The sequence below is a fragment of the Saccostrea cucullata genome, unplaced genomic scaffold (assembly GCF_032062105.1).
Source record: "Saccostrea cucullata isolate Sc308-1 unplaced genomic scaffold, CSIRO_AGI_Scuc_v1 ctg232, whole genome shotgun sequence".
NCBI classification, from domain to species: domain Eukaryota; kingdom Metazoa; phylum Mollusca; class Bivalvia; order Ostreida; family Ostreidae; genus Saccostrea; species Saccostrea cuccullata.
The window spans coordinates 345,084-396,296 of record NW_026929738.1 but is presented as its reverse complement, the minus strand read 5'-3'; the positions used below and the strand labels follow the sequence as shown (position 1 = coordinate 396,296).

Sequence of the window (51,213 nt, the reverse complement as noted above, 5' to 3'; positions counted from 1 at the left end):
TTTCCTATATCTTCCTATGTAAAAATTTGATCGACCATATTGGCCCCATCCTACCCCCGGGGGGTCATGATTTGAACATACTTAAATTTACACTACCTGAGGAGGATTCCACATGAGTTTCATTTCTCCTGGCCCAGTGATTCTTGAGAAGATTTTTAAAGATTTTTCCTATACATTCCTATGTAAAACTTTGATCGGCCATTTTGCCCCCCCCCCTACCCCCAGGGGTCATGCTTTGAACAAACTTGAATCTACACTACCTGAAGATGATTCCACATGAGTTTCATCTTTCCTGGCCCAGTGATTCTTGAGAAGAAGATTTTTAAAGATTTTTCCTATATCTTCCTATGTAAAAATTTGATCGACCATATTGGCCCCATCCTACCCCCGGGGGGTCATGATTTGAACATACTTAAATTTACACTACCTGAGGAGGATTCCACATGAGTTTCATTTCTCCTGGCCCAGTGGTTCTTGAGAAGAAGATTTTTAAAGATTTTTCCTATATATTCCTATGTAAAACTTTGATCGGCCATTTTGGCCCCCCCCCCCTACCCCCAGGGGTCATGATTTGAACAAACTTGAATATACTCTACCTGAGGATGATTCCACATGAGTTTCATCTTTCCTGGCCAAGTGGTTCTTGAGAAGAAGATTTTTAAAAAATGCCATTAATTTTTCCTATATATTCCTATGTAAAACTTTGATCGGCCATTTTGGCCCCACCCTTACCCCGGGGGTCATGATTTGAACAAACTTGATTCTACACTACCTGAGGATGATTCCACATGAGTTTCATTTCTCCTGGCCCAGTGGTTCTTGAGAAAAAGATTTTTTAAAAATGCCATTAATTTTTCTCTAATTCATAATTATCTCCCCTTGGAAAAGGGCATGACCCTTCATTTGAACAAATTTGAATCCCCTTTACCCAAGGATACTTTATAGCAAGTTTGGTTGAAATTGGCCCAGTGGTTCTTGAGAAGAAGATGAAAATGTGAAAAGTTTACAACAACAACTGCGACAGACAACGGACAAATTTTGATCAGAAAAGCTCACTTGAGCCTTTGGCTCAGGTGAGCTAAAAAGAAAGTGAAAGTAGGGGAAATTCAGAATTCTCACTGGCGTTATAATACACAAAATAATTTGGCTGATCTTCTTGATAAATTACATTTGCCAAGCTTTTTTGGTAGAAAAAATTCTCCTTATCAACATGTGTGAGGCTCAGTTCAGTACATCTGCCCAATATTTTTTAATTTTTTTTATTTTTTTAAATCAGTTTTTAATATAGAACTGATGTTACCTCAGGACAAGGTCAATAAACTACATACAGAACTGATGTCTGCTCGAGTTCAAGTGGATGAACTCAAAGTAGTGGACTGTACTGCAATCATCACAGACTCATTTTTTCTAAATATATGGAAAAAAGCATGTACAGTCAATTCTCGAATTATCGCCATTCGATTCATCGCCATTTTCGCAATACCGCCATGATTTTCCAAGAACGTTTTTCCTGCTATATAAAATTCTCTTTATAACGCCAAATTCGCATACCGCCATCCGCCACCCTGTTTTCACAACAAACGTCCATTTTTAAGTGTCAGTTATCTCGATAATACCGCCACAGGTGCATGTGGTCAGTGAAGCGCGGCTAATTGGTTGACGCTATCCCTGTTGTAAAGCATACAAAGCCAGTCAAGGTACATGCAATTAAGTAAACAATAATTTGAAAATGAACTGTTAGAATAATTTTGTTCTCTGTTTAATGAAATCATTTAGTCAAGGCTTCGCCATGAAAGCGGTCGTTGTAAAGTACGCCGATAACGATATTATTTTTATTTGATGATCTCTGTTTTAAAAACAATGCAAAGTTTTGCTTAAAAAAAAATATAAGTCAGAAATTGTGAACGTTTCATTAACAATGATTTCATAAACAATGAATTAATTCAAGAACTTATTTTACGTACTATAGGCAATATATCACGACGATCGACCCAGCATTTTTTTTCAATATCAGACGTGCATATTTACATGTATACACATGTACTTGTCTTAATTTCATAACTGAATATTTTGTTTTAGCGAAATTGTACAATAAAAAAATTACTTCATGTATTTTCAATTTTAGAAATATGTTTATATATACATGTACATGTGATAATAAGAATAGAAACACTAAATGATATTTCTAAGAACGATAACTCTACGTCTTATTTCCTAAAAGATGGAAAATTCAATTCATCGCCAAATTCGTTATACCGCCATGATTTCTAAATTACAAAAGGTGGCGGTTTATCGAGAATTAACTGTAGATACTAGATAGGATGTTGTAAAAACATTAATTTTTTCTATACTATCTATAGACATATAAAAATATGCTTTGGGTATAACAAGTCAGAAGTCTTCTCCAAATCTCCATTGATATCGCCAAATCTGGTTCAACACCTTAGCTTGATCCATCCAACTTTCTTTAGTATTCTTGAGCTGATATAGGATGACCTCTACTTTGATTGGTGGCACAAATCTTTTAAGGAAACATTGAAGTACTTTTTTTGGTTCTTATGTATTCCAATTAATGACCCATAATCTGAAATCATATGTGTTCATTTTTACAATAACATTTAAGGAAGGAGAACACTCAATGAAATGAATATATAATCAATGAAGAATCAATATGGACCTATGGTAAAATTTACAGATTGAATTAGTTAAATGCAAATGCTTGATAAAGAATGTTCTTTTCATGCACATTCTGTATCTCTTTTTTATTAATTAGAAAATGAGACATTAATAAAAATCAAACTTCATTTACAGAAGGTAACTTGAACAGTTAAATACATGTTCCAATGTTACAAATATTAGGCCTAAAAAAGCAAGGATTTTATTTTTCATAATTTCTTGGAAGACTGCTTTTTTTTTGGCAATGTTGGGATATTAGTCACATCCTGACACCCTCGTACCGTTTTTTCATCGCTTTCAAATCCGTAGTCAGTAGATCATTCATAACTTTCAGTTATTATAATGTATTCGCGGTAATAAAAGACAAATACATAAAATGAATAGTTAAATAATTACCTGATGAAAATACTATCAACAAGCAAACTGTCAACATGATCATTGGACATGGTCAAATGTACCGTGACTTTTCTTCCCTACTTGGACTGCGTAACACTTTACAGGATACTCTCGGGTCTTTTCCTTTTTCTTTCCCATCGTCACTTAAAATTTTAGTTTAGTGGTGAAACTAGAAACACACAATGCATGTTTGACCATATTATTTACGGAACCTGACTATAGTTTATTTCACAAGGGACTTTTCGTCTGTGAACTTTAGGGAAATTAGCTTGATAGGATAGCAACTCGCTTTTTCTAATGTAATGCTAAATTGGCAAAAAGAAACAATTCCGATCAAAGTTGAATGATGTTTGTTGTAGAGTCAGAAGATAGAAAGTGAATTTGCTAAATTCACAATCTATCCCGGACTCTACTTCGGAATTGAACTCTTGACCAATCAGGATGCTTGTTACAAAAATTATAACAGGTAAAGCGGCAATTTCCTTTGATAGGCTTGACACTGATTACTTGCATTATCAAAGAGCCGAAAGGTGATGAAGTCAATTAGCTTAATTTCCGTTCTGATTTTTTTTTTTACAATAGGAAGATTAGGTGAAGCGATTTCGGAAAGAGTATATTTTTCTGTGAAAAAGAAATAAAAGTTTAAATATTTTGAAGAAAACTAAATAAAATATAGTGAATTTGAAGTTAAGAAAAAAAAGGAATTATTTTCATAAAAATTAAAACAAATTCAAAATGTCAAATCGCAATGAATTGAAATTCATATAATACAACCTGTTACATTAAAGTTTTAGAATTCAGAGAATTTAAAACTAACTATAACAATCTCCCCCCTTGCAAATTCTCTGAATTCTAAAACTTTAATGTAACATTTGCACATATCCTGAATATATTTTGTACTACAACATGAAGCGGTCGCCCTTCCATAGGCCAAACAGGCGCAGGCTGGTCGCAGCATTACTTGTCGGAGAATGAAGGGGGTTTGACAACTGATTACATGTACTTACTACTTAGCTGCAGAACTGTAGCTCTCTGCTTGAGAAAATTCGGACAGATAAAGTCTCTGCTTTATCTGTCCGAATTTTCTCAAGCAGAGAGCTACAGTTCTGCAGCTACTTACTACTTAGAAAGCTAGCTCACGTATTAGCCCCAAATGCATTTTTAATTCCTCTTCTGTAATACATATTCTTATAAATATTTGTTTTTATATTCTCATTGATCTTTGTTTTAAAAAGGTCTGTTCACTGCTTTTGCGAAGTTAAATAAACCCAAGATGCATTAGGGCGGGGCTATATACTGATAATTTCGTCTCTTTCGACTAATTGATTGTATGTTGTTAAACGTCCGTCTCGAGAATTTTTCACTCATTTGGAAACCCGAACACTTGCCGGTGGAGAGCTGCAAATTTTTGTCCTGTGCTCGGCCATTGAGCGGCAAGGGATCTTTGTTTTGTGCCAGCAGTAGCCAAGTACCTACTGCAACACGGGACCTCGGTTTATACGGTCTCATTCGAAGGACCAGTCTCCACAGTGGGATTTGAAACCACGACGTCTTACATCGCGACTCTAGAGCAGATGCTCCAACCACTGCGACACATGGGCGACTCGTTTCCTTTAATCGAAGAACTCGGAAGTGACGTTAGTTAATTATTACGTTCAGTTACTATGACGTCATAAACACATTTGTCAACAGTGTTGAAACAATCAACAGTACACTACAAGAAGTACGATGGGTAAGTGTTTGCAAAATTAATAAGCAGCAAATTTTTGACTTCACTCCGAATGTAATTTACATAATTTATAGTGATGCCGTTGTGGGAAATAACGGGAAGAAAGATAATCATTGTACATATATTTATGGAATGAGAATTATCGAATATAAACAAATGTTGTTTTTAAAAGAGAATTTTTAATTTTCATTTTTACTTTGTACATGTACTTTATTAGCAGAAATTTTGTATGCATTAAATATAAAGGTATTTTTTTATGTGCTTGATGTTTTACATACTGCCTTCCTAACATCCTATTCATCAATAAAAGTATGCCTCAAGAAAAGTAGTCATAATGCATATATATGATGGCGGGTCCAGACATAACGCTTATATTACATGTACAATGTAATACCAAAATTGAATCCTCGCTTAACTTTACAGACAGGTTATACCCTGCTAATAAAATGTCAAAACGGAAGTTCTATCTCATTTGTTATGTCAAAAGTAAAAATGCCCATGGGGCACAGTGTAAATTAATGTTCATAAATCGGGCAAATTAACGTCTTTGATTATGTGTTATTTTCTTTCAGATGACTGCTTCATTTACGTGGGACCCAGTATATCTGGAGGTATGTCTGACGAAAGTTTTTGCATATGATACTGTTTACATAGTATAGCTGTGTTGCAACCACTATTGAAATACGACCACTATTGAAATAATTATATCAATAGTGGTTGAGAGTGTATTTCAGTAGAAAACATAGTTAGTAACCACTATTGAAATAAAACCACTATCGAAATAATTATATCAATAGTGGTTGCGAGTGCATTTCAATAACAAACATAGCTAGTAACCACTATTGAAATACGACACTATTGAAATAAGTATTTCAATAGTGGGTGAGAGTGCGTTTCAATATAATAACCATAGGTTTCAACCACTACTGAAAAACGAGCACTACTGAAATAATATTTCATAGTAGGTGAGAGTGCATTTCAATATAGTAACCATAGGTTTCAACCACTATTGAAATATTACAAGAATTGAAGAAAAAAAGTTTCACCACGTCAGCAACTTTTGAAATAATTATTTCAATATAAATTGAATTCATTGTTCAATGCACTATTGAAATCAATAATTTAATCCAAATTGAAATCTTTATTTCAAAAGTGAACATTATATTTCAATAGTGGTTACAATCTATGTTTGTTATTGAAATGCACTCTCACCCACTATTGAAATACTTATTTCAATAGTGGTCGTATTTCAATAATGGTTATTATCTATATTTGTTATTGAAATGCACTCTCAACCACTATTGATATAATTATTTCAATAGTGGTTGTATTTCAATAGTGGTTACTAACTATGTTTGTTATTGAAATGCACTCTCAACCACTATTGATATAATTATTTCAATAGTGGTTGTCTTTCAATAGTGGTTACTAACTATGTTTGTTATTGAAATGCACTCTCAACCACTATTGATATAATCATTTCAATAGTGGTCGTTATTTCAATAGTGGTTGCAACATAGCTGTGCTCTTGCCTGTAGATTATAGAAATATGTAACATACATATACATTTCGATCGACACCTTGATTCAAAACTTCAGTAACACTTAGGTTTCAGTACGTCATCTCGATAATGCACCATTTCCATGAAATTTGGCATAACTATATATGTATCGATATCTTTACTTTTTTTTATCAGGTATTCATTTGGAGGTTAAAGGTCAAATGATTTCTTTAAATATCTGGGACAACCGAAATAAAAAGAAACAAAAAGTCATAAGTCAACATAAAATGGCTTCCAAATGATTTTGAAAAGGTCTATTCTGGCACGTAGCAACAGGGATGGGGAGGGGGGCAGGGGGGCTTGCAAATATTACTTTTACTATTGGAATAGTTCGTTGAAAGGCTGGTTGCCCCCCCCCCCCCCCCCCCACTTGATACTAAAGGAAAGTGATAATAGGGAAATGTAATAATGAATATAAAAAAAATTGTTACTGAAAGTAGTTGGCATTGAAAAAAGTTGGCCTCTACCACCCCCCCCCCCCCCCCCCCCACACACACACACACGAAGAAGGATTTTGAAGTTTGGGCAATTTTTATTTTTTTTTGCTTGTCAACATTTTTTAGGTAAGTCGAAAAAAAAATTTCTCGGACTGCCCCTCCCCCACTTTCAAAAACGATGCTATGTGGCTGCTATTATTGATGAGTCAAAGTCATAAATGTATGAATTTCTTTAGCTTCAGAACTAGCTCTCCGAAAAAAAAATTGACAGTTCGGAGTTTGTTTTATTTATTGATATCGCCAGCTTACAGAAATAAAACACCAAAGGGGGGTTGGGGAGGGTTTGGAGAACATTTGTAACGGTCCCCGTTTCAATTAGCCCTAAGTTATATTCTAAGATGACTTTTTTCAGAATTATCACTGATTCACATTCATTTATTTTCTAATTTATCGAAAGTTGCTTAAATCCTTTTACATGTTCTTCCAATACATGCTAGGTCTTTCCCAAAATGAAACTTTATTCTCGTCTTATATGACACAAAAGAAATGAATTTGCTTCCATAATGTTAATATCAGAATATCGTTTGATTCTGTTAAAAGCTTGTGTATTTAGTGTATTTCACAAATTAAGAATTTTCAATTGTCAGTGATTGTAGTAACTAATTATAATAACTTTATTGTTGAAGGTTTCCTGGAAGGGGACTGTGGCTGTCACAGCAACTGTCAGAACAACTTAACTGAATTGAAATCTCGTGGCAGAGTTCTTAATGAAGTGTATAAAAAGCTATTTAGAGAAATAGATGATAAAGCAAGAAGTGGTGCAGATGAAACACTAATAATGAAAGTAAGACCCAAGGCTTTTGATTTGTATTTCTTATAATAAAATATGCGCCAATATCTTCCATACTTTTTGCATAATCACAAAAATGCACATCAATTTCCTTAACTAGTTTACTTAATAAAATGCCTTTTTAGTCATTTGAGTACACTCAAGTGACCTATTTCTATCCGTTTTCATCCGTCATCATGCGTTGTGTGTTGTGCATTAACATTTGAACATTTTCAGCTTCTTTTGTGCAACCACTCAACCAATTTCAACCAAATTTGGCGTATAGCATCTATGGGTGAAGGGGAACAAAAATTGTCCCCTTGGTGCCTGAGGGGTGGGGCCAAAACCACTAAAATTAATGCAATATTTAAAAATCTTCTTCTTCACTCCTGGACATCATGCAGCCAAACTGTTTGCATGATTGTAATCAGCATTGAGTCCTTTACCAAAATTGTGCAATTCATGGCCCTGGGATCAGGGGTTCTAGGGTGGGGCTAAATATATTATATAGTGAAAATGCATTATTTCTTTGAAAATCTTCTTCTCTGCTCCTGGCCATTAAATAAACTAAACAAGTAAATAGTTATGTTAAAAAGGCTACCCCTTCCAAAGTGTGAATTTCATGGCAACAGGGTCAGTGGTTCTTAGGTGCTAGGGTGGGGCTATATAGATTATATAGGAAAATGCATTATTTCTTTGAAAATCTTCTTTTTTGCTCCTGGGTATTTATTAAACAAACCAAATACATAGTTATGTTGAATAAGGTTGCCTCTTTCAGATTTGTGAATTTCATGGCCCCAGGGTCAGGGGTTCTAGTGGTAGGGTGGGGCTCTATTGATTATGTAGTGAAAATACATTTATTCCTTAAAAAATCTTCTTCTCTGCTCATGGGTATTAAACCAGTGAACTATGTACATAGTTATGATGAGAAATGATGCCTCTTTCAGATTTGTGAATTCGAGCCCCAGGGTCAGGGGTTCTGCTGTTAGAATGGGGTTCTAATGATTATATAGTGAAAATGCTTGAATTCTTTTAAAAAAAATTCCGGTGGGGTTGGGTGGGTACTTAGTCTGAAAATAAATCATTGCTTTGTAATTTGCTTTTTGTATTAATCAACCACTTATGATGAAAAAAAAAATTAGGATAAAATTTCCAGAATTTTGAAATATGTGTATAGTTCTGATAAGCAATAGTGCCTCTTTCAAAATTTTGAATTTCATGGCCTTTGATTTAAAACACAAACCAATTCAATTGTTGGAAAGTTGTTTCATGATACTCAGGTGACCTATAAGGCCCCTGGGCCCCTCGTTATTATTTTTACTTCATAATCAAACAGGTGTACCGTGTTAATTTTATTATGCATAGTGAAATATTCTAGATTTCTAGTAGGAAGTCCATTTAAATACCTTCTGTGTTACTAAAAAGGGTGATTTATTAATACAAGATTTTATTCACAAAGTGAATGGGATTCAGGGCAGCAGGCAAAGCCTAGCTACTTTAGCCCTCTCCCTACCACAAGGACAAGGTAAACACACACTTTACAGGTATGATACTAAATAAACAAAAAGAAACAAGACAGAGGCCCATGGGCCACATCGCTCACCTGAGAAGCTTTGACCACTCTGTTCTTTACCAGATTTCCCCCTTGTTATACATCCCCACCCTACCCCACTGATCATAATTTAGACATTTTGAAATCTACACTACCCCATGATCCTTCCATGGGCACATATGTTTCAGCTTTATTGGCCCAGTGGTTCCTGAGAAGAAGATTTTCAAAGATTTTTCCTATATATTTCTATGTAAAACTTTGATTCCCCTATAATGGCTCCGCCCTTCCCCCGGGGGTCATGATTCCTACAATTTAGAATTTACACTACCCCAGAATGCTTCCACATAAGCTTCACTTTTTCTGGCCAAGTGGTTCTTGAGAAGAAGATTTTCAAAGATTTTTCCTATATATTTCCATGTGAAACTTGGATTCCCCATTGTGGCCCCGCCCTTCTCCCGGGGGTCATGATGTGAACAATTTAGAATCTACACTATACCAGGATGCTTCCACATAAGTTTCAGCTTTTCTGGCCAAGTGGTTCCTGAGAAGAAGATTTTCAAAGATTTTTCCTAGTATATATTTCTATGTAAAACTTTGATACCCCATTGTGGCCCCGCCCTTCCCCCGGGGGTCATGATTCCTACAATTTAGAATTTACACTACCCCATAATGCTTCCACATAAGGTTCACTTTTTCTGGCCCAGTGGTTCTAGAGAAGAAGATTTTCAAAGATTTTTCCTATATATTTCTTTATAAAACTTTGATTCCCCATTGTGGCCCCGCCCTTCCCCCGGGGGTCATTATTTGAACAATTTAGAATCTACATTATACCAGGATGCTTCCACATAAGTTTCAGCTTTTCTGGCCCAGTGGTTCTTGAGTAGAAGATTTTCAAAGATTTTTCCTATATATTTCTATATAAAAGTTTGATTCCCCATTGTGGCCCCACCCTTCCCCCGGGGGTCATGATTTGAACAATTTAGAATCTACATTATACCAGGATGCTTCCACATAAGTTTCAGCTTTTCTGGCCCAGTGGTTCTTGAGAAGAAGATTTTCAAAGATTTTTCCTATATATTTCTATGTAAAACTTGGATTCCCCATTGTGGCCCCGCCCTTCTCCCAGGGGTCATGATGTGAACAATTTAGAATCTACACTATACCAGGATGCTTCCACATAAGTTTCAGCTTTTCTGGCCCAGTGGTTCTTGAGAAGAAGATTTTCAAAGATTTTTCATATATATTTCTATATAAAAATTTGATCCCCCATTGTGGCCCCACCCTCCCCCCTGGGGTCATGATTTGAACAATTTAGAATCTACACTACCCCAGGATGCTTCCACATAAGTTTCAGCTTTACTGGCCCAGTGGTTCTTGAGAAGAAGATTTTTTAATGACCCACATTTTTTTCTTTATTATCTCCCCTTGCGAGGGGATATGTCCCTTCATTTTAACAATTTAAATTCCCCTTCACCCAAGGATGCTTTGTACCAAGTTTGGTCAAAATTTACCGACGGACAGACAGACAGACGGACGGACGACGGACAAAATGTGATCAGAAAAGCTCACTTGAGCCTTCGGCTCAGGTGAGCTAAAAAGGTAGAAAAATTACAATGTACCCAGTAGTACTGTATTGGAAAGTTGACAGAAGTTGCTTACATGACAGTGTTAAATAAAATGTTTGGTTGCATGCTGCTATGTAAACTTGTACTGCTTCAAATGTTTGAAAATTTCAAATATATAATAATCCAAGTTCATGAATCTGATCACAATCAATATTATTGTGTATTGTTTGGAAAAGTAAATTTCTGGGAGATGTGTAGTTAAAACATGCAAGCAAAGAAGTTATATGACGCGAGTCATGCTGAATTTACCAAAAGAAATAAAGACCTTATTAATTGTAAAGTTGCTTCTATTAATGCCAGTTTCATGATCAAAAATAATTTCATGATAAAGAATTCAGATCACAAATGATTTGTTACAGGATCGAGTTCAGCTTCTGGAGAGATATGGCAAAGACCTTAAAGAACAGAACAGGTTACTTTTATGGACACTGGAACAGACTCAGCAAGAAATGATGGAGAGCAAGGTGGAGTATAAAACATAAAATCAATACTTTAAATTCCTAAATATACATGAGGATTTAATTATCGCGTAATTGCACAAGAAGCGCCATTCGCAAAAGAAAGTTAATCACTTATATTTTCATGGTGCTAAAGTACATGTAAAAATTCCTTTAATTTAACGCCCACTTGCGAATTATTTTTCTCGCGATCTGCTGTCTATTAGCAATTTCGCGATATTTTTATCTGCGTAAAAATAAGGAATGTACAGCATTGGATTATTAAACTAGATGCTGTCATGAGACAGTAATACCCGCACTAAGGTGTTTGCCTCTAAATACACACTGACTCGTATATATTGGGCTTTCCAAGGAAAAGTCAAAATAATTCTATAATTTACACAGTACATGTATTCGTCACATTGAGTATTACATTCTCAGACCCTGTGACTATGTGATCTATGACTCAGAGCCTCAGGGGCTTATTGAAAGTTGGGGGGGGGGGGGGGGCTAAACCAACAAAAAAGTTAAAACCAAATTTTTAATTCCTTTATTTTCTATATTTGCAAAACGTGGGTGGGGTATTACGCCCCCCCCCCCCCCCCGGTTCAGACGCCTACATGTATGTGTGAATTAGATTTTAAAAAATGTTTTGGTCATAATTGATACCTTTTTAAAGTTAATAATGCCTCCCCCCCCCCCCCAAAGAAAAAAAAAAAAAACCACACACACACAATCACACCCTCACGAAACGTACTTTTTTTAAATAGGATACACATGTAGATGGAAAAGTTATGTTAAAATATAGTTTGTTATGAATTAATTTAAAATTTGTTCCTGAACTCTATACATGTTTACATGTAAACACTTTTTGGAGAATTTGTACATTATATTTGGTTGCGTCATCTAATATCATATTTTTAGATTAAGAACCACTCGGCACACCTCGGCCGATTCGTACGTCATCTGATTTAGGCAACGGAATCAGCCAAGGTTTGTCGAATAGGATAACATGCACATGCTGCAGTGTGATGTGTATTGAAAAAATCATTCTGTGTTTTAATTGGATTATATTTCATGAAGTTGACATGGCCTATGACAGTCGGTAAGTACAAGTTTAAGTATAGATTGGGGTAAAATAAACCAAAATGCAAAAGATTAGGTTAAAGTTCAAAGATCATAGCATGCCACAGTTTTCAATTTGACATTGTGAAGTTATCTTCCATTGTCGATATGACATTCAGTTACTGGTGCAGATCCAGATTTTTTTCAGGTGGGGGGTTCACACCTCAGTCAAAAAAATGCCAGCCCAGAATTTTCTCACAAGCAAAGAACAAAAAAATTAAAACAAAATAAAAACAATGATAGTGGGGTTGTGTTGTCAATGTTTTTTATGATGTCCAAAGTCATGTTTTATTTGCATATATCAGTATAAAGTCTTATATAAATGATATGATTTGTGATGATTTTGGACACTGTTCTGTATGCTCCACTGTGGACTTGATACCGCGATTACTTAATTTAGCGGAACTCTTTCGCAATGGAGGTAGGAAACGTCTGTTGGCTGGGGACAAATGTGCTATTGAATACAATGCAAGATTGATCGTTGTAGAATTTATAAGGACAGATAAGTAAAAAATCCTGGTGGAATACCTTGCTTAACAATCGCTGAACCCGCGTAATTAATTTTTGAGATGAACTAATCCTAAAATGTTACATTTTTAACGATATTTTTAACGAAGCGGGCTCTTCTCATTCAATTTTCATTGAAAATCGTTGCATTTTAAAGCTGATAAAATAATCTAAACTTTCCTTATTTGACAATCTACTATTTGGAATTCAACTCTTGGCAATACATTGTACTTTAGGCATAAAATTGTTCAAATCATTCGATTGTCACTACTGTAAACAATGCCATGTGCCCCAGTAATCTCGTGAGATTTGAGCTTTCTCGACTCCCCCGCAAAAGAACGGTAGTAAGTTAGATAACTGCGAGGTAATCGCGATATTACGTAATGGTTGAATAAATAACAAAACAAAACAAACTCCAGGGGGGGGGGGGGGGGTTCCAATCTCCCTAGCCACTCCCTGTCCCCGTGACTCCAAAATAGAATTTTTTTCCATTTGACTATATATACATATTTTGTTTCTTGTGTTTATAAATAATGTCTGTCTGTCTGCATAAATTTGATGAGTAATTTGGCTTAAATTTTGATCAGTAGGTGCCAGGGCTTTCATGCTTAACATGTGTATTCATTGTGAACTTTCACAGGTATAAATATTTTTGACCTCCAGGCCCTAGAGTTTGACCCACTTAAAAAAAACTTTAACTTTGGCAATTAACTTTTGAACAGGAAGAACAAGGGATTTCTTTATATTTCACATGTGTATTCCTTGTGACAAGACTTTCTTTCGATACCAACAATTTTAACCCTTTGACCTTGACCTATAAGTTTGACATACATTTGAGAAACTTCAACCCTTCACCATAAGCTGCCATACGTGGGCATCAGTGTTTTAAACAAACACATCTTGTCTTCATTATTTTTCTGCTTCTGCTTCTGCCAGGGATTGCCCAGTCATTATCAACTAGCTGATTATTATGGCATGTTTGTGGTGCGCATGAAGTTTCCAAAAATAAAAATTTAAAAGGTTAAAAGGTTAAAATAGTAATCATAATTAAAGGCAGATAGGTGGTCACCTGAGACCTAAAGGTCTCAAGTGTTTTTGCCGTGACTATATCTGGTGGTAGGTGGTTCCACTCTTTGATGGTACGAGGGAAATATGAGAATTTTCTATAGTCACTTTTGCAAGATGGTATTTGGTAGGCCTCTTGGTGGGTATGTCTTGATCGACGTTGTGGTGGAATAAGTCGGTCATGCTTGGTGATGGCAACTTTGTCGTGGACAATATTGTAGAATAGTATAAGTCTGGAGATTCGCCTACGCTCTTCTAGTGTCTGCCATTGTAGATGTTGTATCAATTGCTGTCCACACTTGATCTGTTACCGTGCCTGTTGCTTACGTAACGTGCAGCACGTCGTTGGACCATCTCCAGGTTATGGATATCCTTTTGGGTGTAGGGGTCCCAGACAGGTGCTGCATACTCCAACTGTGGTCTAACTAGTGGTTTGTATGCATTCTCCTTTATGGATGTAGAGCTGATGTTTAAATTTCGGCGGAGAAATCCTAAGGTCTTGTTTCCTTTGCTGCAGATGTTACTAATATGATCACTCCATTTCAAGTCTGATGTTATAAGACAGCCGAGGTATTTCGCTCTCTTTACATGTTCGAGATTGTGGCCATGTAGCAAGTATTGGTGATGTATTAGGTTTGGCTTCCTGCTGACTGATAATACATTGCACTTATCAGGATGGATTTTCCATTTTCCACCTCCTTTCCCAAATGCCCAGTTTATCAATGTCTGCTTGGAGTGTCTGGGTATCCAGTTCAGACATGAAAGTAAGGTATACGATAGTATCATGAGCAAAAAGCCTTACTGTGGCATTGAGGCCTTCTGGCATGTCGTTTATATAGAACAGGAATAGGCACGGCCCAAGGACTGACCCTTGGGGCACTCCAGAGTCAACACTGACATAGCTGGACATTTCTCCATCGACTACTACAGCTTGTGTTCTGTTGGACAGGAAGCTAGCAATCCAGTTTTTTACATTTTCCAGGATCCCATAATGTCGGAGCTTATGGATGAGGAGGCTATGGTTAACCTTGTCAAAAGCCTTGGAAAAATCCATGATCAGTGCATCTGTCTGCTTTCCGGCAGCCATGTGATTGGTTATGTCAACTATAAACTCAATGAGTTGAGATCCACAGGATCTTTTGCTACGGAAACCATGCTGAAGTGGGTAAAGTATGTTGTTGGTATCAGCGTGATGCATAATATGGCTGGTGATGATATGCTCCATGAGCTTGCAGCAGATACATGTGAGGGAGATGGGTCGATAATTCTCAGCCTTGTATCTATCCCCTTTTTTGAAAACCGGGCTTACATGCGTTTTACGCCACTCCGATGGTATCTCTCCACTTTGTAACGATTTCATAAAGATGATGGTGAGAATAGGGGTTACGCTGACAGCCAGCTCCTTCAGTACTCTTGGTTTAATCCCATCTGGGCCCGCTGCTTTATATGGATTCAGATTTTTCAATAGTCTTAGAATTCCATTATGGGTGATGTGGAGTTCTGGTGCAACTGGGTATTTTCCACTCATAGGACAGTCACGAGTAAATTCTTCAGTACTGATATGTGTCTTCTCTGAGAATACAGACTGGAACTGCTTATTCAGCACATCTGCCTGGTCGGTCGGATTGCCATGTAGCACTCCTTCACTGCGGATTAGTGAGATTCCATTGTTGTCGGTTCTTTGGTGTTTTATGTAAGTCCAGAAGCGCTTTAGGCCACTATATTGGTCGTCCTCTACTTTAGGTGTTACTATTCCCTCGATATAGTTCCAGTATGCTCTTCTTAATTCTCTTTGTACATTCCCCTTAATTTCTTTGAAGTGTTCTTTATCTCTGTTGTCTCCAGATTTCTTCTTCTTTTTGTACAATCTGTTTCTCTTATGGATGAGTTTCTTGAGGTCTGCTGTTATCCATGGTAGGCCATCTTTGGCTCTGGCATCCTTGTGTGGTATGTTTTGCTTTATGCTGTTATCCAAGTATTTTAAGTGGCGGTGTCTTCATATGAGGGAAAAATTTCTGAGAGAGATGTTTTCACAGCAAACAAACGAGTTAAAATTACTAAAAATAACAAAACATGAACATGTTGGTTGTATCTCTCTCTCTCCCTTGAATCAGAAATGATTACATAAATATTTTAAAAACAATTATTATAAGATTTGAAAAGGTTGTGCATCTTAAAATTGACTACCTGGTAAGTTCTGTGGTTGAATTAGCTATAAAAGTTTACTAGCTTTATTTTGCTACTCAAAATTAACACCTTGATCAACTATTTTCAAACATACTGTTTTCTGAAATGTTCAGTTTTTTCGACAATGGATACATATGTCATAGATTTTCAGCTTCTCAAAAAATTGCATGAAAAAAAAGCTTTTCAAATACTGTAATCATGGTAACCCTTTCAAAATACTTGTGAATCCTACATTTTTAGCTCATTTGAGCTTTTCTGGTTTCCTTATCACATTACTTCTGTCATCCATCTGTTTGCCTGGAAACTTTTTACATTTTTAACTTCTCTAAAACCACTGGGCCAATTTTAACCAATTCACATAGAAATCATTATATATGTACATGACTGTATGTCAGTCTGTCAATTTAACCTTGGTCAACACAGTCATATCTATTGAATGAGAAGAGACAAAGCATTTGTATTAAACATATATATTAGTATTTACCTGTGACAATGGCATGATTTTTTTTTACCCATGACCTTGAAGTTTGACCTAATTGCCGAAAAATTGCATTGTTTTAAATTTATCATTTTGAAAGAATTCATATTATACATGCATGTGTATTATTACCAGTATGATAAGACCTTTCTAAATAAATCATGAACCTTGAAGCTTAACCTACTTTTCAAAATGTTGCATTAAAATTTGCTTATAACTTTTCATTGAGAAGAGATATGACTTTCACATTTGACATGTACATTACTCGTAAGAATTCAAGATGTTTCCCAGCATGCTATGATTTTTACCCTACGATGTTGATGTTTTACCTATTTTCAAAATATTTAACTCTTTTAAAAGATGATCAGGCTACTGAGTAAAATGTAGAAGGAATTCAGGGAAGACGTGGCTTTTTGCATAAAAAACATCATTTTTTGACCCCCATTTAATCCCCTGAGGCAAAATCAAAATTCCAAAACATTACTGCACATCTACGTGACACCACCAAACATCTCCCAAAAGATGATTAGGCTGCTGAGTAAAATGTAGAAGGAGTTCAGGAAAGATGGGGCGTTTTGCATAAAAAATGTCATTTTTCGACCCCCATTTGACCCCCCGGGGCAAAATCAAAATTCCAAAACCTTACTGCACATCTACATGACACCACCAACCATCTCCCAAAAGATGATAAGGCTGCCGAGTAAAATGTAGAAGGAGTTCAGGAAAGACGGGGCTTTTTGCATAAAAAACGTCATTTTTCGACCCCCATTTGACCCCCCGGGGCAAAATCAAAATTCCGAAACCTTACTGCACATCTACATGACACCACCAACCATCTTCCAAAAGATGATTAAGCTACTGTGTAAAATGTAGGAGGAGTTCAGGGAAGAAAAGTGTGACGGACGGATGGACGGACAGACGGACGATGGACATGAGTAACAACAATATACCCGAACTTTCTTTAGAAAGTGCGGGTATAATAAACAACTCCTCTTTTTACTTTGATAAGCACTTTCTCTTTATTATTGGATGTGGATTATAAAAATTTTTTTCTAAATCTAAAAGGCATTATTTTCTCATTATTGTCTCTATGATAAAATGCTGACGTATTTATATGTACACCAATTTCTTTCATCTCTTCTACAATAGAAAAAAAGACACAACCACATTGAATGTTTGGAGAACCAGTTACATGAGTGCACTAGCAAGGTAAAGCATTGGTAATGTTTGTTTGTTGAATGACTCCCTTCAAATTTTTTTTTTCAATCAAATCGAGACACCACTACTAGCCAGTGGAGGGCTGGAAATTTAGACCCAATTGCTTGTTGTTATTTATATTTGAGCACGACAAATCTTTTGTGCCATCATCTATTCTATTTATATGCATTGTCTCATCCAATTGACCAGTATCCACTGTCTATGGGACTTGAACCTGCAACATGAGGATTTAAAAAAAAAAAAAAAATTTTTTCAATTTCCTGTTTATCCCTAAAGTGAACTATCCCGATTAGTTAATCGAAAAAGGCTGAAACGTTTCGCCGAAAACATGGCTCGCCCTTCGATGGTCAATGAATCGGATATCATTTAGGCTCAATAACTTGAATCTGGTCTTCGAGACAAGAATGCTAAAATAAACTCCATGAAGCGGTCTTATTTTTGTCTTATTTATTAGTTTAATATGACACAAGTATGCATAGGAAAAACAGTGGTTAAGATTTATACCGACAATATTACATGTAACTGATATTCTTTTTTGAGAAAGTATTACTTATATGTTTAAGTTTTTTTCCGTGATGCACATATTTCATTTGCACATTTAGTCTTTCCTTTAAAAATCACTTTGAAAACCAGTCAAAACCAATTATAGAAGACGTTAGTTTGACACAAAAATGAAAAAAACATATCCAAGTTTCCTTTACATTTAATTTATTCTTAAAATTTCGTTAAAGCAAATGCGGTCGAAACCACTACTGCGAAATGTCGGCGTACACAAAAATTGTAAAGAAAAAGGAATGCTAAGAAAAATATCAACATTCAAAGCAAATTAGCTCTTTGCAATATAACGAGTGGGTCTTCGTTCTAAGTGATAAAAATGATTAAAAAATACTGAAAAACAAAAAAGTTAGAAAAAATTTTTTAAAATTTGCATCTCAAAAACCCTTACTTGAATTCTTAAATTATTGTGAGAAAGTCATGTCTATCATCTCCAACTCTCTCTATACTTAGCCATTCTTGAAATTGTGCCCACAAAATCGCATTTTAAACATGTATTTGGCCTTTTGATATCGGATATATCATCTTTATTGCAATCATGTTAGTGAAACATGTCATACTACAGACACATAAGTGTTTTGCTACATTACCATCTTAAAAATGGCTTTAAAAACATTTATACAATATAACTAGGTACCGGTACAGTTTTATTAAATAATCAAAATGTGTTTATAATAGTGATGAACAATCTCTATTGATTGACAATAAGTAAGTAGAACAATACTTTTATAAGAAACGCATAAGATTGTGTTGAGATTTTCATTCAAAAATTTCCATGGCAAGATTGTGAAGAACTATTTTGCCTCAATAGGAGTTTAAAATTCTCTGAAAGGTATATTAAACAAACAAATCTCTTTGAAAGTATTGCCCTATATATGAACAATTTGAATCCCCTACACTAAAGGATGCTGATTGTGCCAAGTTTCACAATGGCTCTGAGAAAATGAAATTGTGAAATTTTAGACGATGATAATTGATAAAATTTTGTTTTTGAAAAAAATTACTGGTACCTTTAGCTCAGATGGGCTTATAAGTATGCAACATGCATCGCATTGCAGAATCATAATATATATTGACTATGAAATTGTTGAGATAAACATTTCTTCAATCTTGTAATATATAAAAAATACATGCATGTACATGTCCTTTGTACTGAATTCCTTGGAATCATGCACATGTTTATGCCTTAGTCGTATATGCCAAAATAGCAGCTTTCCTTACATTATACTGTAAAATTACACATACATGTATTACAAGATTTTATATTGCTGCTGAAGACAGAGGATCTTTATCTTTACCATTAGAATAAGTAAGTGTAAAATTTCGAAACGGTAGACCTTGATAAAGAGGTCAACATGCAACACAAACAAAATATTCATTTTAAAAATAACATTTATTCCAATATACATATTTCTGTTACAAAATCTATTTCACTTGAAAAACTAAGAGCAATTGATATGTTCATATCAGCCCTTTTTTAATGTTAGTAATGGTAATGCATTGCAATGAATTTAAACACTTCATGTTCAAACTCAAAGTAATTTTTGCTAGTAATGTGTATTGCAAAAAATTTGCATTACATGTAATGGTTATGGTAATGCATTACTAAATAAAAAGTTGCATATTGTTTAGAACATTAATGCAATAATACTTATCAAAATATTTCTCATTTTTGGATATAAAGCATCAAAGTTTAAGCACATTGCATTACAAATTATGTAACAAATTATTATATATATGTACATTTTTGCTATCAGTTAAGAAATTAAAATTGACAGTTATTGATGGAAATTATTGTTTAGGTTTTTTTTTTATTGATTTATTTTCATTATTTTGCAAATGATAAAAATTCAATTAAAAAATTACCTACATGTATTTAAATAAAATTCCTGTATCTATATTTATTCTGTTAAAAGTACACTTACCTTACATTATTAAGTTTTCAAACTCAATATTTCAGATAAGAATTGATTTCATAGAATTATATAAAATAGTTTTAAAAGATCTTCTTTTTTTTTTTAAAAAGATCACATATGAGATACACTAATTAATGTACAGTGTAAACTGATAATTGACACCTTTTTAATATCTAGAGTGTCATCAAAACACACTACGCCTCTGGGTTTTGTAACAATTAAAACAATGTATTGGTTTGGATAAATGATAAATTGGCTGCAAATTTCATTAAATCGGTCGAATTTTTGGTAATTATCTACACAAAAATTGTCCGAAAGAAAAAGGAAGAAGAAAAATAACATTTTTTTGTTCGTTGCATTTCAACATTTTTTTGTTTTCATTTAGACATTTTTCAATTATATATGCAACACAAACAAAATATTCATTTAAAAATAACATTTATTCCAATAAAAATTTAAATAAATCTATTTCAGTAACTTGGACATATTGATATGTGTCACTGACATTTAATTTAGTGCACATTAAATGTGGTGAAACAGTTTAATACCCATTGAACTCTTTATCTAGACTTAGTGCTACATGTATGCACATATGTATACATATAGATATTTTTCTTTTTATTCTTATCAGTATTTTGGTATAGATACTTTTAAAATTCCATTTTCTTTTACTTAGAAAACATTGAATTACCGCACAGGTAAATTCCGGAAATGAAAAAAAAATATGTCGGAAATGAAAACAAAAAATGTCGGAAATGAAATAAAAAAATGTCGGAAATGCTATGCATATTTCCGGAAATGAAATGCAGCGTTCAAATTACCAGTCCCTTTCTTCTGGCTATGTTTACAAAACATTAATTAAGCTGGTCTGCTAGCTTGTACTGACCATGAAAATTTCATTGTTACCAAAGAAAATAGAAGGCATGCAGGCATTATATGATTAGCAGATCAAAATGAACATCCTGTCTACTTTTTCAAAAAGTTTATCAATGCATTCATTTTTTTCATAAGGTACTAATCAAAATAGCCTATATGCTTTATTATTAGATACTTTCAGCAGCTAGGGCTTAAAGACTTAAAGTGCCCCAAAAGTTAAATTGCTTCTTGATATCAATAGTTAAACAAAAAGTGAATATGGCACATGTGTTGTATAACTAACAATTTAAAAGTCTGAACTTTCTGTGAATGCAAGTTTTTGACGATGTATACAAAAATTTGAAATCAAATTTGAATTATTATTTATCATGTTTAGTTTAGAAGGGGGTGGATACATACTTATGGGGAAAAAAATCACAAAGTTTTGTATAAATTTCAAGGTTTATAAAACCTCCAAAAGTAATGGTAATGGTAATGCATTACTTTAGTAAAGTAATGGTAATGCAATGCATTACTTTAAGAAAATAGTGTAATGGTAATGGTAATTTAATGCCCAAATTGTTGAAGTAATAGTAATGTAATGCATTACTTTACAATGTAATTCGCCCCAAGCCTGGTTCATATTTGTGGATTTATGTTGTCAAATCAAAATTTAAAAATGATAATAATGTGTATTTAAAAGTAAAGTCTTCATGAACCAAAACTTGACTGTTTTAATTTCACTATGCTGTTAAAATATTCCTTGTCATATCCCAACAGATGCTCTTCTGGAAGGTCATGGTCATGCTTGGTATCAAATTTCAGTACTCAAATGAGTCACACCTTATAATCCATAAAAAATTGAAATTTTAGTTTAATTTATAATTCTTTGACTAATAAAAAGTGCAATTAATGAGATAATTAGACTATCAAATTGAGTTCAAAGATATTGTCACATTTTCTGTGTATATGATTTGTAAAAGTACTCTTTTATCCATTAAAAGAAGTTTACACTAATTCAGGCAGTCATTTATGCTAGCCCTTTTAAGATAACATACTAGCACAAAGTAATAATGCACTACCAGGTTTAGGATAATGTGCTAGTGCATTTATGACAACATGCTGGCACAAGCTGACAATGTGCTAGCACGTTAGTAACAATATGCCGGTGTAGCATAATATTTTGATACCGCGAAATATTGAACCCGGGTTCAATATATCGCATATTATTTTGAACCCGGGTTCACTTTGTCGCTGCGATATATTGAACCCCGTTATAATATATTGAACCCCTACCTTTTTCATTGAAGAGGGAGGGGGTTCAAAATATTATGGCCATAAAATATTGAACCCTCTGCCCTATTAATTTATCAAAGATATATTGAACCCCTACCTTTTTCATTGAAGAGGGAGGGGGTTCAAAATATTATGGCCATAAAATATTGAGTCCCCCTGCCCATTTAATGTAAGAGGGAGGGGGTTCAAAATATTATGGCCATAAATATTGAGTCCCCCTGCCCTTTTGATTTATGAAAGAGGGGGTTCAAAACATTATGGCCATAAATTATTGAGTCCCCCTGCCCTTTTCATTAAGAGGGAGGGGGGTTCAAAATATTATTGCCATAAAATATTGAGTCTCCCTGCCCTTTTAATTTTATAGGGAGGGGGTTCAAAATATTATGGCCATAAAATATTGAGTCCCCCCTGCCCTTTTTATTTATAAGAGAGGGGGTTCAAAATATTATGGCCATAAAATATTGAGTCCCCCCTGCCCTTTTGATTTTTTAGGTTTAGTCCCCCTGCCCTTTTCATTTATGAAAGAGGGAGGTTCAAAATATATTATGGCCATAAAATATCGATTCCCCCTGCCCTTTTAATTTAAGAGGGAGGGGACTTCAAAATATTATGGCCATAAAATATTGAGTCCCCCATGCCCTTATAACTTATGAAGGAGGGGGTTCAAAATATTATGGCCATAAAATATTGAGTCCCCTGCCCATTTAAATTTAAGAGGGGGGGGGTTCAAAATATTATGGCCATAAAATATTGCCCCCCCCCGTCCGGTTAATTTATGTGGGGGGGGGTTCAAAATATTATGGCCATAAAAAATTGAGTCCCCTGCCCTTTTGATTTATGAAAGAGAGGGGGGGGGGGTCAAAATATTATGGCTAAAAATATTGACACCCCCTGCCCTTTTGATTCATGAAAGAGGGGAGAGGGGTTCAAATTATTATGGCCATACAATGTCGAGTCCCCCTGTCCTTTTAATTTTACAGGGAGGGGGTTCAAAATATTATGGCCATAAAATATTGAGTCCCCTGCCCTTTCAATTTATGGGGAGGGTGTTCAAAATATTATGGCCATAAAATATCGAGTCCCCCTGTCCTTTTAATTTTACAGGGAGGGGGGTTCAAAATATTATGGCCATAAAATATTGAGTCCCCTGCCCTTTTAATTTATGGGGAGGGGGTTCAAAATATTATGGCCATAGAATATCAAGTCCCCCTGTCCTTTTAATTTTACAGGGATGGGGGTTCAAAATATTATGGCCATAAAATATTGAGTCCTGGGGCGCCTTTTCAATTTATGGGGAGGGGGTTCAAAATATTATGGCCATAAAATATCCAGTCCCCCTGCCCTTTTAATTTATGGGGGAGGGGGTTCAAAATATTATGGCCATAAAATATCCAGTCCCCCTGTCCTTCTTATTTTACAGGAGGGGTGTTCAAAATATTAAAGGTTTCATGTGTCTTCGATGTAGGGTTTTGGAGGAGTAGCAATAACAATGTTTTTCGCACAAGGGACAATAACTTTTAAAAGCGTCAATCTTAGAGAACAAGAATTAAATACCAGAAATAGTTTTAAGAGTACATATAAATGATGCAAAGAGAAATTTTATATGTTGAAAGAGTTGAAAGAGTATGCAATTGGTCCAATGTCTGTACATCTTCTCGTTTAAAAATTTTTTAATTATTTGTAAAATTCATAAAGTTTCATGGGCAATAACTCATTGAAAGGGTCAATGAATACTTTTGCAATGGTACAATGTTGTGTCATGGAATGTAAAAAAAGTAGTGTTGAGTCGGTCCATTTTTAGTCAGATGGTTGGAAGTATGCAACCAAACAATATTTTTAAGGTGGTCTGATTTAAAATTTCAGACTATTTATTTATTTTGATTATGCGATTATATGGAGATTATACATTGAATACCTTAAATTTAGAAAGTGCTTTTAGTTTAGTTATGTTCGAGGGCTGTTCGAAAATTATGCTGACTTCTTGCACAGAAAACTAGAAATTAATGTCCATAGGAACATGAATGCACCGTCGCGGGTATATTAGTAAAGCAACATGAAAATTTGTATTAGTGTATGAAATTTGATCAGAATATCTTTAAAAGTGATGCTGTTGATTTGCTTACATTAGTATGTATCAACATATGAAGTTTGACACTAATTTAATTAAAGTGAGGTTAAGGTCAAAGGAAATGCCAAGGTCAAAAACTATTGATTCAGTTGAAAAGCTCTCATCAGCATATTGAAGTTGAAAAAAATATTATAAATGGTTTCTTTAAAACTGACTTAAACACCAATGGATAAAAATGATGTCAAGGTCAAAAGAAAGGTCAAGGTCAAAATTGTTGATGCAGTTGAATTGCTTATATCAACATATGAAGTTTGACACTGATTTGGGAAACGTTAGGTCAAAGGAAAGGTCAAGGTCAAAAATGTTGATGCAGTTGCATATCTCTCACAATATGTATCAACATATGAAGTTTGATAAAAATATCTAGAATGATGTCTTTAATTTAAACTGACTTAAACATGACAAACACTATATGCCCCGGCCATATTCATGGCAGGGCATAAAAATATGACGACATAATCAGGCAAAAAGTTACACATAATATAAAAGAAGCTTTATTTATATGAACTTCAAAATTTCATATCAAAATGTTGTAAATTGATAACAATTTTTGTTGATTTATTAGGAAATATCATTCAGTCACAGAGCAGAAAAATCTTAGATATCTTGGGCATGATAAAATATTATTATATTGAGTTTATTTATAGTCCCTATATAATCTATACAAACGCAAACAGTTCACATCACTACATATTCACCGGATTTTAAGTCGTACTATTCACCGGAGGGTCCATGCGCGTGCAACGGCATTGTGACGTCACAATCAAAGCATAAAACAACTTTGTAAACCATGAGAAAAACAATTATTCCTTATTGATGCTTTTTTTAACATTTGGACTTTACACATAGCAAAACTTGGTCAAATACACGGTGTTACAAAGAGTAATAATTTTTAGGTAAACAAGAAGATCGCAAAAAAATGGTGTATTTTTAACTGTCATTTTTAATGAAATATATATAGAAAACAGGTCATGAAAATGGGAGTTTTTTTCGTATTCGGCAAAGGAAATGTATCCAGATATTTTTCCTACAAACTCTCAGAAAATGGTAATTAGTATGTTCATGGCCTCTTCTTTAAATCAATATCAAATTTGTGTTAATATAACATATACACAATTTCTTGTCAAGCTTAAAATCTATCAAACAAGTAAAGCATTACTTTTCATATGATTTCAAATTGTGAATGACTTGAAAATACCTTATTTTCTACATAACTCTGCTAAAGCCGTAAAGTAAATTCCAATTTGCTATTTGTAGACAAATGAAAGTTGAAATTGATTATGACGTCATAATGGATCTAGCAACAAAAAATTAGTCTCAAGTTATTTACTAGATCTTGACCTTAAGTCGTACTATTCACCGGAGGGTCCATGCGCGTGCAACGGCATTGTGACGTCACAATCAAAACATAAAACAACTTTGTAAACCATGAGAAAAACAATTATTCAAACCTACTTCAGGACTATTTTTTAACATTTGGACGTCTTACACATAGCAAAACTTGGAAAGGAAAACACGGAAGTTACAAAGAGTAATCTGGAGATTTTTTTATTTTCAACAATGGAAGATCGCAAATGAAAGTAGTGTCGTCATACAGTCTTCAATGTCTTATTTATCCAAATTCCGACTATATAATAAAACAATTATGGACTCTTTTGGTGTTGAATATGGTTTGTTATTCACCAGAAAAATATCCATATTGACCTCGGCTTCGCCTCGGTCCATATGAATATTTTTCTGGTGAATAACAAACCATATTCAACATCAAAAGAGTCCATAATTGTATAATATGAGCTTTCTTTTTCTCAACATTTTTCCAAGACTTCATGAACAGTTTGTGTTACCTTATCTACTCAACATCCATACACAATTTCTTGTCAAGCTTAAAATCTATCAAACAAGTAAAGCATTAATTCTTCTGTTTTAAAAAACCAAAAACTGCAGGTATTTGTGAGATATGGTGTGAAATTGGTAACTCTCAATCACGTTCTTTACAGTCCGTATAAAGTTTTCATCTATTAATCTTCTTCCTGACGTCCCGTATAGCCTATCGTAACAGACCAAGGTCTAACAGTCTGAAATTCCAATTTGCTATTTGTAGACAAATGTCAGGAATACCCTACTTTACTACATGTTTATTACACATATTTTGGGTCTATGTTGGGGATATTGTACCCTTGACTGGTTGTCAAAACTGAGTACAATATATATATATTGGTACCCAAAATAAGGTAGCCTAACTGGAAATACAATTGTGAAATATGTTATGGCCAGGTTAAAGTTTTTTCATGAGTACAAAAATCTTCAAGATCAAGGTCACAAGGTCAAGATTATTGGTATCAAATGAAAGGTCAAAGAATACATATGTGAATTATGGAAGCCCTAGTCCTAACTGTTAAAAAATTATGGCCAAGGTTAAAAAGATTTTAAAAGTAGGTCAGACTCCAAAATAAAGGTCAGAGGTTAAGGTTAATGTTATCCAATAGAAGGTCTTGTCACAAGTATTACATATGTGAAGTATGAAAACCCTAGCCTTTAATACTGTTCAAAAGTTAAGCCAAGGTTAATGTCTTTCATAAGTCGTGAAATCTCTAAGGTCAAGATGAAAAGGTCAAGGATATTGATATCCAATAGAAGTTCTTGCCACAAAGAATACAAATGTGAAGTATGAAACCCAATAGCCATTACCGTTCAAAAGTTATTGCCAAGGTTAAAGTATTTTCATTAGTACAGAAATCTCCAAGGTCAAAGTCAAAAGGTCATGGTTGGTGGAATCCAATGAAAGGTCTTGCCACAACAAATATATATGTGAAGTATGAATGTTCTGGTTACCGGTACTACTGTTTAAAAGATATGAGCAAAGTAAAAGTTTGTAATTTTTGTTTAAAAGTGGGTCATACTCCATGGTCAAGGTCAAAAGCTCAAATTTTATGGTACCCAAAGAAAGATCTTGTCACAAGAAATATAAAAGTCATAACTCCACTAAATGTAGTTTCTGTGGTAAACGAGGGGTGATCAAAAAGTTTGTGAACTAATTGAATAACTTCCGTCTAAGAAGCAATATTTGATTTAAGTGTTGATTATATTTTAAATCAGTCCTCTCCGATTCTAATGCACATCTACCACCGTTCTGCTCATGAGCAAATCATGTGATATAGACGGTCACGTGACCCTCTCCGTAGCGTTCTGTCACAAAAGCTGAAAGATTTCTACGACTTTTATATTTCTTTTTATATAACCAAAACAGTTCATTTGTCAAAAATGGTCAAATCTTGACAAAAGAATGGGTGGACAAGAATATCATTTTAAAAAATAAGCATGGCGACCATCAAAAGCAAAATCTGTCTTGGGAGAGACATTTATTTAAAGTGGATAGAGAATGGGTGCCTACTTTTTAGGTCACCTGAGTAAACTCAAGTGACCTATTGCTATCTGTTTTCGTCCGTCGTCGTGCGTTGTGCATCAAGCTTTAACATTTGAACATTTTCAGCTTCTTCTCTCAGAAACCACTCAACCAATTTCAACCAATTTTGGCATAAAGCATCTATGGGTGAAGGGGAACAAAAATTTTGAATTTCATGGTCCCTGCCCCCCTGGGGCCTGAGGGGTGGGGCAAAAACTACTAAAATTGATGCAATCTTTAAAAATCTTCTTCTTTACCCCTGGATATCAAGCAGTCAAACTGTTTGCAGGATTGTAATCAGCATTGAGTCCTCTACCAAAATTGTGAAATTCATGGCCCCGGGGTCAGGGGGTTCTAGTGCTAGGGCGGGGCTAAACAGGTTATATAGTGAAAATGCATTATTTCTTTATGTTTAAGAATGGTAAACTTGAAAGAAACAAAAAACTGAACAGTTATCCGCCACCACATATATCCACTATTTATCCCACTATTGAAATATTGTGAGATTCAATAATTAATCCCATAGAGTATAACTGTAATATTTGGTGTTTTATGAAGGGAGAGAGCAACATTAAACAGAAATGAAAACCTATGGAATTCTAATGCCCTGTTCACATGGAGAGTAATTCGAATTAAACATAAAGTTACTGCGAAATTACTTCGCATTAGCTTCATGTGAACGCTAAGCAAAGCTAATTCGAATTTAATTTTGAGGCATGCATAATGGCAAAATTAGGTCAAATACCACATGTCCGTGGTCACCTGGAAGTATTTGTGCTATTTTTGAGTGAAAAACTAAGGAAAATTGTGTTAATCACTAAAATGTGTGACACTGTAAAATAGACACTGTAACATTTTGTCAATACATATGCTCCTGCATAAGGTGATGTGGTTTGTAAATTACGTCATAATAGACTTACTGACGACTGTCCATAGAAGTAGAATTTTAATTCAAATTAGTTTACTTCGCATTAGCTGTCGTGTGAACGCAATTTAATTCGCATTATTTTGATTCGCATTAGTATACTTCACATTAATTTACTGTGAATTAAACTCATAGTGTGAACAGGGCATAATTGTGGTACAATATTTACCAGCAATATTATTTTGAACCACTCTTTTTGTTTACTGAAGTACATCAATCTTGAACCACCTACCTCAAATGAAAAATAAAATGTAAGAGGCATGGTCAGTATTTTACAGACATATTTAAAATCCCACCCCTCAAAAATGTAACAGAAATCCAATATGAGGCAATCAATATGATGTAAAATTATCATACTCAATATGAAAAAAAAAACACACATGTACAATAAAGTCATCAATATTTTATGATCATAATATTATTATGTTTAAGCCCTTCTCTTCACTCTCCCTAAAAAATAAAAAGGGCAGGGGACTCAATATTTTATGGCCATAATATTTTGAACCCCCCTCCCTCTTAACTTAAAAGGACAGGGGGGTTCAATATTTTATGGCCATAATATTTTGAACCCCCTCCCCACCTCTTAAATTAAAAGGGCAGGGGGTTCAATATTTTATGGCCATAATATTTTGAACCCCCTCCCCCACCTCTTAAATTAAAACGGCTTGGGGACTCTATATTTTATGGCCATAATATTTTGAACCCCCTCCCCCATAAATTAAAAAAGCAGGGGGACTCAATATATTATGGCCATAATATTTTGAACCCCCTCCCTGTAAAATAAAAAAAGCAGGGGAACTCAATATTTTATGGCCATAATATTTTGAACCCCCTCCCTGTAAAAATCAAAAGGGCAGGGGGACTCAATATTTTATGGCCATAATATTTTGAACCCCCCTCCCTGTAAAATAAAAAAACAGGGGGGCTCAATATTTTATGGCCATAATATTTTGAACCCCCTACCTCTAAACTTAAAAGGATATTGGGGTTCAATATTTTATAATATATGGCCATAATATTTTGAACCCCCTCCCCCTTAACTTAAAAAGACAGGGGGGTTCAATATTTTATGGCCATAATATTTTGACCCCCCCTCCCTGTAAAATTATAAGGACAGGGGACTCGATATTTTATGGCCATAATATTTTGAACCCCCTCCGCCATGAATTAAAAAAGCAGGGGGACTCAATATTTTATGGCCATAATATTTTGAACCCCCTACCTCTAAACTTAAAAGAACATGGGGGTTCAATATTTTATGGCCATAATATTTTGAACCCCCTTCCCTGTAAAATAAAAAGGCAGAGGGACTCAATATTTCATGGCCATAATATTTTGAACCCCCCTCCCTCTTAACATAAAAGGACAGGGGGGTTCAATATTTTATGGCCATAATATTTTGAACCCCCTCCCCCATAAATTAAAAGGGCAGGAGACTCAATATTTTATGGCCGTAATATTTTGAACCCCCTCCCCAATAAATTAAAAGGACAGGGGAACTCAATATTTCATGGCTATAATATTTTGAACCCCCCCTCCCTGTAAAATAAAAAAGCAGGGGGACTCAATATTTTATGGCCATAATATTTTGAACCCCCTACCTCTAAACTTAAAAGGATATGGGGTTCAATATTTTATGGCCATAATATTTTGAACCCCCCTCCCTCTTAACTTAAAAGAACGGGGGGGATCTATATTTTTTAGTCATAATATTTTGAACCCCCTCCCTGTAAAATTAAATGGGCAGGGGGACATAATATTTTGAACCCCATCCCTGTAAATTAAAAGGGCAGGGGACTCAATATTTTATGGCCATAATATTTTTAACCCCCTCCCCCATAAATTAAAAGGGCAGGGGGACTCAATATTTTTTGGCCATAATATTTTGAACTCCCTCCCTGTAAAATAAAAAAGCAGGGGGACTCAATATTTTTAGGCCATAATATTTTGAACCCCCTACCTCTGAACTTAAAAGGACATGGGGTTCAATATTTTAAGGCCATAATATTTTGAACCCCCATCCCTGTAAAATTAAAAGGGCATTGGGACTCAATATTTTATGGCCATAATATTTTGAACCCCCCTCCCTCTTAACATAAAAGGACAGGGGGGTCAATATTTTATGACCATGATATTTTGAACCCCCCTCCTTTTAAAAGTAAATTGGCAAAGGGACACAATATATTATGGCCATAATATTTTGAACCCCTCCCTCTTAAATGAAAAAGGTAGGGGTTGAATATTTTATAAGGGGTTCAATAAATTGCAGCGAAAAAGTGAACCTGGGTTCAAAATATTATGCAATATATATTGAACCTGGGTTCAATTTTTCACGGTATCAAAATATTATGCTACACCTGTCCTGAAAGTCTCTTTTTCTGTTAAAACAGTACCAAACCAGAAGTCTCTGTCGAGACTGTAGCTCTACTGGTTTATACTTAAAACAAAGGAATAAAAATGTAGCATTTGGGACTTGAAAATTTAAAACAGCAATAAAAAGAAAAATGATCCTTGTCGCTCATCAAAATCAAAAACCAATGTACAGTATTATGTACCTTAGTATAGTCTACTTGTGTGCCAAGTTATATTAAAATCAGAACAAAACTATAGGAGGAGTAGCATATTTTGAAAGAATTTCACAGAAATTTCTATTTTTAGTAACCACGGCAACACCATTCATCGAAATCAAAAACCAATGCACAGAATGATGTATCTTTGTTTAGTGTACTTGTGTGCCAAGTTATATTGAAATTGGACCAAAACTGTAGGAGGAGTAGCATTTTGAAAGAATTTCATAGAAATTTCTGTTTTTAGTAACCATGGCAACACCGTTCATCAAAATAAAAAAAACTGATGCACAGAATTATGTATTTTAGTGTAGTCTACTTGTGTGCCAAGTAATATTGAAATCGGACCAAAACTGTAGGAGGAGTAGCATTTTGAAAGAATTTCATTGAAATTTCTATTTTTAGTAACCACGGCAACACCGTTCATCAAAATAAAAAAAAAACGATGCACAGAATTATGTATCTTAGTATAGTCTACTTGTGTGCAAAGTTATATTGAAATCGGACCAAAACTGTAGGAGGAGTAGCATTTTGAAAGAATTTCATAGAAATTTCTATTTTTAGTAAGATGCACAGAATTATGCATCTTAGTGTAGTCTACTTGTGTGCTAAGTTATATTGAAATCATACCAAAACTGTAGGAGGAGTAGCATTTTGAAAGAATTTCATAGAAATTTCTATTTTTAGTAACCATGGCAACACTGTTCATCAAAATCAAAAGCCGATGCACAGAATTATGCATCTTAGAGCAGTTTAATTGTGTGCCAAGTTATATTGAAATCGAACCAAAACTGTAGGAGGAGTAACATTTTGAAAAATTGTTTACAGACAGACAGACGGACGATGGACGCATTACTATCGCATAAGCTCTTCTGGTCTCTGACCAGTAGAGCTAAAAGGCTTGCTAGTGAAAATTAATCGTCGCGAACTACTTTACTCCCAATAAATCGCGAAATAAAATCGTCGCGAATAAAGGTTGGTTTACATTAATTTGATTGAATTTTATTATAGTATTTTTTAAAAAATCCTTTAAATCCTATTCTACAGAATAGCAAGGCATTTATTTTAATCATATTAATCACACTTAAAAACCCTACAGATATGTGTATTGAAGCTCAGGTTAAATTAACACCCTTTTAAGCAATATAGGTATATTTTTTCTCCTTGAATGTTTTCTAACATCAGCAGCGTAAAGGTGACTCAGATGAGCATTGTAACCCATGGGCCTCTTGTTTATGTATTCTTGTAGAAACCAAATCAGTAATTCGTTATTATCCATAATAAGGAATTTGTTAAATTCATACAGCCTTGTTCTTATATACTACATGAATTTTACTGTAGTATTGTAGATTATAATCTCCCACTATAATTTGCCATTTTAACATTTTGATTGAAGGTGACAAAAAAAGAAGGCAAAATTCAGGACTTCCAACAAAATCAGGCAGAGATGGAGGAGATGAATGCCAAGTTGAAGGAGACACTGGCTAAAACTCAGCAGGACCTGGACACTTCTAAACAAATGGTAAACAACTCATTTAGATACTTGGAAATCACTAATTTTCCGAAGGGGTGTGTGTGTGTGTGTAATTTTTGTGATTTTCAAGGTATGAAGAATCACACACAAATTTATGTCCACCGTGAAATGCAATTCTTCACCTGTATAACTACTGAACAATTTTTCAACCTGCGTATAAGTACAGAATCAAATCCCCATGAACATATACTGTAAATCACTTTTTATTTGCGGGAACTTTATTTTCGTGTAATTACGTGAGACAGTGTGCTCGCGAAAATTTAATTCTCGCGTATAATAGTAATCCTTAAGAATATATAGAGCAATAGCCACAATACGCGAAAAATTTGTCTCGCTTATCAAGAGTCGATGACTATCTCGCGAAAATAAGGTGTCGCAAAAATTTAGTGATCTACAGTATTTTCCTCAAACCACGAAAATTTGACCCCCCAAAAATATGTGATTTTACAGCAGTCTGAGTACAGTTTAAGCTCACCTTAGCCAGTTGTTCATTTCAGAGTTTTTTTTCTTATCTATTCAGATGTCCTGTGCCCTTATCATTACCTGTACACTTACAATGTATACTTTTAAAAACTTTTCAATGCTGAACTGATTATTGAGCCTTTCTGTAGCTAAAGTGCTCAGGTGAGTGATATAGCACATGGGCCTCTTGTCCAAAAAGAATGGCATTCTTAACAAGTAAACAATTTACCTAGAGTTTTAACTTATGTGTTGTATTTAGATAAATAAAAAAGATGAACTGCATTAAGTTTCCAATATCCAGGACCTTTTTTCGTTTTATCAATATCAAACTAAATTTTTGGTATCTATGGTCACTCATTCGATTTCCGTTTGAATGGGTACCTGGAATTTTTCTAACCTTAATATCTGCTATGCTATAATACAAAGAATTGTTTATAAAAACATAATCTATTCAACTTTTAGGGTAATTTTTGCATCACACCAAGTGAATCCTGACATACCTGGATATTGTTTTTTCCATTTATCATTCATGTTACAATGCCTTATCAAATCTTTTAAATAATTGTTGTTAATCATATTAATCATACTAAAACATCCTATAGAAGTGTGTGTATTGAAGCTCAGGTTAAATCAAAACCCTTTTAACGTAGAACCTACGTCGTATGACATCATAACTAGTGAATGTGTTTAGCCTGTGCTAGATTCATTATGACGTCATAATTAATTCATTGTCATTTCCCGTACTTTACAGCTTCAGTATAGAAGGGTTAGAAAATGCTGCATTTTGAAATTCACAGAATTCAATTTAAAATCATGCCGAAATAATCTTCATAATATTCGATTTAATATATATTATTTTAATATAATGCTTAATGAGAATATATTTCTTGAATTAGAGAAACCTGTAAGCACCTTTCATTTAATAGATCTTGGCTTTAATTAAGTTGACAAATCCAAGACTATATTGTGTGATGAAATCGCCATGTACACAACAAACTGTAATAATGTGAATGGTATGTAACTTTTTTGAAGAAATGCAAAAATCTTTTTAAAAAATCGTCAGTTTCCAACTAAATAGTGTAATATCTTGATGAAATGTGTCTAAATCAAAGATGTACGAGTTGTAGATTGTATGTACATTTTGTGATATCTATCATGAATTGATGTGCACTCCTTTTCATAATGATTTGTTACTTTTCATACTCTTGGAGTTTTATTACAATTTCTCTTTTAAATTAAAAGTTCAATTTTTATAAACATTTTTAAGTTGAGAGTAGCCCCTAACAGTCATTTATTAATAAAATCCGTGTAAGTGCAAAAAGGTCAAGAATATTAGTATCGGTAAATAACTTATCTCTCATTAGTAAGAGGGGAAAGGTGTATATTTTAATCACTTTTTGTAATCATTTGGGTATGTTCTTTATCATATTAAAGATTGAAAACATTGTGACAAAGACTTCTGATATATATTTACAAATGTAGGGTGGAAAATTACTGAAAATAAATAGAGTTCATTTGCCCATAGTTTTGAAAATGTGGACTTATCTTTTATGTCAATTAACTAAATAAGAATTTATTCTCGGGAAATATTGTTTAATACTGTTCAATTAATAAAAAATAAAAACAACTATGTTTAACGAAGAAATTCTGGGATTTTGTTGTCTTCTTTGCATGACAAGTACCCCTAAAATTACTGAAATTGTGAAGTCGCAATATTTATTTATCATTCCATGTTTAATTGGCTGCACTACATTAAATAACAAGGAAACATGTCATGTGCTTTTAACTGATTGATAAGCAAGAGCTAATTTATCATTATGAAAAGTTTGAAAATCTTGTGACAAAGACTTCTCCGACATAGGTTCTACCTTAAGCAATATTGGTATATTTTTCTCCTTGAATGTTTTCTAACAACAGCAGCATAAAAGTGAATCAGATGAGCATTGTAACCCGTGGGCCTCTTGTTTATGTATTCTTGAAGCTAGAAACCAAATCAGTAATTCGTTATTATCTATATAAGGAACTTGTTAAATTCATACAGCCTTGTTCTTATATACTACATGAATTTTACTGTAGTATTGTAGATTATAATCTCCCACTGTAATATGCCATTTTAACATTTTGATTGAAGGTGATAAAAAAAGAAGGCGAAATTCTGTACTTCCAACGAAATAAGGCAGAGATGGAGGAGTTGAACACCGAGTTGAAGCAGGATCTGGACGCTTCTAAACTGATGGTAAACAACTCATTTAGATACTGGGAAATCACTAATTTTCCGAAGGGGTGTGTGTGTGTGTGTAATTTTTGTGATTTTCAAGGTATGAAGAGTCACCCACAAATTTATGTCCACCGTGAAATGCAATTCTTCACCTGTATAACTACTGAACAATTTTTCAACCTGCATATAAGTACAGAATCAAATCCCCATGAACCAATTTACTGTAAATCACTTTTTATTCGCAGGAACTTTATTTTCGCGTAATTACGCGAGGCAGTGTGCTCGCGAAAATTTAATTCTCGCGTATAATAGTTATCCTTAAGAATATATAAAGCAATAACCACAATACGCGATAAATTTGTCTCGCTTATCAAGAGTCGATGACTATCTCGCAATAATAAGGTGTCGCAAATCCATATATGGAATTTGTTAAATTCATACAGCCTTGTTCTTATATACTACATGAATTTTACTGTAGTATTGTAGATTATAATTTCCCACTATAATTTGCCAATTTAACATTTTGATTGAAGGTGAGAGAAAAAGAAGACAAAATTCAGTACTTCCAACGAAATCAGGCAGAGATGGAGGAGATGAATGCCAAGTTGAAGGAGACACTGGCTAAAACTCAGGAGGACCTGGACGCTTCTAATCTGATGGTAAACAACTCATTTAAATACTGGGATATGACTAATTTTCCGAAGGGGGTGTGTGTTTAATTTTTGTGATTTTCAAGGTATGAAGAATCACTCACAAATTTATGTCCACTGTGAAATGCAATTCTTCACCTGTATTACTACTGAACAATTTTTAAACCTGCATATCACTTCAGAATCAAATCCCCATAAACCAATATACTGTAAATCACTTTTTAGCTCATCTGAGCTTAAGGCTCAAGTGAGCTTTTCTGATCACTTTTTGTCCGGCGTCCGTCTCTCTGTCTGTCCGTCAGTCTGTCTGTAAACTTTTCACATTTTCGACTTCTTCTCAAGAACCCCTGGGCCAATTTCAACCAAACTTGCCACAAAGCATCCTTGGGTGATGGGTATTCAATTTTCTTCAAATGAAGGGCCACGCCCTCATTCAAGGGGAGATAATTGGGAATTAATGAAAATTTGGTGGTATGCTTTAAAAATCTTCTTCTCAAGAACCACTTGCCAGGAAAGATGAAACTTAAAGGGAAAAATCCTCAGGTAGTGTAGATTCAAGTTTGTTCAAATCATGACCCCCGGGGGTAGGGCAGGGCCAAAATGGCCGACCAAAGTTTTACATAGAAATATATAGGAAAATCCTCAAAACTCTTCTTCCAGAGATGGCAAAAGACGCTGGCCCACCGGCGATCTCCGGTAAATTTCGTCTGAGTCCGATAGTTTCTAGAACCACGCCGGACACCGTGTCCTGTAGATAATTCAGAATAATCAATAGAAAAATAAAATTAAAAGAAATTACATAACGCATTATTTCTTAAAACTTCATGAAATTGAATCTGTAAGATTTTACATTATTTAAATATTGCAATACGTAGACGGTAGTAGTATGACGAGAACCTGGCAGTTATCCAACTTACTACCGCTCTTTTGTGGAGAAGTTGAGAAAGCTCTAAATCTCGCGCCATAATTCTCAAGCATAACATTGTTTACAGTTGTGACAATCGAAGAACTAGAACAATCATGCTGTTGTTACAATGTATTGTCACGGGTTATTCATTACAGTGAAATGAAAAAAAATTCATTACAGTGAGTCAGCGAATATTTATCAAGAGATTTAAACCGGATTTATTTCTAATCTACAGTGATCCATTTTGCATTGTATTCACTTGCACATTGTCCCCATCGAACAGACATTTTCTTCCTCCACTGAGAAAGAGTTCCACCAATCAGAAATCAATTTCAATTTTACATTTTGTTGTTTTTTCAGTCCGGCAAATTTTTAGTGTGTCCTGTAATTTTTGTGATTTTTAGACAATCTGTAGGACACTGTGTCAGACAGATTTTTTACCTCTTTCGCCAACTCTGACTTCTTCTAAAGAATGACAAAGCCATAATTCATCATATTTATATGGAAGCATCCTCAGGTAGTGTAGATTCAAGTTTGTTCAAATCATGACCCCCGGGGTTAGGGCGGGGCCACAATGGCAGACCAAAGTGTTACATAGAAATATATAGGAAAATTCTTTAAAAATCTTCTTCTCATGAACAACCAAGCCATAATTGATCATATTTATATGGAAGCATCCTTGGGTAGTGAAGATTCAAGTTTGTTCAAATCATGACCCCTGGGGATAGGTATGGGCCAAAATGGCCGACCGAAGTTTTACATAGAAACATATAGGAAAATTCTTTAAAATCTTCTTTTCAAGAATTGCCAAGCCATAATTGATCATATTTATATGGAAGCACCCTCAGGTAGTGAAGATTAAAGTTTGTTCAAATCATGACCCCCGGGGGGTAGGACGTGGCCACAATGGCCGACCAAAGTTTTACATAGAAATATATAGGAAAATTCTTTAAAATCCTTCTTCTCAAGAATAGCTAAGCCATAATTGATCATATTTATGTGGAAGCATCTTCGGGTAGTGTACATTCAAGTTTGTTCAAATCATGACCCCCGGGGGTAGGGAGGGTCCACAATGGCCAACCAAAGGTGCTCAGGTGAGCGATGTGCCCCATGGGCCTCTTGTTATTCGTGGGAACTTTATTTTTGCGTAATTACGCGAGACAGTGTGCTCGCGAAAATTTAATTCTAGCGTATAATAGTTACCCTTAAGAATATACAGAGCAATTGCCACAATACGCAAAAAATTTGTCTCGCTTATCAAGAGTCGATGACTATCTCGCATAAATAAGGTGTCGCAAAAATTTAGTGATCTACAGTTTTTTCCTCAAACCATGAAAATTTGAACCCCCAAAAATATGTAATTTTACAGCAGTCTGAGTACAGTTTAAGCTCACCTTAGCCAGTTGTTCATTTCAGAGTTTTTGTTCTTATCTATTCAGATGTCCTGTGCCCTTATCATTACCTGTACACTTACAATGTATACTTTTAAAACTGATTATTGAGCCTTTCTGTAGCTAAAGTGCTGGGCCTCTTGTCCAAAAAGAATGGCATTCTTAACAAGTAAACAATTTACCTAGAGTTTTAACTTATGTGTTGTATTTAGATTTCAATATCAAACTTAATTATTGGTATCTGTGGTCACTATTCCCGTTTGAATGGGTACCTGGAATTTTTCTAACCTTAATATCTGCTATGCTATAATACAAAGAATTGTTTATAAAAACAATACTGAACTGATTATTGAGCCTTTCTGTAGCTAAAATGCTCAGGTGAGTGATATGGCACATGGGCCTCTTGTCCAAAAAGAATGGCATTCTTAACAAGTAAACAATTTACCTAGAGTTTTAACTTATGTGTTGTATTTAGATAAATAAAAAAAGATCATGAACTGCATTAAGTTTCCAATATCCAGGACCTTTTTTCGTTTTATCAATATCAAACTTAATTATTGGTATCTGTGGTCACTCATTCGATTTCCGTTTGAATGGGTACCTGGAATTTTTCTAACCTTAATATCTGCTATGCTATAATACAAAGAATCGTTTATAAAAACATAATCTATTCAACTTTTAGGGTAATTTTTGCATCACACCAAGTGAATCCTGACATACCTGGATATTGTTTTTTCCATTTATCATTCATGTTATAATGCCTTATCAAATCTTTTAAATAATTGATGTTAATCATATTAATCATACTAAAACACCCTATAGATGTGTGTATTGAAGCTCAGGTTAAATCAACACCCTTTTAAGCAATATGGGTATATTTTTTCTCCTTGAATGTTTTCTAACAACAGCAGCGTTAAGGTGATTCAGATGAGCATTGTAACCTGTGGGCCTCTTGTTTATGTATTCTTGAAGCTAGAAACCAAATCAGTAATTCGTTATTATCCATATAAGGAATAAGCCTTGTTCTTATATACTTGTTATAATTCATACAGCGTTATAACTGTGAAATTCATTATTTATATAGCTGGGGATCCAAGATGACTATATCATGAATTTTACTGTAGTATTGTATGTAGATTATAATCTCCCACTATAATTTGCCATTTTAACATTTTGATTGAAGGTGACAAAAAAAGAAGGCAAAATTCAGTACTTCCAACAAATTGCTATGAAGTCCACAAACCAAAGAATTACAAATCAGGCACAGATGAAGGAGATGAATGAGTTAAAGGAGACACTGGCTAAAACTCAGCAGGACCTGGACACTGCTAAACAAATGGTAAACAACTCATTTAGATACTGGGAAATCACTAATTTTCCGGAGGGGAGAGGGTGTAATTTTTGTGATTTTCAAGGTATTAAGAGTCACCCACAAATTTATGTACACCGTGAAATGAAATTCTTTACCTGTATAACTACTGAACAATTTTTCAACCTGCATATAACTACAGAATCAAATCCCCATGAACCAATATATTTTCCTCAAACCACCAAAATTTGTCTCACCCCTCAAAAACATGTGATTTTACAGTAGTCTGAGTACAGTTTAAGCTCACCTTAGCCAGTTGTTCATTTCAGAGTTTTTTACTTATCTATTCAGATGTCATGTGCCCTTATCATTACCTGTACACTTACAATGTATATTTTTAAAAACTTTTCAATACTAACTGATTATTGAGCCTTTCTGTAGCTAAAATGCTCAGGTGAGTGATATGGCACATGGGCCTCTTGTCCAAATAGAATGGCATATTTAACAAGTAAACAATTTACCTAGAGTTTTAACTTATGTGTTGTATTTAGATAAATAAACAAGAGGCCCAAGGGCCTTGAATCGCTCGTCTGATAAATTATACAATCTATCCCAAGACCCAAGATACATCAACTGACAAAGTTTGATGATTTTTAGCCAGTTACACCGTGTATATCCCAACATGCGGGGTGTATACTATGTTGTGCGTGGGGTGTATGCTTCCGAAGCGAGAGAAAGGGGGTCAATGTAGGTTTTTTGTCCATTTTCTCAACTTAAGGATATTTTTCACCAGAAAGCATTTACCTACGGAAGAAAGCATTATCTAAGGAGTATATGGATACCTATGAATCCACTGGACACCTTCTAGTTTTATCAAACACCTCAACACAATTCCGAGGATCGGAGCAAGATTGACGCTAAACTGTGTTTATGATCAAATATAAGAAGAAAGCTTTGCTTTATCATCACTTTTATATTGTTGTTAAATACATGTTTACAATATAAACGATTGTACAAATTGTCTGTTAATAAAACAGTTCGTGTATAAAGATATTGGCGAATAATCAATGTTGTGTCCGGGGTGTATGCAACATGTTGTACACGGGGTGTATACCCCTCTCTTTACTCTATAGTATCATTGTATGAAATATCATTAAAAAAATTCTTAACAATTGATTTTTGGGAAAGTTACATTTATTTTTTAAATTATTTACCATTTTTGTAATAGAACAACTTTAGACAGGTTCATGAATTCGATTTACTGAAAATAATACACGTTCATCGTACTTTTGGCTTTGCATGCACATGGAAGTTAAGGACCCTCTCTACACTGCACCCTAATTTCAAGGTACTTTCGTGTAGTTAGACTGACCCACCATTTGACATAAAAAAGAATAAATTGTAATCCGCACTTGTACTGTATGACAAACTTTTAAATAAATCCATCTATTCTAAACATTATGTTAGACCAAGATAAAGTAATTGAAAACTTTATTTGCAAATATTTTCTCCATTTGAATAATCTAAAGCAATTTTTCTTTGTCATTACTTCACTGTCTTCAAAGATTTTTCCTGGACACAGAAGGCACGCTCCCTATATTAGAAATGGATTAGTTTATTTCAAAATAGCCTCCTTTACACTATATAATTTTCTCAAAGTCCAAAAAATATTTTTCGTCAGTGTATAGAGGGTTCTTAATGTAACTAACAATTCATCCGTTCCATTTAAAGACACCTTATTCAGATCATTGCTTAATAGACATAAATGCTTCACACATGCATCATTTTGAACATTTAACATTTTTTCATACTTTCTGTTTAACCTTTTTCAACAGTTTTAAATGATACTGCATACGGAATGTATATATATCTAAGTTGATTCGATACGCAAGAGCATGCTCTACGTATGAACAATTTCTGAAACCAGGTACATTATTGAAAAGCAAGTTGATGAAACAAGAATATCAGCAGTCTCGTTTAAAGTCATCATTTTGTAAGTTTTATGGTCGAAACAATGACCTTGTCAGCAAATACAATTTATCATTGAGTCAAATGCTGACTGACGTTTTTCCTACCAATTTTTACTCCATTATTTATACACCGAATTGACGACGGATTTTTCCGTTATTTCACGATCATGAATATGAGCACATGGCGGGTGTGACCGGTCAGCAAGGGATGCTCACTCCTCCATAGCACCTGACCCCATCTCTGATGTTTCTGAGGTCCGTGTTTGCTCTGCTCTTGTTTTGTTTTGTTTTATGGACTTTGAGATTGAATACTGTTCGTTATCTCCACACCCCTTTATTGAAAATATTTAGCTTTTTGTAATGTCATAAACACCGCAAAAAATGTTTTCCTTCATGTAGTATTTATATGCTGTGTACTTTACCCCCAGGAGCTCACATTTGGCAGTAAACTATTTGTTTTATATTGAGGCATTGTATTGTACTGAGTACACATTTTCTAGGAATGGGCCCGTGTTTGTTTCTTAGGTCATTCTTTTTTTGAGGGGGGGGGGGGGGTAACTTTTCTACGTGTATATACGAAAATAAATTAAAGGAGGGTGAACATTAATTGATATTAATTACACTTCAACTTAAAATTGTGATTGTACCCAATATTAATTACACTTCAACTTAAAATTGTGATTGTACCCAAGATAGTTTTTTTTTTTCAGTTGTGCATGCCCTCAGAAAACTGTCGCCCAGTATGTGCATTTTTATAGCTGGATTTACATGTTTATTGTGATTTGTAAAATATGAAATCTTTCAGATTAGGAAAAATAAGTCCACATATAGCAAAAATTGAAAGGAAAATTAATTTAATATATCATACAAACACGTAGTATCACCCCCCATTTTGTTCCAGACACAACTTTCACTACAGAAAATGTACATCGAAAGTCAAGTTGTTCCGCCCCCTTCCCCTTTTGTTGCAGCATAGTCAAACAATGATATGTAGTATGTTAAAGTAAAAAAAAAAAGAGAATTGTTATTGAAAAAAGATGGAACCTTCAATCAAATCTGAAATAGGAGTTTTGAGTTTCGATAAGCCCCCCCCCCCCTTTTTTTTTTTTTTTAAAGCTAATCAACTTATGTCAAGGGTTTTTTTTTTCAGGTATCCCACCCCTTCAAAAAAGATTCTACATCACTGTCATAAATGCTGAAGAATACATGTATTGATAACATAAAAGTTGCAGAAACAAAAGAGAGATTTATCCATAATACGAGTACATCAATCATGTATAGTTTCCATTATTTTTAACGAAATATTTAGATTAAAACGATCTGAAGAAAGGAGAAAATGTCCTCAATGCAGGGAGGGGGGGGGGGCAAGGGCTTCCTTTGGAGAGATTTTATATTTTATGATTATGTAGATTTAGTAAATTTAGTTAATTTATACTTCATTAAGTTATGGACTTTACTCTTTGGTTTGGCATTAGTATTAGGGTCTTTCATCAACACTATCTGTCGCATATAAACCTGTGTAAATAATATTTCCATAGATTCTTCGCACTAACAATCCTAAGAAAAAGATGGGGTATACACCCCGCGTACAACATGTTGCATACACCCCGGACACAACATTGACTTTTCGTCAATATCTTTATACACGAACTGTTTTATTAACAGACAATTTGTACAATCGTTTATATTGTAAACATGTATTTAACAATAATATAAAAGTGATGATAAAGCAAAGCTTTCTTCTGATATTTGATCATAAACACAGTTTAGCGTCAATCTTGCTCCGATCCTCGGTATTGTGTTGAGGTGTTTGATAAAACTAGAAGGTGTCCAGTGGATTCATAGGTATCCATATACTCCTTAGATAATGCTTTCTTCCGTAGGTAAATGCTTTCTGGTGAAAAATATCCTTAAGTTGAGAAAATGGACAAAAAACCTACATTGACCCCCTTTCTCTCGCTTCGGAAGCATACACCCCGCGCACAACATAGTATACACCCCGCATGTTGGGATATACACAGTGAGTTAGGACTGAAGATATTTAAATGAAACTATAAAATACTATAAGTAGGTCATGGTGACCTACTTTTTGATTGAAATTTTCTGATGCATTAATGACAAAGATTGATGATTCTAGGCCAATAAGTACTTGAGATATTCAAAAGTGGGTCACAGTGACCTACTTAGTGGTCAACATTCTCCAAAAACCCAAGGTGCATAAACTGACAAAGTTCGACCATTCTAAGCCTATGAGTACCCTAGAATACTGCAGTATAGCCATAAATGTCACAAGTAGGTCACTGTGACCTATATTTTGATCATCATTCTCCAAGAACCCAAGATGCATCAAAGAACAAAGTTTGATGATTTTAAACCAATAAGTACCTGAAATACCTAAATATAGCCATAAAATGACAAAAGTAAGTCACTGTGACCTACTTTTTGGTCGACATTCTCCGAAAACCCAAGATGCATCTACTGACAAAGTTTGATGATTCTTATCCAATCAGTACCTGAGATATTCAAAAGTGGGTCACCGTGACCTACTTTTTGGTCAACATGCTCCGAAAACCTAAGATGCATCAAATGACAAAATTTGATGATTCTAAACTAATTAGTACCTGGGATACATAAAACTAGCAATAAAATGTCAAAAATAGGTCACTGTGACCTACTTTTTGATGGACATGCTCCGAAAACCCAAGATGCATCAACTGACAAATTTTGATGATTCTAAGCCAATAAATACATGAGATACTAAAATATAGCCATAAAATGTCAAAAGTAGGTCACAATGACCTATTTTTTGGTCTTTAATCTCCGAAAACCCAAGATGCATCAACTGACAAATTTTAATGATTCTAAGTTAATTTGTACCGTAGATACTTAAATCTAGCCATAAAATATCGAAAGTAGGTCACAGTGACCTATATTTGGTTGACATTTTATGAAGACCAAGATGCATCAACTTACAAAATTTGATGATCATAGATCTAATAGTATTCAAAATATGTCTTTTAATCAATTTGAAAACAAATGCCTGCAAAGTTCAAAAAGTAGGTCATAGTGACCTACTTTTAGAAAAATATGTTTTAAGGCCTCTAGATGCATCAACTTACAAGATTTGGTGATTCTAAACCTCTCGGTGTCTGAAATAATGGGATTGAATGTTTTAGAAAAGATCAGCAATAAAAATTAAAAAGTAGGTCACGATGACCTACATTTAAGTTGATGTTGTTTGTGGACCCAAGATGCACCAGCTGACAAAGTTTTATGATCATAGGCCTTAAAGTGTCCAAAATATGCCTCCAAATCAATTTGAAAACAAAAATTGAAATTTAAAAAGTAGGTCACTGTGACCTTCTTTTTCAAGTCCTGAGATGCATTAACTTACAAGATTTGATGATCCTAGTCTTTATAGTAAGCAAAATATCAACATTCTTAATAAGTGTAAATTTTGGTCAACTTTAAAGTGACCTTGAGACCACGCCCTTTGCCCCAGGGTCATGCCTTGTACAATTTTTAATCTTCAACATATCCTGACCTTAATCTTCGGCCCTCGATTACTTCTTTCTCTCACAGAATGGACAGTTTTTGGCCTTTCTCCTTTACATAGACATGATGTCTTCTAAGGACAAGATCAAGGAGCTAAATATAGAACTGATTCTTTGTGACAAGACCTTTCATTAAGTACCAACAACTTTGATCTTGACATTGGAGATTTCTTTACATATGAAAAAACTTAAGCCATAACTTTTGAGCGGTAAGAGATAGGGCTTTCATACTTTACCTAATAATATTTGTGAGAAGACACTTCACTGAATACATATACCAAGAACTATGACAGGTGACGTTGGAGTTTAACCTACTTTTTACAAACTTTAAACTTGGCCATAACTTTTAAACAGTAAGGACTAGAGCTAAATAGTACTTCACAAATGTAATCCTTGTGACAAAACCCCTCATTGAATATCAACAACTTTTACCTCGACATTGCAATTTGACCTACTGACTTTATATAAACTGTAATCTTAGTCATAACTTTTGAGTGGTAAGGACCAGCACTTCCATACTTCCCATATGTAACCTCTGACACAAGAATTTTCTTTAGAAACCAATAATCTTGACTTTTTGACCTTGACCCCAGAGCTTGTCCTTGGTTGTTAACCTTGGTCATAACCTTTGAACATGTGGTGCTAAGGTTTTATATTTCACATTTGTTTCACAAACACATCTTGTCTTAAAGTTTGTTTTTAAATTAAAATTATGATTCCTTGAGTAAAGTGGCAAAAAAATCAGATATTAATTAGATTGAATTTTATTATAGTATTTAAAAAAATCCTTTAAAATCCTATTCTACAGAATAGCAAGGCAATGTTAATCATATTAATCATACTAAAACACCCTATAGATATGTGTATTGAAGCTCAGGTTAAATCAACATCCTTTTAAGCAATATGGGTATATTTTTTCTCCTTGAATGTTTTCTAACATCAGCAGCGTAAAGGTGATTCAGATGAGCATTGTAACCCATGGGCCTCTTGTTTATGTATTCTTGCAGCTAGAAACCAAATCAGTAATTCGTTATTTTCCGTATAAGGAATTTGTTAAATTCATACAGTCTTGTTCTTATATACTACATGAATTTTACTGTAGTATTATAGATTATTATCTCCCACTATAATTTGCCATTTTAACATTTTGATTGAAGGTGACAAAAAAAGAAGGCGAAATTCAATACTTACAACGAATTGCTATGTCCACGAACCAAAGAATTACAAATCAGGCACAGATGAAGGAGATGAATGAGTTAAAGGAGACACTGGCTAAAACTCAGCAGGACCTGGACACTGCTAAACAAATGGTAAACAACTCATTTAGATACTGGGAAATCACTAATTTTCCGGAGGGGGGAGGGTATAATGTTTGTGATTTTCAAGGTATGAAGTGGATGAACTCAAAATACTGGTAATTTAAGCTTGCTGACAGCCTTATACACAGGGCATTCCCATTACATTGCATTGATTGAACAGTACAGTAAAACTGTTATAACAAAGTCACAGGGACGTTTAAAGTTATTTCACTATATCCATAATTCGTTATAATCGGTATAAGGAATTTGTTAAATTCATACAGCCTTGTTCATATATATATATATATATTTTACAAGTTTTACTGTAGTATTGTAGATAATCTCCCACTATAATTAGCCATTTTAACATTTTGATTGAAGGTGACAAAGAAAGAAGGCGAAATTCAATACTTACAACAATTTGCACATGATATGATATCCACGAACCAAAGAATTACAAATCAGGCAGAGATGGAGGAGATGAATGCCAAGTTAAAGGAGATAATAAGTAAAATTCAGCAGAACTTGGACACTGCTAAACAAAGGGTAAAGGACTCGTTTAGATACTGGGAAATCACTAATTTTCTGGAGGGGTGTGTGTGTGTAATTAATTTTTATGATTTTCAAGGTATGAAGAGTCACCCACAAATTTATGTCCACCGTGAAATGCAATTCTTCACCTATATAACTACTGAACAATTTTTCAACTTGCATATATATATACATGTATATAACTACAGAATCAAATCCCCATGAACCAATATATTTTCCTCAAACCACGAAAATTTGATCCCTAAAAAATATGTGATTTTACAGTAGTCTGAGTACAGTTTAAGCTCATCTTAGCCAGTTGTTCTTTGAGGGTTTTTTTATGCCCTGCCATGAATATGGCCGGGGCATATAGTGTTTGTCATGTCTGTCTTCCATCCTTCCATCACACTTTGCGTTAAGCTCTGTTCAAAGCTAAGTTTCAAAGAAACTATCCAAGATATTTTCATCAAACTTATATGCTGATAGATATTGATAAGGGCTATGCAACTGCATCAACATTTTTTGACCTTGACCTTTCCTTTGACCTTGACCTCACTTTTCTTAAATTAGTGTTAAGCTCAGTTTTAAACATACCATTCAAGATGGTGTTATCAAACTTCACATGCTGATACAAACTTGCTTCGGATGCTGGATCTGACCTACATTTTCATTCCCAAGTAACTATAAGCCCTTCCTGAACCAAACTTGCATGGATTTTGCATTTAGGGATGGACACTAGCAGACTTGCTTAGGATGCTGGATCTTACCTATATTTTCCAAACAAGCAATTCAGCTGCATCACTTTTCAAGATATTTTGATCAAATTTTATACACATACAAATTTTCATGTTGCTTTACTAATATATCCTCGGCGGGGCATTCATGTCCTACGGACATATTTCTAGTTTCTTATCTATTAAGATTTCCTGTGCCCTTATCATTACCTGTACACTTTAATACAATGTATATTTTTAAAAACTTTTCAATACTGAACCGATTATTGAGCCTTTCTGAAGCTAAAGTGCTCAGGTGAGTGATATGGCACATGGGCCTTTTTGTCCAAAAGAATGGCATTCTTAACAAGTAAACAATTTACCTAGAGTTTTATTTTATGTGTTGTATTTAGATGAATAGAAAAGATGAACAGTACGAAGAACTAAAAAAAGAAACAGAAGGGCTAAGAAAGCAGCAAAGCAAAGATGCAAGCAGGGTAGGTATTACATTAATTTAAAAATGAATAAAATAATGTCTTGTCATAATCTTAACACTCTCTTTATATGTCTTATTTTTATATTAAGTTCGATGGGAAAAATTTGTGAAGAAAATTTGTGTTAAATAGCATAAATTTAAATACAACACAGAAAAAATACTTCTACAATATACTGAACTAGCTGTCAATTATTTTTGTTTCAAAAATTTTCAATTGATAAAACGTGTGGTTATTTTAATGACAGATTGCAGAAAGGGATGTCGAGATCCAAAAATTAAACAGTGAGATAAAGATGCTGAAAATCAAATACCGAGAAAAAGCCATAGATGCCCAGATACAAGAGGATGTAAACAGAAAAATACACGATGAATTACACAATTTGCGCTTGCATGGACGTTTATATTCTAGTTATTAAATCTAGAATTATGCTGTACAATAATCATTATACAGCTTCTAGTCCATTTTTATATCTAGAATTATGCTGTACAATAATGATACAGTTTCTAGTCAATATTTAAATCTTCAATTACGCTGTCCAATAATTATTATACAGTTTCTAGTCAATATTTAAAACTAGAATAATGCTGTACAATGATTTTTATACTCCTTCTAGTCAATTTATTAGAGTATGACTGTACAATGTGATAATGTGATAGAGGTCATTTATTTATTCCTTTTATAGCTTACCTAAGCTGACAGCTTAAGTGAGCTTTTCTGATTACCAGGTGTCCAGCGTCCATCCATCCAGCTGTTAACTTTTCAACTTCTCAAGAATCACTCAGCCAATATTAACCAAACTAGGTCCAAAGCATCCCTGTGGAAAGGAGATAATAAATTGTTAAAATAAAGGACCAAGCCCTCTTCCAAGGGAGATAATCAAGAAGTTGCAAAAGTAGGGTGGTGTCATTTAAAATCTTCTCAAGAACAATTGGGAAAGAGAAGATGAAACTTCGAAGGAAGCATCCTGGGCTAGTGTAGATTCGTAACTGTTTAAATCATGAGCCCTGGGGATATGCCAGGGCCACAATAGGGAATCCAAGTTTTACACTGAAATAGAAAGGAAACATCTTTAAAAATCTGCTCCCAAAGAACTACTGGGTCAGAAAATTTGAAGCATCCTGGAGTAATATAGCTAGATTCTAAATTGTTGAAATCGTGGCCCTTGGGGTAGGTTGGGGTCACAGAGGGGAAAATCTGAAGAACTGCAGCCCGGCCAAAGTTACTCGGGTGAGCGTTGTGGCCCATGAGCCTTGTTTTTTATTTAATGATGAGATGTATGTTGCTTGTTTTTCTGTTATTGTACTTTTTTTTTTACTTTGAAAGTCAAAGGATGTCACCATATTCCTTTGTAATTTTTATGTTTAAATTGTCAATTTAGCTTAATGTCTTAACATTTGCAGAAACAAGAAACACCTGTATGTAACCATTATAATTAAGCAGTGAATCACAAATTCATTCTGCATGAAATATTTGTACACTTCTGTTATTTCAATAAATTTTTCTTTGTTAATTTGTTTTACTTCTAGTTTCTTAGCAGACTTGTTCAGTATCCAGGATAATTTAACATAGGTCTCCTGTCACTAAAATCTAAAATCTAGTAATTAGAGAGTATTTCCAGTATTAACATTCTTTAAAGTTCATTTTAAAGCAATCATATTGCAGTTAATAAGATTAAGGGAAAACCAGAATTCTCTGCCTTGGTTTGTACTTATAACAAAGGAAGAGTCACAGAGACATGAAATCACTTTGCTATATCCGTAATTCATTATATTGGTATAAGGAATTCATAAAATTCATATAGTTGGGGATCCAAAATAACTACCCTATTTCCGTGAATTCACAATATCCATGTTTGTACTAAAAGAGTTTTACTGTATTTTGCAAGTATTTCACAGAAATTTTTATTAACCATGGCAACACAATTCATTGAAATCAAAAAACTGATATACAGAATTATGTATCTTACACATAAACACTGCTCATCGAAATCATAAATCGATACACAGAATTATGTATCTTAGTGTAGTCTACTTGTGTGCCAAGTTAGAAATCAGATCAAAACTGTAGGAGGAGTAGCATTTTGAAAAATTGTTTGCAGATGGACGAAGGACACATTACAATCTCATAAGTTCTTCTGATCTTTGATTAGTAGAGCTAAAAATCCCAACTTTACTGAAAAGTAAGAAATTAATTCCTGGTTTTTTTTTTTAAAGAAAAAAAACAGTCTACTACAAACTTTATTTTTGAAGAAAATTTTTTTTACACATGTAACATATTTCAAAAACACAGTCAGACAATGATAAAGATTTTTCTAACACAGTTTGTTCAAGAAATCAACCTTTCACACCAAAAGTTCCATGGCTATGCTCATACTTTTTGTTGATGGTCTTGGAAAACTTGAAACATTCATGTCAATTTCAAGTTAATTTCACAGGAATGGCACTAATACAGATGGATATACATAGATTAAAAGGCATTACACAGTATAGGCCAATTCTTATCTATATACTGTAATATAATAATAACAAACACTATCAAAAAAAAAATTACATTCTTGAAACAAGATACAAATTAAAGCTCTTGTTATTTTTTTTTTAAAAGGAAAGACCATGCATGTGGTTATTTTTTTCAAGTTCAGCAAATATGGATATACTGCGTTTCTAACACATTGTTTACTTTTATACATTAATATTTCTAAAATGAACATCTTTT

General features: G+C 34.2%; 1 protein-coding gene and 1 long non-coding RNA gene across 4 annotated transcripts; both read left to right on the top strand.

The window, feature by feature from the left end:
* The first annotated feature begins 7,521 nt into the window (after window positions 1-7,521).
* Window positions 7,522-11,269, top strand: LOC134282072 (uncharacterized). The gene is made up of 2 exons (XR_009995215.1): window positions 7,522-7,643; window positions 11,165-11,269. It is a non-coding gene; the product is annotated as an uncharacterized LOC134282072 (long non-coding RNA).
* Window positions 11,270-17,547: 6,278 nt separating this feature from the next.
* LOC134282071 (CAP-Gly domain-containing linker protein 1-like) lies at window positions 17,548-50,011 on the top strand. Of its 3 annotated transcripts, XM_062764508.1 has the most exons (8): window positions 17,548-17,813; window positions 32,864-32,989; window positions 35,595-35,699; window positions 36,215-36,340; window positions 39,813-39,968; window positions 46,620-46,772; window positions 48,418-48,501; window positions 48,746-50,011. In XM_062764508.1, exons 2-8 carry the CDS (start codon window positions 32,915-32,917, stop codon window positions 48,914-48,916), a joined length of 870 nt encoding a protein of 289 aa, XP_062620492.1. In that variant the 5' UTR covers window positions 17,548-17,813; window positions 32,864-32,914; the 3' UTR covers window positions 48,917-50,011. The 3 variants fall into 3 exon arrangements, with proteins under 3 accessions (XP_062620492.1, XP_062620493.1, XP_062620494.1); XM_062764509.1 differs by lacking the exon at window positions 35,595-35,699; XM_062764510.1 differs by lacking the exon at window positions 39,813-39,968.
* The last annotated feature ends 1,202 nt before the right edge of the window (window positions 50,012-51,213 follow it).

Bases quoted from the DNA above. Each gene is read 5' to 3' on its own strand.
- LOC134282071 (XM_062764508.1), top strand. From the start codon at position 32,915: ATGGAGGAGATGAATGCCAAGTTGAAGGAGACACTGGCTAAAACTCAG. The intron at 32,990-35,594 runs GTAAACAACTCA...TTTTGATTGAAG, and splicing joins TGGACACTTCTAAACAAATG to GTGATAAAAAAAGAAGGCGA. The intron at 46,773-48,417 runs GTAAACAACTCA...TGTTGTATTTAG, and splicing joins TGGACACTGCTAAACAAATG to ATGAATAGAAAAGATGAACA.